General features: G+C 39.0%; 3 protein-coding genes across 3 annotated transcripts; 1 reads left to right on the forward strand and 2 right to left on the reverse strand.

Moving 5' to 3' along the window:
* The first annotated feature begins 19,182 nt into the window (after positions 1-19,182).
* LOC149402158 (DNA-directed RNA polymerase 1B, mitochondrial-like) lies at positions 19,183-27,947 on the forward strand. Its single transcript, XM_089609043.1, has 19 exons — positions 19,183-19,891; positions 19,972-20,151; positions 20,231-20,352; positions 20,448-20,514; positions 20,651-20,718; positions 20,900-21,017; positions 21,152-21,265; positions 21,376-21,507; positions 21,588-22,001; positions 23,428-23,478; positions 23,599-23,669; positions 23,932-24,016; positions 24,252-24,404; positions 24,477-24,551; positions 24,893-24,982; positions 25,090-25,137; positions 27,310-27,424; positions 27,493-27,596; positions 27,742-27,947. The coding sequence occupies exons 1-19, from the start codon at positions 19,340-19,342 to the stop codon at positions 27,850-27,852; spliced, it is 2,670 nt and encodes an 889-aa protein (XP_089465169.1). The 5' UTR covers positions 19,183-19,339; the 3' UTR covers positions 27,853-27,947.
* A 4,494-nt stretch (positions 27,948-32,441) lies between these two features.
* On the reverse strand, positions 32,442-38,269 carry LOC149402159 (elongation factor). The gene is made up of 2 exons (XM_089610222.1): positions 37,652-38,269; positions 32,442-32,788 (listed from the first exon to the last, which is right to left on the reverse strand). Exons 1-2 carry the CDS (start codon positions 37,731-37,733, stop codon positions 32,583-32,585), a joined length of 288 nt encoding a protein of 95 aa, XP_089466348.1. The 5' UTR covers positions 37,734-38,269; the 3' UTR covers positions 32,442-32,582.
* Positions 38,270-42,948: 4,679 nt separating this feature from the next.
* On the reverse strand, positions 42,949-49,901 carry LOC149402160 (P-loop containing nucleoside triphosphate hydrolases superfamily protein). The gene is made up of 12 exons (XM_089610054.1): positions 49,506-49,901; positions 49,275-49,360; positions 49,142-49,151; positions 48,799-48,861; positions 48,251-48,364; positions 47,925-47,986; positions 45,761-45,815; positions 45,177-45,378; positions 44,370-44,476; positions 44,130-44,185; positions 43,899-43,991; positions 42,949-43,371 (listed from the first exon to the last, which is right to left on the reverse strand). Exons 1-12 carry the CDS (start codon positions 49,804-49,806, stop codon positions 43,264-43,266), a joined length of 1,257 nt encoding a protein of 418 aa, XP_089466180.1. The 5' UTR covers positions 49,807-49,901; the 3' UTR covers positions 42,949-43,263.
* Positions 49,902-72,089: the final 22,188 nt, after the last annotated feature.

Below are 72,089 nucleotides of genomic sequence, written 5' to 3' on the forward strand. Positions count from 1 at the left end.
GGCGCAACCCGTAAGACGCCTACATGGCACAACCTAAGACGCCTACATGGCGCACTTAAGACGCCTACATGGCGCACGTAAGACGCGTAAAGGCGCAACCCGTAAGACGCCTACATGGCGCAACCTAAGACGCCTACATGGCGCACGTAAGACGCGTAAAGGCGCAACCCGTAAGACGCCTACATGGCGCTGTTGGAATCGATCTAGGGTTTGAGAAAATAATTAACGCTTCGAAAAGCGGCGGAATTTTAAAAATTTTCTTTTACAAGTAAAACAGTTTTTACTAACCTAGACAAGTGCAAGTACATGTAATTAAAAACCAATATGAGCTAGAAGTTTACTAACCTATCTTGAAGCTTGAATTTTGAAGAAGCTTGTTGAAAGTTTGCAACGCTCGTCTCCCCTCGCAGCACGTCTCTCTTTCTTTCCTCGGCACCTCGAGCAACCACGAAAGTTTCTATCACTAAATCACTCGAAAAGAAGGAATCAGTGAGTGGGCACTTTTAAACGCTACGACTTAAGAACGAGTCTCGAAGTCGCAGAGCTAAACACTAGGTCGAGTGAGGACCTAGGTGCCAAGACAAGAAAAATCGAAAATATAAACTAGAGAGAGAGAGGAAGGGGCGGCCAAGTCTAGAGAGAGAAGCTCTCAATCTCTAAAACTTTGGAATGAATCAATTGTGAGAAAAAGGGGCTCCTATTTATAGGAGAGGTCTCACCTTCTATAAGGTAGTTTCCTCTTCTATAGAATATCACATATTCATGAGCCAATTTCCTCTTTTCCCACTTGAGATGCTCGGCCAAGGATGCCTTCTAGAAGGCTTGGATTTGTTTCCATTTTTGTTCCTTGCCTTGCCTTGTTCTCTCTTGGCCGATTACCCTAATGCATCCTCATGCAAATTTGTTTCCTCTTTTTCTTTTGGCAAGTATCTTGATACATTTATGCACAAAAATATTCTCTCTTGGTTGGGTATGTTGGGCGCCTATGTCCTTCTAGAATGGGCTTCTAGAAGCTTTTCCATTTGTTCATGACAACATGAAAAAGACCCAATAAGAATTTTCAATAAAATTCTTATGAAATGAAATTAATTCACAAGGCCCAATGATCAAGTCATGGCCGAGTGAAACATGTCATAAAATGACCTTGTCAAAAATTTATTGACATTCATTTCATCCTTTGTCTCAAAAGACAAAAATACCCTTTTAACTATTTTCGTTCTTGTTTTGACTTAGCTTCCAGTTTAACTATTCCTATCGATGTGATTCGTGACAGTGACCTCATGGACCCAAATGAACAAAGCTTTAGCTAAACACTTGGACTCAAAAGTTCACAAACCTTTTCCAAGTTTAGCTTAATGCCAACTGACTCCACTAAAGAGCTGACACTGAAAATCTCTCGGTTCAAATGAATTTATTTTCTACTCAAGAATTCGACTTAATTATGATGAGCGGATCCACTGAATATTATCTATGTTTACCGTTCATGAATGTCATCAGCTAGTCGGGATTTACTAAATTACCATTTTACCATTCTAGCTGTTATTTCCTCAACTCCTTTGTCGCTTGTGAATAAGTTAGAAACAATGTATTGACGAGGAGCTAACAAGTCACATTGTTTCATCCAAAAGAGTCAGGACTCAATTTGGACACTGGCCAGTTCATTTATTCACACTCCAAGGAACAAAGCATGAGGTGACATACATTGCATTTCAGCAATCTTGTACATGAATTCCATATCTATGAGAACTTCACAAAGTTACTCATGACAGACTCACAACTTAGTACTTCACCAATAGGCCTTGTTCGGAATCACATAGTGAGTCCGAACTTTGACTTTCTCAAATGAGAATACTAAGGTGTGAAATGCCATGTCTCATTTCAGGATTAAGGTAAGCATGACGCAATTCATACATAGTGACTTCGAGACATAAGAGGTTAAATGGTTTGTTCTTATATTGTCTCTAGAAGTGCACTGGTCAATTCAGTACCTTCGGAAGATACCTAGAAGAACTATAGAGTCCCCAACTCTCAATGCCTCGTAACCAGACATCATAGATTCTTCTAACAATCATACTGAGGTCAATAGTCCTTTGACCCTAAGATTGCGAATATATCGTTTTAAGCAAACTACGAAGAGTTTGTTCATGCAAATCTACATTTGTCTCTTCGTAAGTTGTTTAGTTTGTTTATGGACTAAAAGACTATGGTTTTATCATAAAGCTTCAGACAAGGAAGATTGAATGAACGTTTCAACTTTATTAATGAATAGATAGGCAATTACAAGCAAGAGTCTTCATGAGACTTTATTACATCAAATGTACAAAATAAAGACTACAACTCTTCTTGTGGGCACCACTGACAACAAACTCCCACTTGACTCAAAGAAGGTGTGTGTAGTCCTTCATGCCTAATCCCTCACGATGTTGGTCGAAGACCTTGTTCGCTAGGGCCTTGGTGAATGGATCTGCGAGGTTGTCCACCGTTGAGATCTTCTTCACTTCCACGTCTCCGCGCTGCACGATCTCTCGAATCAAATGGTATTTCCTCTCAATATGCTTAGAGCGCTTATGGCTTCTAGGTTCCTTTGAGTTAGTGACAGCCCCACTATTATCACAATAAAGGGTCATGGGCTCGTCGACGTTTGGAACAACTTCCAAATACTTAAGGAACTTTCTAAGCCATACAGCCTCTTTGGATGCTTCACAAGCAGCCACATATTCTGCTTCCATTGTGGAGTCAGCAATGCAAGATTGCTTAATACTTCTCCACACAACAGCTCCACCATTAAGGATGAACACAGATCCTGATGTGGATTTCCTGGAATCCTTATCCGCTTGAAAATCGGAGTCGGTATATCCCGTCATAGTCAGGTCAGTACCTGAGTATGTAAGCATCAAGTTCCTAGTTCTTCGAAGATACTTAAGAACATGCTTAACAGCAATCCAGTGCTCGGGTCCAGGGTTGGATTGGAAACGACTAACTACGCCAACGGCGAAACATATATCAGGTCTAGTGCAAAGCATAGCATACATGAGGCTTCCTACGGCAGAGGCGTAAGGAATCTTCCTCATGTCTTCAATCTCTTGTGCAGTCTTGGGAGACTGGTCCTTAGAGAGTGAAACTCCATGCCTAAAGGGTGTTTGACCCCTCTTGCAGTCTTGCATCGAGAAGCGATCCATCACATTATCAATATAAGATGCTTGAGAGAGCGACAGGGTCCGGTTTTTCCTATCTCGAAAGATTTGGATTCCCAGAATGTACGCGGCTTCTCCTAGATCCTTCATATCGAATTGCTTTGCTAGCCAGACCTTAACCTCAGATAACTTACCCACGTCATTACCAATGAGTAGTATATCATCGACATATAGTACCAGAAACACAACTTTACCTTCGTGTATTAACTTGTAAACACAAGGCTCATCTATTGACTGTTCAAAGCCGAAGCTCTTTACAGTTTCATCGAATCTAATATTCCATGACCTAGATGCTTGCTTTAGTCCAATAATGGATTTAAGCAACTCACAAAAGTATGCGGATGGATTTAAGCATTGCGACTGGCGAGAAGGTTTCTTCATAGTCAATCCCTTCTTGTTGGGTATAACCCTTTGCCACAAGTCGTGCTTTGAACGTCTCGACGTTCCCATTAGGACCCCTTTTCTTCTTGTATATCCACTTACACCCTACGGGTTTAATCCCTTCAGGAAGGTCTACAAGTTTCCAGACTTTGTTGACATACATCGAGTGCATTTCAACTTTCATGGCGTCAAGCCAAAGGTTTGATTCAGAACAAGCCATCGCTTGGCTATAGGAAACAGGGTCATCCATGTCGGAGACGGCTACAAGAGAGTCTCCATAAGACATGTACCTGTCAGGCTTTTGAGTAACCCTCCCACTACGTCTAAGTACTACTTGACGAGATTCTGATGAGTTAGGTTGTGTTTCAGTTGGGGTAAGAACAGTTCTTACAGATGAGGTAGAAGCTTCCTCACCCAACTTTTCTTCAAGCACAATTTTGCTTCTAGGTTTTGCATCTGTCATAAAGTCCTCCTCGAGGAAACGAGCATTCGTGCTAACGAAAGTCTTATCGTCCTCGGGACTATAGAAAGTAAAACCTTTGGTTTCCTTCGGATATCCTACAAACAGGCACAATTCTGACCTACTAGCCAACTTGCTAGTCTTTTGCCTCAGCACGTGTGCAGGGCAACCCCAAATTCGGATGCGGCCAAGATTCACTTTACGGCCAGTCCATCGTTCATAAGGAGTACCAGGAACCGTTTTGGACGGAACTTGGTTCAGAATGTAGACGGCTGTTTCGAGGGCATATCCCCAAAAGGAAAGCGGGAGTGATGAGTAACTCATCATTGATCTAACCATCTCCATAAGAGTTCGGTTTCTTCTCTCTGACACTCCGTTTTGTTGAGGTGTGCCAGGTGCTGTAAGCTGAGAAGCGATACCTTCTTCTTTAAGAAGGTCATCGAACTCTCCAGACATATACTCACCACCTCGATCGGATCGAAGGGTTTTGATCACTTTGCCAGTTTGCTTTTCCACTAAAGCCCTAAAGACCTTAAATACGTTAAAGGTCTCGGATTTGTGTTTGAGCAAATAGACAAACCCATATCTTGAGTAATCATCAGTGAAGGTAACGAAGTATTCGTATCCTCCACGTGCCTGTTGGTTGAGCGGACCACATACATCAGAATGTATTAGTTCCAGTAACTCAGTGGCTCTTCGACCCTTATCGGAGAAAGGTCGCTTAGTCATTTTTCCTTCTATACAGGATTCACAAGTAGGTAGTGAACCTATTGCAGAGGCTTGGAGTGGACCATCCCTCACAAGTCTCTTAATCCTATCTAGACTGATATGACCAAGTCTTAAGTGCCAGAGGTATGTTGATTTTGTTAGATCGGAGGATTCAGAAAGTTTGATCCTCTTTGGCTCCCTAATTAGATCGTTATCTATTTCGGTGTCTAAAAGAGAAGGTTGAGTGGGATAGATGTAGAAAAGAGAATTCTTCATACATGCATTAGTGACAAAAGAATTATCAGGAAACGAAATACGAATTCCATTCTTTATGAACTTTAAACAATAATCTTGCTCGAGAAGACGAGCAACGGATATTAAGTTCTTCCCAAAGGTAGGAACAAAATAAACATTATTCAAGTTTAAAGTGCGGTCTTCAAAAGACAGCGTCATGGATCCCACAGCCTTCGCAGACACCAGGCTCCCATCACCCCATTTGAAACAGAACTCGCCTTCCTCTAAGCTTTTGGTTTTCTTGAAACCATTCAAGGAACAACAAATATGGTTAGTAGCAGCGGAGTCAAGAATCCACGTTGATACATTATCAGCTACTAAGCATGCTTCAGTAACTAGTACAATACTATGTTCCTTTGCTTTGAGATAGGGAGGACAGTTCGTTTTATCGGCCTTGTGAGGTCTCTTCTTAGTTCCAGAGGCGGAGGCTTTTTGCTTAGTAGCATGCGCCTCTCCTTGATTCCTCTTTCTCTTATTGAGACCTACAGCAGTGTGAAGCTCCTTCATAAGCTCGGTAACAGTGTACTTTAGCTTTGTAATGGAGTAGTTCAGCATGAAGGTATCAAGAGACTCGGGGAGAGTTTCTAAGATCATATCTATGATATTCTTCCCATCAATCTCAGATCCTAGGATTTCCACTTCATCTAGGTAACTAATGATCAGCATCATATGGTCCCTAACAGGAGTCCTAGCCTTCATGCGACAGTTCATAAACTGTCGGACTGCTTGTAGCCTTGTTTGACGTCCTTGCCCTCCAAACATCTCAAGGAGATTGTAGAGCATTTCGGCGGCAGTCTCGATGTCACGATGTTGCTCTTTCAGCATATTGTTCATAGATGCCAAGATATAGCACCTCACAATCTCATCGGATCGAAGCCAGGCCGCTAAGGCGTCATTGTCCTCTTGAGTCGAATCATCATTCGTCAGAGGAGGACACGGGGTGGTGAGTACCCATTTGTGCTTGGTAACGGTAGGTATTATGTCGAGGTTACGTTTCGAATCTACGTAGTTTTCGTTTTCGAGTTTATTCGAGGAAAGAAAGATTGAGAGATGGTTGAGAGACATATTGCCTATGTAAGTTGAAACAAGTTTATGATTAGTCTTTGGTTTAGGATTTAAGTTTTATTAAGACTTTTGTAAAATCCAAAGGTGTTATAAACCAAACGATAATTTACTCCCTCAAGAGAAGGCCGCAAAAAATCTCCATTTATAAGTAAATGACACATCATTAATGCTAAGCCAAGATGTCAATACATCTATTTTGACTAGCCACCTTTTAAATTGGTTTGATCACTCACATCCTTTCGCAGAGCCTCAAGGGAGGATACTAGGGATTGAGCCTAAGTGTGCAACCAACCACTTAGTCCAAAAGATCAGCTTTGAAAAACAATCCCCCAAGGGGAGGCCTTGCCATCATTGCATCACTCTCGGACGTAGCTCATTGAGCAATGATCGAAGCAATAACGCCTTGGAGTACTCACATTTAAGTGAGGGTCGCAAGAGCGGCTCTTAGTCCCACGTTATTGCATCTTTCACTAGTGTTGGGGATCGCGGGTTACAAACAACGAATATAACCCTCCCACTTAGTTTTTGGAGTTGGTTCATCGACTCTTATAAGTTCGGAAACAAATTTCCTAGTTAGAGAGCGACAGAGCGGACAACTAGAAGAGAATCCTAGATCGACATGTTCAGAGCAGTATTAGTGCATAAAGGCACAAGGTACATACTCGATCTTTTCCTATTTTCTATTTCGGGAAAGTGCGTGAGGGAAGTGTGAACTTCAACTCACTCGAACACTTGAAAGTTTGAGATTACACATCCTTTTATTTTTCGGCTTGTCTACAAGGAGACCTCCCACTCAAATTTTCAAGAGCATATAGATTTTGAACATATGTGATATAGATATAGTTTTGAAAACATTTTGAAAATTTATTTGATTTGGATGACAAAATATTTTCAAGTTTGAAAGTGAAAACGGTTTTTCAAAATTCAAACTAGTTTTGTAAAAATTCAATTTCAATTAAACTTTCAAAAATCAAAACATTTTAATCTTACACATCATGTTTATAATCATATGAAAAACATTTTTGCTCAAGAAAATTTTCTCATTAGAGTTCTATAACTCATGGTAGTGGGGTTTGAAAATCCGGATATCTAAAAAACTGGAGTTTCAGACAGCCGCGCACCTCGGAGTAAAATCGCCATATCTGGCGGCTCCGATGTCCTTTTCAGCCGAAACCGGTGGCATTGGACAGATGACAGACAGAGCTTTAATTTGATTTAAGAATCATTAAATTTCGATTTCTGAGCAGAGAGTTATGCCACTTTTAATGCGGGTTTACTCCAGTTCGAAGAAAAAGAAATAAATTAAAACTTGGTCCTACTTAGGTGCGAAAAAGAATCAAGTGTAACGGAACGTTTTAAGATGTTGTTTAAAGCTTTTATTTGTGTTTTATTAGCAGGGTAATAACATAGAATAAAAGAAATAACAACAAGCATAAAACGAATACGGTAAATAAAAGAAACTAGAAAGACAAAGTAACTAGTCACAAAATTTACCGAAATTTCTCAAACCTTTAAAACACGTTTTTCAATATAAAAAATTAAAAACTTTTAGAACTGATTCTAATGTGTTTTAAAAACATCCCAAACTCATAGAAAATCAACATGCTTTTTAATTTAAAGACAAGAGCATTAAATTAAAAAAAAAAACTAAGATTACAATTCTAACTTGTCACAAAATTAGTAAACTTTCGAAAACGATTTTCAAGCTCATAATTTTAAAAAACATGTACATGCATATCTTTGACCATAGCTCTGATACCATTTGTTGGAATCGATCTAGGGTTTGAGAAAATAATTAACGCTTCGAAAAGCGGCGGAATTTTAAAAATTTTCTTTTACAAGTAAAACAGTTTTTACTAACCTAGACAAGTGCAAGTACATGTAATTAAAAACCAATATGAGCTAGAAGTTTACTAACCTTTCTTGAAGCTTGAATTTTGAAGAAGCTTGTGGAAAGTTTGCAACGCTCGTCTCCCCTCGCAGCACGTCTCTCTTTCTTTCCTCGGCACCTCGAGCAACCACGAAAGTTTCTATCACTAAATCACTCGAAAAGAAGGAATCAATGAGTGGGCACTTTTAAACGCTACGACTTAAGAACGAGTCTCGAAGTCGCAGAGCTAAACACTAGGTCGAGTGAGGACCTAGGTGCCAAGACAAGAAAAATCGAAAATATAAACTAGAGAGAGAGAGAGGAAGGGGCGGCCAAGTCTAGAGAGAGAAGCTCTCGATCTCTAAAACTTTGGAATGAATCAATTGTGAGAAAAAGGGGCTCCTATTTATAGGAGAGGTCTCACCTTCTATAAGGTAGTTTCCTCTTCTATAGAATATCACATATTCATGAGCCAATTTCCTCTTTTCCCACTTGAGATGCTCGGCCAAGGATGCCTTCTAGAAGGCTTGGATTTGTTTCCATTTTTGTTCCTTGCCTTGCCTTGTTCTCTCTTGGCCGATTACCCTAATGCATCCTCATGCAAATTTGTTTCCTCTTTTTCTTTTGGTAAGTATCTTGATACATTTATGCACAAAAATATTCTCTCTTGGTTGGGTATGTTGGGCGCCTATGTCCTTCTAGAATGGGCTTCTAGAAGCTTTTCCATTTGTTCATGACAACATGAAAAAGACCCAATAAGAATTTTCAATAAAATTCTTATGAAATGAAATTAATTCACAAGGCCCAATGATCAAGTCATGGCCGAGTGAAACATGTCATAAAATGACCTTGTCAAAAATTTATTGACATTCATTTCATCCTTTGTCTCAAAAGACAAAAATACCCTTTTAACTATTTTCGTTCTTGTTTTGACTTAGCTTCCAGTTTAACTATTCCTATCGATGTGATTCGTGACAGTGACCTCATGGACCCAAATGAACAAAGCTTTAGCTAAACACTTGGACTCAAAAGTTCACAAACCTTTTCCAAGTTTAGCTTAATGCCAACTGACTCCACTAAAGAGCTGACACTGAAAATCTCTCGGTTCAAATGAATTTATTTTCTACTCAAGAATTCGACTTAATTATGATGAGCGGATCCACTGAATATTATCTATGTTTACCGTTCATGAATGTCATCAGCTAGTCGGGATTTACTAAATTACCATTTTACCATTCTAGCTGTTATTTCCTCAACTCCTTTGTCGCTTGTGAATAAGTTAGAAACAATGTATTGACGAGGAGCTAACAAGTCACATTGTTTCATCCAAAAGAGTCAGGACTCAATTTGGACACTGGCCAGTTCATTTATTCACACTCCAAGGAACAAAGCATGAGGTGACATACATTGCATTTCAGCAATCTTGTACATGAATTCCATATCTATGAGAACTTCACAAAGTTACTCATGACAGACTCACAACTTAGTACTTCACCAATAGGCCTTGTTCGGAATCACATAGTGAGTCCGAACTTTGACTTTCTCAAATGAGAATACTAAGGTGTGAAATGCCATGTCTCATTTCAGGATTAAGGTAAGCATGACGCAATTCATACATAGTGACTTCGAGACATAAGAGGTTAAATGGTTTGTTCTTATATTGTCTCTAGAAGTGCACTGGTCAATTCAGTACCTTCGGAAGATACCTAGAAGAACTATAGAGTCCCCAACTCTCAATGCCTCGTAACCAGACATCATAGATTCTTCTAACAATCATACTGAGGTCAATAGTCCTTTGACCCTAAGATTGCGAATATATCGTTTTAAGCAAACTACGAAGAGTTTGTTCATGCAAATCTACATTTGTCTCTTCGTAAGTTGTTTAGTTTGTTTATGGACTAAAAGACTATGGTTTTATCATAAAGCTTCAGACAAGGAAGATTGAATGAACGTTTCAACTTTATTAATGAATAGATAGGCAATTACAAGCAAGAGTCTTCATGAGACTTTATTACATCAAATGTACAAAATAAAGACTACAACTCTTCTTGTGGGCACCACTGACAACAGGCGCAACCTAAGACGCCTACATGGCGCACTTAAGACGCTTACATGGCGCAACCTAAGACGCCTACTTGGCGCAACCCAAGACGCCTACATGGCGCGCTTAAAACGCCTACCTGGCGCGGCCTGAGACTTCCACTTGGCACAATCCGGCACACGTAAGGCGCCTACGTAGCATGGCTGACTCGCAGTTGAAAATACTTAAGAACGCAAACCATCCAAGTGACTGGCGTGTTTGAAAAGGTATCATGCTGAGGTAAAAGGATGGGCAAAACCATTGACACACACAATTGACCATCTAAGCATGCCCTAAAAGATGAATGTGCGAAAACATTCATAAGAATAAATAAATAACTTCTCATAAAAGAAAGGGGCAACTGCCTCAAATCCTAGAAAGCATGCGCTAAGACAAGTGCGCTAAAGGGAAAAATCCTAGTAAGCAAGCGCTAAAACAGGTGCGCTGAATGGAAAAACCTAAAAAGCATGCGCTAAACGCTTGGGCGAGAAAAATAAAGAAAGGAAAAGGTCACTCGGCGGGATCGTCGCCTACAGGATCGGCCCCGTCGACTGATGGGAACAGCGAGTCGAAGAAGTGGAAGGTGACCCCCCGAGAAACATTCTCGGTAGCTGTGGCGTCCCGACACTCCACCGCCGCCGCGTGTCTTGCCTCCTCGACTCCGACATCAAAGTCGTCTTGAAGGTCGGACGCAAGCTGTTCCGCCGCGGCTTTCTCCTCGGTGACCCGAGCCACCTCATCCACCAAGGAGTCGCGCTTACGCTCCGCACGAACACGGGCAGCCTCGCTCGATGTAAGCTGGCCCTGAAGAATGCCAACTTCTTCTGTGCGCGATTCCAACTGACGTCGAAGGTCCCGCGCTTCGCTCCGGAAGACCTCCGTCGATCGAGTCGCCACTTCGAGGGCTTGACGTTCCGTCGTTAACTCCTCAGCCATCTTCGCCACCGCCGCCTGAGCACAGTCGCACTTGCCGGGTAACTCCCAATTCCACGCGAGCCTCCTGAAGCTGCTCGCGGAGACTCGCAAACTCCGCCTTTGAGTGAAAACCTCGCTCGGCGTGGGCCAGCTGAGACTTCGCTTGAGCAAGCTCTTCATGGGCACGGCTCATCCGCCTGATAAGGTCGTGAAGGATTTTCTCGCCCCGGGTCGCTCGAGCAAGCACCTGAGAAGGCAAAAAGATAGATTAGCGAAAGATAGGTTCATCACAAACGAGGCAAGGGAAACTTACTCTCTATGCATCGGAAACGCCGTGACGAAAGAACTCCACGTCGCCGCTGGCCACGACGCTCTTCCAAATCTTCATCGAAGATTGAGCAAGGCCCAGGGAACATTCCCCCCTAACCTCCGCAGCCTCCACATCGACCATCGAGTTTACGCGCTTGGAGTCCGAAGACGTGTCTGGTAAAGCCGAGGAGGAGGGTCGCTTCAAAGAAGCGCGAGGACCGCTCCCCGTCCGATGATCGGTATCGGGTTTCTCCCGACCGTTCTGCGCAGCAATCCGACAACGGACCGCCGCCAACGACTTCGGGTCCCGAGAAGCCTTCGCTAGGCGCACTCGAGCCTTCGCCCTAGCCGAAGAGACTACAAAAGCAACAAAAGTCAAAAACCTAAGCTAAAAACAAGAGCAAGAAGTGTGAAACATCGACATACCCTGAAGATCGCCACTCGAGAGAGATGATGCGGCACTGGGGGCACTCTCGGTCCGCTGGCTAGGTGGAAACGGCGGGAACCACCCGGTGGAAGCCATCAGCTCAGGGGAACGAAATCGTTCGACGGCTTTCCGAGCCTCTGACATTCCCCGAATCTCCTTCACAAAGTCGAGGTCATCGGCCCCCGCGTTAGCAGAAAACTAGGCCAAGGGGCCGAACCGGAGCGGCGCATCGCCAAAAGCCTCCGCAGAGACCCACACCCATGGTCGTCGATTATACTTCTCTGAATCGATGATCAGCTTAGTATTCCGACGATCGCGGGCCACGAAGAAACTGGGTTGCCCGGGCGCAGGGAAGACCGCGATGAGATTACGAAAATCACTCACGGTCATTACCTGCTCAGTCTGGCAATGCCACTCCATGTGGCACATCGCCACGATGCGGTAGAACGCCGGACTCATCTGACACGCGTGCACCCTCAGACGGGCGAGAAGCTGCTGAACGATGGGTTGAAACGGCAGCCGCAACCCGGAGTTGAGACTTGCAATTGAAACTGCGGCAAATCCATGACGACGCCGGAAAGGACGGTCGCCCTGTAAGGGACGGAGAAGCGCCACGGACGACGGAATAGTGAATGCCTCCCAGAGACCGACGAATGTCCGGTAGGTGAGCGAGCTCGAAGCATCGACCCCCGAACAATCGAAGTCATCGGGAGCAGCAAAGCCCTCCTCGGGATACCACTCCGTCCTAGCAAGCGACCTCACCGATACTAACGCCTCTGCATCAGGGGTCTCGAGCTGTGAACCCCCTGGCTCCACGGAAGGGCCCCTGCCCTCCGACACAACCGCGGCAGCCGCCAACGGTACCTCGGGACGCTCCGATGCGAGGCCTTCGGCCCCCGGACATGTCTCTGACTCACCTCCGGGATCTTCAAACTCGGGACCAAAGTCGTCCACGCAGTCTATCTCGTCGAGAACCGACTCTAGCGGAGTCACCGCATCCGCGTCCGTAACATCTCCCGGCACGCCTTGAGAGTCCAAGTCGGACTGCGGCACGTCGAGGCGGGCTTTGTCACGAACCCCCTCGCCGACTAAGTTGATCACGAGGCGATGGGCAGGTTCCCCGGACGCAGGATGATCAAACTCCCCACCTGTATCGCGCCCAGTTGGCGCGCACTCTTCGTGAGGCTGAGCAGCGGGCACGGCCGCACCCAGCTCGCCTTCCTCCAGCCACTGCTCTACTCCGCTTGGATTTTCTTCCACGTGCAGAGGAACTTCCCTTAATCCCGCGAAGAGATCATCCTCTGCGTGTTCAGAACCCTGAAACAAGAGAGACAAATCAATCTCGGGACTCTCAGCTGAGAAAAGGGGAGGGACACCCATAATGCAAGCGTAAAAGAGAAAACAAGCGTAGAAAAGAGAGAAAAAAATAAAGTGAGGAATAAAGAAAAGGGGGGAGGCCTATTTATAGACTTCTAGGGGGGTAGGAGTCGAAATCCTACTCCCACAAGGAGCAAAATTGGAGAAAAAACTCCAAAAAGTCGGAGTTCTCCCGCGCAAGGCGAACCAACCCCGCGCACGGGGCGCGCCGCGCGCCGCGCGGGTCCCGCTGCAAAGTCCGCGCGCCGCGCCGTCCAGGGTGCGCGCCGCGCGGCCCCCTAAAAAAAAAAGAGGAGGAAAAGATTTTTCCTCGGGGTCACAAGACACGGGAAATATTTTCCTCAAACACCCGACGGAAACAACTAAAAGTTCACCGCCCGGGGCCTCCCGAGCAATGAACTTGGGGGGCTAATATTGTCGGTCGTTTTCAGAAAACCCGATACGCCAAGAAGACACGCCGTTCAAAGGGCCGATGGTCAGGCCGGAGGTCCTGAAGAGCGGCAAGCCTTCTCTCATGAGTCGACTGACAAGTGCTCGTGCCAAATCCTCATGCCCCTCGAGTCGAGCCCCGAGTCGTTCCTCGAGTCGAGCCTTGAGTTGTTCCTCGAGTCAAGCCTCGAGTCGTTCTCGAGTCGCTCCTCGAGTTAAGCCACTAGTCACTCTCGTCGAGTTGAGCCTTGCTCCTCGAGTCGAGTCACTCTCGTCAAGTGGAAACCTTCATATTTCACGTGGGAAGAATGGTATTCGAAGACCCCTAAAGGCCCGCAAGAGCCCGGCAAGACGAGCCGTTCACCACGCGCACAGCACGCTGCGTCGGCCAGCCGTGCAGCAGGTAGCGCACCGCGCCAGGCAGGCGCGCGCCGCGCCAGGACGCACCCGCGCATCCTGCGCCGTGCGTCCTGCGCCGCGCATCCCGCGCCGCGCCCGGTGACCTGCGCCCCGCGCCCCCTGCGCCGCGCGCCGCGCTTTGTGCGCCGCGCGCGCCGTGCGCCGCGCGCGCCGTGCGCCTCCACTTGATGGCACACGCGTTCCTAGTCCCACATGGACGAAAAAGGGACCTTCTAAGGCCCCCAAACACCTATATAAACCCCCTCCCATTAATGGGAAAGGAATAAAATAAATTCTCTTCATCTCCTATCGACACGCTCGATTTCTTACTTTTCTCTGCTTCTCTGGATGCCATATTTGGCCTGAGGCAGATTCTCTTCTCTCTCCCTCGTTCTCAGAGGTTCCGAAGCACTCACGGGGACTTCCCGGACGTCGTTCCCTCTGACCGAACGTTCTCTGGTGCTCAAGCACGCCCCTAGGGTTCTCGACTAGAGTTCCCCTCGCGCGTCTAACACGCTAGACGCGTACGCGATCTCCGAGGTTCTGAGACGCTGCCGAGGACTCCTCGCGCCCCGTCTCCTTCGTCGAGCACGCTTCTCCATCAAGGCTCCGCGCCTCATACTGCGTCTTTCATGCTTGAACTACGTTCTGACCTGATCCCACGCACGGGTACGTAGGCAGCCGACAACCAAGGCACGGTCACTCCTCCTCCTCACCCCCTACCTCTCCCGAGAGGCGGGTTGATCGGAGAAAACCCTAGCTCGAGACTATCGAGTTCACACTCTTGGCCCGGGTGCGATCACTTGGTCCGGCCTTGGATCGAACCGCCCGAGGTTTTAAATAGTTGTTCATTTTCGTGCGACAACATTAAGTCGTGTTCATCTTCAACTACAAGTTGTTTATGGGTTTTTTTTTGCAGCTAATTTGTTTTCTAGGTTTTTTTTGGGTTCATCGTTTTTGTTTTCAATATTTTTTCCCAGAAATTAAGATTGGGTTGTAGGGAGGTAGTCACATATTTTTCAGGATTTTTTCTTTTCTAATTTCTGAAAATTAACAAACTAAAATGAGCGTTTTTCTAGGTAAGTGATGAACGCTTATTTTACGTGCGAATCCGCACTCATTCGGCTTGAATCAAGCTAGTCTTTAAGTGTTTTTAACGGTTATCATGAGTTTTTGTGACATATTTCGAGAAAATGGTGTTACTTGAGAGTCGAGGAGAATTTGAAGACAAACGGAAGCTTTTGTGACAAAAAAAAGAGTCAAAACGAAGCAAAGAAGACTTAGAAGACAAATTATGGAGCTCCTCGCGTCGTGACCTTGATTCCTCGCACTAGGGCGGCGCAGAAAAACCGTAAAAATCGTAAACCGGACCGGACCAGTGGTTTTTAGACCGCCGGTCCGGTTTATAACGGTTTTTTTTCACTCGGTCCGGTCAAGTCTACTCAATACAAACGGTCCGGTCCGATTTTTATTTTTTTTACGTTTAAACCGGACCGGACCGGTTTATTTATAATAAAAAAATTAAAATGCAACCAGAAGAACCAGCCAAATTAGGTTTTTTTTGTGCGTTTCCCTCCCTTGCATTTTTCTCATTTCATCTTCTCCAATCTCCAATATCCATCTCATCTTCTCCATCTCCGGCCAAGCCATACCTCCATCTCCGACCAAGCCGCACCTCCATCACCAACCATCTCCGAGTCCGACCAAGAAACACTGCCAACTCTAACCAAGCCACACCTCCATCTCCGATCAAGCCGTGCCTCTCGAGCCCCGACGAATACTTGAAAATAAGGTAAAGATGGCCCTTTTTTAAATTCTTGCAAACATATCTTTTGAGAAAAAACGATTAATAAATTTCATTATACTGTAATCATTGTGGGAGAGACTACAAATGTGATAAGAGCAAAAATGGTACTAGTACTTTGCGTACGCATCTATTAAAGTGTAATAAGAACCCGAACAATGACATTAAAAGGCAAAAAACTCTAGCCTTTGAGAAAGGGCGATGGCACTGATTCAGCTAAGTTGGTAAGTGTGAGCTTTGATCATAAAAGCGTGTAGAAGAGCTTGTGCCGAGTACATAATTGGTGGCGAGTTGTCATTTAGGCATGTTGAATGTCTTGTATTCAAGAATTTTTGTTTCACGCTACAACCAAAGTTTGAACCCCCATCTTGGACAACCATGGCTCCAGATTATTACAATCTATACTTGGAGTTGAAGGAAAAATTAGCCCGGAGTATAAAGAAGTATGCGATATCGTTGACCACCGACACTTGGAGGTCTATTTATAACATCGACTACATGTGTGTCACGACGCATTTTATTGACAAGAATTGGATTTTGCATAAGAGAATTGCCAATTTTTTTTCAGGTACTTTTCTATAGGCTCTATTATTTTCAATGCTTATATTCTTATTTATTATGTAAAATAACATCTTTGTTTAAACATATTTAGGTTCCTAATCACAAGGGGGAAACAATTTGTAGAGAGCTTGAGACATGCATGCGAGAATGGAAAATTAAAAAGATATGTTCAATCACAGTTGATAATGCATCATCGAATGATGCAGCCCCAAATAGCCTGAAGAGGAAGTTGAGTTCTGGTCCACGTTCTATTACCTTAGAACCAAATTTTTTACACTTGAGATGCGGGGCTCATATCATCAACTTGATTGTGAACGAAGGCTTGAAAGAGATTGAGAGCGCGGTTTCTCGCATAAGGCTCGCTTGCAAATATGTTCGGTCTTCAACGATGAGACAAGTATCGTTTGAAGAATGTTGTCAAAGAGAGGGAATCGAAACGAAGGCTTTGCTATGCTTGGATGTGGCCACTCGATGGAACTCCACGTATCTTATGTTGGAAACAACAATAAGGTTCAAAAAAGCTTTTGAAGGTATGGTCGATGATGGAAATTATGACAACTATTTTTTTGAAGTTGATCAACGATCGCCTAGCTTTGATGATTGGGAACAAGCAAAACAATACACCGATTTTCTAAATACTTTTTACACAGCCACTAAGAAGTTCAGCGGGTCGTCGTATACAACATCAAATTTATTTCTTTCCGAAATATTTGACGTCTCACAAAAGATAGAAAAGATGATCTCACAAGCAGGATCGAATTCCATGAAGAGTATGATGGCTAAAAGGATGAAGACAAAGTTCAACAAGTATTGGGGGGATGCTGAAAAAATTAGTGATACTTTGTTTGTTGCTCATGCCCTTGATCCAATGTTCAAGCTTAAGTTACTTAAAGCAGGTCTACACAAAATCAGGAAAGCCAAGTGATTACATAGATGTTGTGTGTCATAAGGTTGAGAAGCTACTAAAAGATTTGTTCTCATCGTATGACAATGAAAATCCACAATCTTCAAATGCCAAGTCAAGTGCACAAAGTGCACAATTTGATACGGAGGATCAGGAATCAGATCTATTTACTGAGTTTGGAGATCCCGATGACTCGTTGAGCGGGCATGAAGTTGATAAGTACTTGAATGAGCGTGTTGAGACATACTCTCGGAAGTTCAATATACTAGCATGGTGGAAGTTGAATGGTCACAAGTACCCGGTCTTGTCTAAGATATCTCGTGACATATTAGCTATTCAAGTTTCTACGGTGTCTTCCGAATCTGTTTTCTCTAGTGGTGGGAGGCTCCTTGACTCATTTAGGAGTTCTTTGCTTCCGAGAATGGTTGAGGCTTTAATGTGCTCGCGTATTGGTTGCTAGCGAACCGGAATTCACCTATTATGGACGAAGAATGTAAAGAAGAAATGGACAACTTAATGAATTCTTATTCAATTTTGGCGGGTAAACATCGAACTTACTTTTCTGTCTAATATCATTTGCGATTAATTAACTTTATTTAATTTTTGCAGAAATGGAACATGGAGAAGAACGAGTACCCACAATCTCCGAACACGATGACAACGAAGATGACTCGGTTCGAATGTATGTTTGTCTTTTTTGTAATTTTTGAAATATGTTTGTGAGGATAGATTATTGATGGTTTAAGATCATCTCTTATTTTTGTTGCTGGAATGTTGTTTATTTTGATATTGTGAGTGTGATATTGGGTTCATGTGAGCGTGAGTGTGATACTATTTATTTTTTAATGGTGTTTGTGCTGGAATGTGATATTGATTATTGGGTTCATGTGAGAATTGCAATCAAGATAAGAAAATTTTTTGCCCACCAATGTTCATATCTGAAAGGCTAGAGTTTTGATACACTGTGAGAATTGAATGTGATACAGTGTAAGTGTAAACTTTATGTTTGTTTTGATACTACTTTAGACTATGTTTATCAGGTTTGTGTAAACCATGATTATATGTATTTTTTTTTCTTTTGTAGAAAATTAATGGGTTTTTTATTTTATTTTATTATTTTTTTATGTAAAACGGTCTACACGGTCCAAACAGTCCAAAATGGTCTAAAACGGTCCGGTCTAAACGGTCCAAACGGTCTAAAATGGTCTAGAACGGTCCGGTCTAAACGGTTCAAAACGGTCCAAAACGATTTAAACCGGACTGGACCGCTTAGAACGGTCCAGTCCGGTTTTCACAGTTTTTTGGTCCAGTCCGGTTTGAATTTATCTGTACCGTTTTGAGCAGTCCGGTCTAAATTTTTGGCCGGTTTTGGACCGGACCGGATCGTGCACAGCCCTACCTCGCACTGCGACCATCTTTCGTCTTTTGACAGAACTTCTCCAGCAGACATTCTCGCCCGCGATCTATCACTTCTCGCGCCGTGATCTCCTCCAGAAGAAACTCTCGCGGCGCGACCTCCATTCCGCGCGGCGCGAATGTCTTCGATTTTGACGTAACTACTTTTCGTTTTTGTAGATTTTGGGCCAATTCAACTTAACCAAAAGCCCATTTGAGTTTCGAAAATCACCATTGTTCCTATATAAATCACTCATGTAACCTAGAACCACACTTTTGCTTAAATTTCAATTTCCCTTATTGCTTTTAGTCTGTTTTTCAGAGCTTTTCAGAGAGAGAGAGAGAGAGAGCGTTTTTCGTTGGATTATTAGTTTTAATTTTGTTTACTTTTGCTCTTGTTACCAACATCATCTCAACTTACTTGGATTTAATTAGCATTAAGTTTTAGAAAATCGCTGTTTTTACCGGTTTACGATTTTACCCGTTTTTTTGCGCCGCTCTAGTATTAAAATGCTAATAATAATACATTTATTTTTTCCTCAAAAAATAAACAAATCAATTTTCCCTAGTTGGGCTTAAAAAAAGAAAAAGTAAAAAGAAAATCAGAAACGGAGGAGGGTTAATGAGGGTTTTAGAAAAGGCACTTGAGAGTCGAGACTCGGAGGAACTCGAGAGGCGGGACATTCTCTCAACACCCGCCATTTCATGAGTTCCTCATAGCAGTTTCCGAACCTCAGATCACCACTGGATTCGCCGCTCTCAACAACATGTCCAGGTATCTAGCCAAGAAATGGCTCAACCTCGCCGGACTCTCGAATCACAGCAGCATAATCAGGCCCAGCGCCGCACTGACCTGCCAGAGCTCGGGATTCTCCGATCCCGGCTCTCTCCGGCGCTACGGCAGCGCGGCGGCATCGGAGGAGGATCCCGAGGAAGGCAGGGTTACGAGGACCAAGTACGGGACGCTGCGGCGGCGGCAAGTGGAGGCGGAGACGGAGGCGTGGGAAAAAGCGGCGGCGGAGTACAGAGATTTGGTTGCGACCATGTGCGAGAAAAAGCTGGCTCCGAATCTGCCGTACGTGAAGGGACTGTTGCTTGGGTGGTTCGAGCCGCTGAGAGACGCCATTGCTGCGGCCCAGAAGAAGGGCACGAGGAGGAAGGGCTGTACGAACACCTATGCTCGGTATCTCGTGGCCTTGCCGGCCGACATGACGGCTGTCATTGCGATGCACAAGCTCATGGCTTTGATCACGAGCAGCACCGGGTTTGTGCGGATTGGCCAGGCCTCTATCCAGATCGGTGAGGCCGTTGAGCACGAGGTTAGTCCGCTCATAATTGTCTGGATGTTATTCGATACGTTGAGCGAAAGAGGGTGATCTCTGTGTGTATATATGAACAGGCAAGAATACTCAGGTTTTTGGAAAACTCGAAGAAGGCGGAGATTGATAACAGCGATAAACAGCAGAGACTGAGGAAAGCAATTACTGAACTGCTTGGAAAGAGTAAGGTCCAGAAAGCAAGGAAAATTGTGAAGCAACAAGATAGCTCAAAGCCCTGGGGTCTGGAAGGTCAACTTAGGGTATGCATTACTTGTTTACTTTTAGTGTTATTAGTTTGGGCTTCATTACTTGCTTGATCTTTCTTGTCATTCCGTTTAGGCTGGATCTCGTCTCATTGAATTGTTGATGGAAACAGCCTTTATACAGCCTCCGGTTCGTCAACTAGGAGACTTTCCACCTGACTTACGCCCTGCATTCATACATAATATTAGACCAGATCCGTAAGAAATATTGAATCAATTATTCTCTCTCTCTCTCTCTCTCACTTGCTCGCTCTGACTTGTTCTATTACATCTACGTGATTTTATTTTACTAGGAAGACTGGCAAGGGAATTGGTGTTATTGAATGTGACCCACTGGTCCTAAGCGGCCTGCAGAATACTGTACGTCGAATTGGTTTTGGTCTCTTCAGAATTGCCCGATAATATTTTATCTCGGACTTTTCAATCTTTTTGTTGAGTTACTTGTCAAACTTTCTTTCTCTCTGGTTGTTATTATTTCTAATCCCATTATCCACAGGCTAGGCACATGGTCAATCCGGTCATCCCTTACATGCCAATGCTTGTGCCTCCTAAAAAATGGGTTGGGTATGATGTTTTTTTATTTTTATTTTTATTAAAGGTTTCAAATGTTTTAGTTTGACAATGTCGTTTGCTAGATGCAGTAATATTTGTTCTTCTTATGTTAGCTTAGTGGTCGCAAGAGAATAGTGTTATGGATCCTACTCATTGTATTTAATTACAATTTTAAAATTCCTTTATGTTGCAGATATGACAAAGGGGCCCATTTGTACTTGCCATCGTATGTAATGCGTACACATGGGTCGAAACAACAACGCCAACAAATTAAACGAGCGCCAAGGAAGCAGCTTAAACTGGTTTTTGAGGTCTTAAAGCCCTTGTTTCTGTACCCTTTCTGTTCAGTCAGCCATCAAAATTGATTTTTTTGGTTTCAATTACTACATCAGGTCTCTTGAACTAGAGTTTCATACCTTAAATATATATATGTTCTGAATGGTAGGCCTTGGATACACTTGGGAGAACAAGATGGAGGGTAAATAATAGGATGCTTGGCATAATAGAAACGATATGGTCCAGTGGAGGAGCTCTTGCAGGATTAATCAGTCACGATGAGGTATTCTACATTTTAATTATGAATTCGTTATCACATTCCCACTATTTGGTGATTGCATCTACCTAAATATCTGGGAAAAAAATTTGATACTGCGAACTAATTTTCCGTAGATTCCTCTGCCAGTTAAACCAGACACTGAAGACGAATCAGAGATTCGTAAATGGTGGGGGGAAGTTAAATGTGTAAAAAAAGACAACAAGGAGAGGCATTCACAGCAATGTGATATTGAACTTAGACTATCGGTAATGATCTTGTATTTATTTATTTGAACGACCAAGTAGTATCGAACTTAGACGCTGAAATTGTTTTGAATTGAGACAAGGCTGCACGGAAGATGAAGGATGAGGAAGGCTTCTATTATCCGCACAACTTAGATTTTCGGGGGCGTGCTTATCCCATGCACCCATATTTGAACCACTTGGGATCTGATCTTTCCCGAGGCATCTTGGAGTTTGCAGAGGGGCGTCCACTGGGAAAGTCAGGCCTACGATGGCTGAAAATCCATTTGGCAAGTTTGTATTCTGGTGTGGATAAGCTATCTCATGACAGCCGAGTAGCATTTACAGAGGACCACATCAGTGATATATTTGATTCCGCGGATAGACCTCTTGAAGGAAAGCGTTGGTGGATGGAATCTGAAGATCCTTTCCAGTGTTTGGCAACGTGTATGAATCTTGCAGAAGCATTAAGAAGCCCCTCTCCAGAGACTACTATTTCACATATGCCCGTCCATCAGGTATACTTAATTTTTATCAGGCCATAAAAAAAAGATTTTCGGCTACTTTTCTCGATTTCTTAAATAGACCAAAGATTAAAACCTAATAGGTTGGGCCGAAAACCATAACCCTAATTACAATTTTTTTTATAAAAGGAAATAGCACCTTTTATTGATACGGCTATGTCGTTTTAACGGGAAAATACAGGGCAAGTGAAACAGGGTGTAAACTGGGGAACGTGCCCACCGCCACCCTCCAAAACCTAAGGTACTCGCCAAACCCTCATCAAAACAGCCAAAAAGTAACTCGAAAACTTACTAATTAAGGGAAGCCATAAGCCCATAATTATTTATTTATTTATTTACAGTTCCCTGCCTGACCCCACAACATTTGGGAACTTGAAACATTAGCAATTGATAGGTGGGTACCCAGGTGTTGGTGAGAATCGAACTCGGCCATAAACCCATATTCAAATTGATGCTATTTTTTTGGACAAGTGTGGGTTTTTTTTTGGGTTTCGGGTGGTGTGTTTGTTTTGTGTGCGCTCCAGTCCTTTTTAAAATCCTCGCTGTCTTTGTATTTTCTGGACATGGCCGCTGATTTATAAAATTGTCCCCTTTATTTATTTTTTAATGCTATCTTGAACATCAATAAATGCGTTGTCACCCCCTATGGAAATTCTTTTGTTCTGCTTTCCCCAAATCGACTACAGGATGATGAGCACCCTGATTACGTATTCCCCATTCTTTCGTTGAAATCTCCGCCAGGTTGAGCGGCTCTGATACCAAAATTGTTACGACCCAGGATTCAATCTCCAAGCAGAAGCTTTGCCAATCTCTCACAGAGCTTAATCTCTGATACTGAATTCCAACTAAATTCTAACGTAAATTCCTGATAATATCATCTTCTATTCAGAGAGATTAAGTTTTTTTGTTATTGATTATTTGGTACATTTCTCATTAAATATCTTAAATAGGCCAAAGATTACAACTTGATGAACCCGTCCCAAAATCATAACCCTATATTACATAATCTAACCCTAATTAATTAAGCTAACTTCAAAAATAATAAAATTGCATGATTTAGATCCTAATTGCATAATTTAAAACCCTAATTCTACAGTTGAAAATTCCTAATCTCCAAATTAAAATCCCTAGATAATTAAATGCGTAATAGAGTTCATACAGGGATAAGGATTGGTGGAGTAGTTGAACATGTGATGGTATGGGTCTACTTGCAACATGGCGTAGTAACCCAAAAAGCGCCTTGCCAATACAAAACTTCAATTTTATCCAATTTCAAAGACATCAGCAGTTTTAGGCACTTTGTTTATACCTGCTGAAATATGTTTATGTAGCAAATTATGTGCTGTGGTAACATATAATTTTTTCCTAGATGGAGAATTAGCCAGAAAAGATTAATAATGTTTCATGTTTAATTTTCAAGGATGGTTCGTGCAATGGCTTACAACACTATGCGGCCCTTGGAAGGGACAAGGTATTGAACTTCTCATTGAAATATAATTTGAATTCAGATGCGTTTTATTCTTGAGTTGAAAAATGAAAAAAAAATGAGCATTATATCTGCTGTATACTTAACTGCCTCTCAATTTTCCAGGTGGGAGCAGCTGCAGTAAATCTTGTTGCAGGAGATAAACCAGTTGATGTTTACGCAGGGGTTGCTTCAAGGTAGATGACTTATGAAACAACAGAATTGCGAACTTATTTTCATGCTTTTATTTAATCCGTATTTAACCATGAGATTTTTCTGATTTCTATCCAATCTTTACACAATGTACCTCTGCTCTCCAAAATAACTATCAAGAAAAATAATTGGTCTAAAAGGTTATTACTTAAGTTGAATAAGTTTATTTCTTGTTCATACGAATCAATAGTCTACAACCTACCAAATTATTCATGCCTGGTATTCCCCATCTTGTTGCTTTTGCAGAGTTCTTGATATTATGCGTGAAGATGCAATGGATGACCCTGAAAGTAACCCAAATGCATCACATGCTAGACGTCTGATTGATCAGGTCTCCGTCATATTTTAAGCTTTTGTATGAGATGAAAGATGAAATTAAATCACAAATGGTCATTTGAATAAAAGAAGGATCTGTATCGTTGTTGTAATCATTATGTTTTGGTCATACTTAAATAGCCTGCCATCCATATTCCCACGAGTCTGTTTTTTCAAAGTGGTCAATTAAGTCAGTGTCTCTTGACTCTTCCTTAATTTTTTTTTTTTACTTCATGTCATTGAGCACTCAGGTGGACCGTAAATTGGTAAAGCAAACGGTGATGACGTCTGTGTATGGTGTTACCTATATTGGCGCTCGTGATCAAATACAAAAGAGGTTGAAGGAACGTAATGCTATTGCTGATAATTCTGAGCTCTTTGCCGCTGCATCTTATGCTGCAAAAGTAAGTAATTTGTGTCTTTCGTTATATGTCCGAACAATTACTGTAATAACAGTTGTTTACTTGCATGAGCAGACTGTCCGATCGGCTATAGGAGAGATGTTTGAAGCTGCAAAAAGCATAATGGCATGGCTCAGTGACTGTGCAAAGGTACAGCTTATTTGTTTCAATCTATGTACACATATTGCCCACCAAGCTGACATTGTTTAGGGTATTTCAAGTGGTTGATGTTAAGGGCAGGGTTGACATCTTATTTTTATGGGTTGTACCCTTGGAAGCATAACCACTTGCGTCGGGTCACAAGATCTATTTGCAATGAATTGTACTGTCAGTTGATTCAAATAATTATAGCGGATATGGGGTTCTATGTTGTCATGGTTTCTCTAGAATGCCAGCCAAACTGTCCTGCTCATTTGAGTTGGGCTATATGACTAAATGCATGTTCTTTTTTATATGGCTACACAACTGAATTGACATAACTAAATAAACAGGTGATTGCATCGGATAATCGAGCAGTACAGTGGACAACTCCAGTTGGACTTCCTGTTGTACAACCATACCGAAAATTAGGCACACGACGTGTAATATTCTAATGACCTTAGAAAACTTTGAAGTATTCGTATAGGCCATATTTTTATTCCTAACTAATGGCATTCTTGTTTCGCTGTTGCCTTGGTTTTATATACAGGTTAAGACTACTCTTCACAGCTTGTCACTAAAGACAGAAACAGACAAGGTAGATTTTCTGTCATTTTCCTTTCGTTGATATTAATTTGTTTTGTGTTACGTACTTAACAATAGGAATAAATATTTAGGTTACAAGTTATTTAATTAGGCTATTTAATTATGTTTTGATTAATAAACAAGGGACTGTTTTCTTAACCAACTGCCAAGCCGTAAAGATACAAAGTTTGTCGACGAGGAGATTGAAAAGGGACGGAGCGCACGCTAGTCGAACACACCACCCCGACTCCCAAAAACCAAACAGTCGGCCGACCCAACAACTCGAAAATACAACCCGAAAAACCAGATATCATAGCGCACAAGACCAGTCCCTAGACTAATGCGCTTTAGAGTACAAACTGAATTTATTACATTAGGAAGAAAGCCACAAAGTAACACAATGGTTACTGCTATCGAACTCCCTGGACCCAAACCCCCATTTTTTTTTTGGCGGACAAGTTTCCTAAGCAACATCCGCTTTACATCGACCATCTTTGAAATCTTCCCCTAAAAATATTTGATGATTTTTTTGATGACATCGCTGGCATTCCGAACAGACATCTTGACGACGACCATGTAGTACGTAGGGAGTGCGAAAAAGACAGCATTGATGAGAGTCAATTTTCTCCTCTTGAAAAGGAAACCATGCTTCCATCTGTTGAGTCTTTTCACCATTTTTGATGGATTCAGATCCCAAAACCTTTTTCCAAATAACTTGTCGGCCACTTTTCTTGCTTGCAACTCAAGGACGCTGCAAGGGCCTCATTCCCCTCGTCCTAGCAACTTATCCCCACACGGTTGCTCTTCTCAGGCAATTTGACGAATCTGCCTCGCCGAATTGCAAATGAGATCTCAATTGCAGGTCCCCGATGGCGAGCGGCCTAAACTATGCTGAAGCCACTCTTTAAACATGCAACGAAACCTTGGAAGTTGCCACTCAACCCTCCAAATTGGAGGCTTTCCATACAGAAAAAGAAACTGAGGTTAGGCAGCCTCTAACTCACTTGCACCAACATGGAGCGAAACCTTTTTTGAAAATCCCATGTTACCTTGTCGTAAGCCTTCTCAAATCATGTTTTAGTACCACACCTCATTTTCCGACTCTTCTATACTCTTCCACAACTTCATTACAATAAGGATCAGGTCTTTGATTTTTCTACCTTTCACAAATGCCACTTAAAAGTCACTAATTATCTTTTCCATCACGCCTGAGTCTCTCGGTCGAAACCTTGACAATGACTTTGTAAAGGACCAATAGGTTGCTTAAATTAAGCTTTTTAGGGATCAAACACAAGTGTCTTGTTGGTGATGTTGTTTCCGTCTTAAAGGAATCCACCAATTCAGCCTTAATAAGATCACAAAACCCTTGAACACATGGTAGAAATGCTTTCGGGACCTGGGGTCTTGTTCCGCGAATAATCGAATATGAGTTCAATACATAGTTCTTTGATAAAAACCCATATGCAAAATCAACATACTAATAAAAATTCTTCCTTGCTTTGGCCACCTAGACAGTTTCGGGTTCCACCAATTTACCTACAACCTATCAAGCCTCCCTAGAGTAAGTGACACATATTGGAAGTCTAACAAATGCTCTCTCTTTGCATTCCTCTTATAGTCTCACTAGTTTATAATCCTTCCCAATAGAGCAATGAAACTCCTTGTTTTAAAGTATGAACTTATCGATAAAGAGGTAGACATTGTCATTGGCAATGTTTCCGTAAGGATTATGAAACACGCGCTCAGAGTTCGGGAGAGGGGAGAAGGGAGTGGAGAGAAGAGAGCAATTTTTTTTATAAGGTTGAGTAATTAGGTCTTGGGCTCGCTGCCGATTAGGTTATATTTTTGGTCTATTTAAGAAATTTTTAGTCATGAGAAACATAGACAAGAAATCAATTATAAATAGTTTAGTCTCTCTCAAAAGAGGGGAGATTTACTCTTTTTGAGTCGTAACACTTTCCGACACCCCAGGTCATAACACTTTTCAAGTTAACTCGTCTATTAAGGAGTGTTCTCCTGTATCTGTTGAGATCTTTATACTTCATTGATTTATTCGAGTTGCTAAAGCATTTTTTGAGTTGAGTCATGTACTACCAAATAGTATGAAATAATAACACTATCAATGTTTGGAAACTTGCAATTGTATGTTTACTATTGTTATTTTATATTTGTCGGTGAATTTCAGATAATGGCTTCACGACAAAGATCGGCCTTTCCTCCAAATTTTGTTCACTCTCTTGATGGTTCACATATGATGATGACTGCACTTGCCTGCAGTAAAGCGGGATTGAATTTTGCAGGTCTGGTTCTGCGTTTTCTGAATTTTGCTTTTTGTCTTTCTATTTTCACATACTCAACTTCATTTCAGGAGTCCATGATTCATATTGGACACATGCTTGTGACGTTGATACGATGAATAAGATACTACGGGAGAAATTTGTTGAACTCTATGAGGCACCTATATTGGAGAATGTGAGCATTTTTACTTTCTATTCACGTATATGTTGTTTTTTTTTTTTTTTTTTGGATTAGGCCCTCAGTTTTTCTCATATTATATATGTATAGAAATTGATATGTGACAGCCTATTTAACTCATTCGTTCCTAATGCATTTACAGTTGTTGGATAGCTTTGAGAAGACATATCCTAATTTAAAGTTCCCACCGTTACCTGACCAAGGAGATTTTGATCTAAGAGAGGTTTTGGATTCTCCTTATTTTTTTAACTAGTCTTGATCCGAAAGCTGAACAGGCACGGAATTCTTTCATTTTCTTTTATTTAATTTCACTCTATCCATTCAATTGTAGTTGTTTTGCTTTTATTTATATATATATATATATATATATCTATTATTTTAAAGTATATTAATAGAGAATGAGTGAAATAAAAACAGCGAGAATCTGTTCTTAGTAATTTTATTCATCTGATAAGTGAGATATATACAGAGTTCACGTACAAGAATATCCCTAGAAATTAGGAGATAATATCTAACTACAGACTAACAAATAAATATCTAACAGCTGCTAAATATCAATAACTAATAAATAAATATTCAATAATTATTAACACATTTACACACACTCCCCTCAAGTTGGAGTTGGATAGTACACATTGTAAAATCCGAGCTTGTCTATCATAGTCTCGAACAACGGTTTGAATAACTCTTTTGTAAGAACGTTAGTTTGATGTGAAGATGGAACAAATATGATGTTCATCATTTCTTCGTCAATTTTCTCTTTAATGAAATGTCGATCCACTTCAACATGTCTTGTACGATCGTGATGAATTGGGTTGTGAGCTTTGATATCATAGCTTTGTTGTTAGATCCGCAGTGGAAATTCAGCAACGATGTTTAACTCTTCTGACAAAAGTTTCAGCTAGAGAACTTCGTAGATTCTGAGTGATGTGACTCTCAATTCAACTTTAGCACTACTTCGAGCAACCACTGCTTGTTTTTTACTTCTCCAAGTCACTAAGTTACCGAAGACATATGAGCAATATCACGAGGTTGACCGGCGATCAACCGGAGAACCGACCCAATCTGCATCGACGTATACTTCTACACTTTGGCTGTCGTTTCTTTTGAAGAATGGACCATGTCTTGCTGTTCCTTTCAGATACTTAAGAATTCGGTACACTGCATCAAGGTGACTTTGAGAAGGGACATGCATAAATTGACTCACACAACTAACCAGAAAAGTTATATTTGGTCTTGTATGAGATAGATAGATTAGTTTTCCTACTAACCTTTGGTACCGACCTTTATGTCAGTGGACCATCTCCATTATTGTTGCTGAATTTCACATTGGCATCCATCGGCGTATCTGTAACGCCCTTAGATGGGGGTTACTAAAAATAAAGAATTAAAACAAATCTAAATAATTTATATAAAAGATCATAACTTGAACCGAAAGACGTCAGCAAGACAACTCTTATATTACCCGAGATTTAACTTTAGGACAAAACTCCTTAATTACACAACGACACCAAGATTAAGATCAAGACTCCACAATGTCATTGTAATATACAACCCATGAGTTTCAAAAGGTCATCTCATACTTAGGAGACTTACAACAAGATAGAGAAAAACAAGGAGTTAACTCTTGCACCTTCGTCTTCACGAGATTAGTCCTCGCACGACAAGTCACGTTGAATAGCTTCTGAGGGGGAAAAAGGAAGGGAGTGAGCTTGTAAGTTCAGTAGGGCAACGATTACTATACTCTAGGTGAGGATTTATGATTATACATTTGTAAACTTTCTCTTCACGGTTAGCTTCACATATACACATTTGTAACATAAGAAGCGACACTTTTAGAAGCGAAAGCTCAGAGTAAACGGTGTTGTTTTATAAAAAATTTAAAAAGTTGGCGGAGAAAACAACGAGCCTAAAATTTAAGATATTTAGAAGCGACATTTAGAAGCGACTTGTCACTTCTAAATTTAACATACCACAATACATCGTCGTTTTTGTTAACATCTGAAAATTTTGGCGGCGAAAACAAGAAAATTAAAATTTTGAGAGATTAGAAGTGACATGTCGCTTCTAATTGTCGGGAAAAATTTAGAAGCGACTTGTCGCTTCTAATCTCAAAACTATGTATCTTTAGCCTGAAGCCTCTTCCTTCTCTCGATGAAATCTTCTCTGAGGTCCATCATGAAAAGTCACGCAAGCGAGTAATGTTCTCTACCACCTTTTCGTCCAAGAATGCTTTTCTACCCGATTTTTCCGCTTTGACTGTCCGTCCATTTGACAACCGCAATTCTAAGAAGCCATCTTAGTTCTGCGATCAATGTCCACACACATACCACACAAAGGCAACATGTTGGAAGATGCATGGTAAACAAGCAGATTGGGTTCCTCGTCACCTCAGAAACACTAACTGTAAACGACCCCAAGTTTCAACCGGTGTTACTGATCCGTCTTCAAGCCCCGACATCGCCTTCTCTAAAAACTCATTTGGTTCAACTGATCAACAAGTTTTTGGCAGTATATTCAACCTGCCTTCTAGCCTAAAGCACATCACTTTCTTCTCTTGCGGCCTCTACTTCAAATTCAGCTCCTTGGATCATCGACTCTGGTGTCTCCAACTATATGACGGGTATCAAACTCTATTCTCAGATTTCTCTCCATGTCAAGGTAACCGAATGGTCAACGCGACAAGTTGCTTCAAAACTATTCCACGAAATTACAAACATTTTGCCTTGAAAAGTACCACGCACATCATCGAAACCTTTATCGAGACCAACAAGGAAATCCTAGATCCTTTCTCGGGTAAGAATCTAGTGGTAGATTACGGCATCCTTTGGATCATGCCAAAACTGATGAAAAAAAGATCCAGCTATTGCCAGACTTTGGTGAGATTATTAAAGTAGATGGTAACACTAGATTCACCTTAGTGAATAGAATGAGACCGAGTTCGCAGATGAAACATCTGTGAAGAGTCCTCCAGGTCAGAGTGTGCTAAACTCACAGAGTTCCAGATAGCTTTCGCAGTAGGATGGAGCAAGTAAATCTCATCAATTGACATCTCCATGGAATTGATAAGCCACGACATTACCATGGAATTGCTATATCCCAATCGGTGGAAATAAGCTCGAAGAGAGTAGGCTGAGGTAGAGAGCCATCGAGAAAACCCATCTTGCCCTTGCCGCGGATGACCAATTGAACCGATCGGGACCAACATAGAAAGTTTCGTCCATTTAGCTTTAAGGACGAGAATTGAAGCAAAATCAAATTTTTAGAAGTTGTTGTAGGAGTAATTTTGAAGGTTGGTTGGACATAGTCCGAAGACACTTTAGAACAAGTTCCTTCGTTTACTCATGTGATATTTATATCTGCCTCAATCGAAAAATACACTTTTGTAGCTTTGATATCATAAAAGTATATTAATCAAGGAGTGAAATAAACACAGCAAGAAGATGAGAGAATCTGTTCTCAATAGTTATTTTATTCATCTCATAAGTGAGATATATACAAATTTCACGTACAAGAATATCCCTAGAAGTTAGGAGATAATATATAACAAACTAACAAATAAATATCTAACAGTGGCTAAATATCTATTAACTAGTAAATAAATGTTAATTATTAACACGTTTACATTTTTCTTTTCCTCTTGACGCTTGAAATTTAATGGGAATTATAAGGCTTTTTGGGACAAGTTGGTATTAAAGTTCTATAAGATCACACAAGTACAAGCACTAGCTAATTATGCTCGCTTTGGAGTAATCCTCATCCCAATCAAATCATATTGTCCAAGTATCATTTTTGTTGTTTAGTGGTAAAAACGTTAAAAAAAAACATTTTTAAGCAATGGCAAATAGGTCGTTTTCCTTATTAAAAAAATAATGTGAAAGCCCAACAAGAAGACTTACCAAGCCCGGCCCAAGAAGGGTTGAGAAAACTCAAAAGAGCGTTTCCCAAAGAAAAGTGTCAAAGACGGCGAGTGACAGGACCAATTTAAGGACGGCGAGCGAGAGAAATGTCCAAAACTATTTATTACCAAACATCCTATATGAAAAATATCTATTACCAATCTCGTGCTTATAAACCTAAAAAAATGAATGAAAACCTAAGGATTCTTGTTGAAAAGAACCAACATCTAGTCTATAATTGACTTGATTTGCTTTTCACATGGCTTGGCTTTGCATATGATCAAACGTCTTAGCATGACTGGGCCACTAGGACCACGACACTAAGGGTCAGCGGAAGAGTTGGATCACAAGGCCTATGTGGCTACTCACAACGAGATTGATTTATGAACTTAGTTTCAACTTCACTTTCTCTTGTTAGATAAAATGCTTTATTTGACTAGAGCACCTAATAGGAGAATGAGAACCGAAGAGATAAAGACCTTATTTTTTTTTAAAGGCTATTGCTGTCGGTGGCGATTGAACCAATGACCTCCACTTTGTTGGTGTTACAAAGTTATCAGTTGACCAAACAAAAGTACAAGATTTAAGAGCGGGTCCTTTACAAAATGATTTTTCAAGCAAAATACTTGATGTAATTTTTCTACCCAATTTTAAATTAAGAAGTTACAAATCGATAGACCGAAGTCAATTGAAACAAAATAAAAATACATTTTAGACAATTTAAATACGAGATCAAAATTTCCTTCGCATCAAATATATGACACTTAAGAGAAATATGAATCTATATTTTTTTTGAAACATCCATAGTTATTTATGTCGATAAAAAATTTGTGTTGATAATAGTATTTTTAATATAAATATTTTGTCCGTAGCCATTATATAATCAATGGAAGTCATATTTTGTTCGTTGGTATCAGTATTTCAAACCTTGAAATCGGCCGAATAATCAATGGAAGATTTTATTTGAACGTAAAAAAGCCGATCTAATGCCCAACGTCTTCTTGAAATACATTATTTGTATCATCACGGGTATCTATTTATGTACCACTTTGCTTTCTTGATGGTTGAACTTTCCATATGTTAATCAAGCCCGACTCGCAGAAAAATTGGATTTTTTCGTGTTAGACCACACTAATACTCTCCAAAACGGCCTCATCTTCCGCGTGTGAGGGTGATTTTGATGACTACTAATAGGCTCTGATTCTGATCGTTGAAGCATTTCCCACATCACTTGTACGTCTTGATATCCACAACTCTGCACATCATTGTGCAGCTTCAAAAGCCCAGCACCTGAAAAATGTCAATATTTAAGTTGATTAGGCCCTTTGTTTATTCTTAGTTGATAAAATAAAAGTAATTTTTAAGCATTAATCTTATCATTTCTGTAGCTTATTCCCTAAGGCTCCGTTTGGAACCCGGAAAATAGGAGGGAAAGGAAAATAGAAATCCCTCCTATTTTACTTAGGTTGTTTAGATTGAAGAAAATATTGTAGAAAAAAAATATGATGGAAAATGCGAGAGAAAGTGTATAACTAAAATGAGGATTTCATTTTCCTTTGAAAATCAAATGGAAAATGAGAATCTCTCCACATTTGTCTATGAGGGGATCATATTTGTCTAGCGTAAAAATGTAAAACTTTTTAAAAATGGGCAAAAATGTAAATAAAAAAATTTAAGGGGGGCTAATTAAAAAAATCATGGTAAAAATGAATTTTTTTTTTAAAAAATGGGTCAAAAGTGTAAATTTTTTAGGGTAAAAATGTAAAACTTTTTAAAAAATGGGCAATAAATGTAAATAAAAATATTTAGGGGGATTAATTAAAAAAAATCATGGTTAAAATGAAATTTAAAAAAAAAAGGGTCAAAAGTGTAAATTTTTTAGGGTAAAAATGTAAAACTTTTTAAAAATGGGCAAAAAATGTAAATAAAAAAATTTAGGGGGTAATTAAAAAAAATCATGGTAAAAATGAAATTTTTTTTAAAAAATGAGTCAAAATTGTAAATTTTTTAGGGTAAAAATGTAAAACTTTTTAAAAATGGACAAAAAATGTAAATAAAAATAATTTAGGGAGGCTATAATTAAAAAAAATTCATGGTAAAAATGAATTTTTTTTTAAAAAATGAGTCAAAAGTGTAAATATTTTAGGGTAAAAAATGTAAATTTTTTTAAAAATGAGCAAAAAATGTAAATAAAAAAATTTGAAGGGGAGAGGGCTAGAACCCACCCTGGACTTGAGTTAACTCCGTCCTTAGTCTCATCGTTATTTTTCCGTCAATTTTCTCTTATATTTTCCATGACTTTCAAACACAATTAGAATTTTGACTTTTTCTATTATTTTCTCTTACATTTTCATTTTCTCTATTATTTTCACTTTCTCTCTTATTTTCCGGGTTCCAAACGGAGCCTAAAAGAATGATGTGTTTTGGTTGTTAACACTAGGCAGGAATTTAGATTGGAATTTCAATTTACTTCTATATACTTTTAAGTGATTCGTGCTATTTATTGTTTTAGTTTTAGTTTTTTTTTTTTTTTTTTTTTTTTTTTTTTTTTTTTTTACTTTGGGGATGAGTTTAGAAAACTGTCACATTCGGCTGCAGATCTTCGAGTAGAAACCAGTTGATTTACTGGATTTAATATTTAATGAAAAGCGATAATGATTAAAAATCAAGGAGACGTATAGGACTAATTTTATTTTAGACAAGTGTAACTCTATCCGAAAAGGGTTTTAATTTTAAATGATCACAGGAAGGTATAGGCAATAAATAAATGGTCCGATAGATATATAGTCATATTTACATGTATAGTTTGTTATTAAGTTAATATTTAGTAAATATTTAATAAATAGTCAATTTTTGTATAATTAGTTGTAAATAGTTGTAAAATAATAATGTAAATAATTGTAATAGTAATAAAAGTTGGTTATTTATCAAATATTTATAAAAAATTAGTTAAATAATAATTTAAAAGTGTAAATATGGCTAATTTCCTAATTATTTCTATATATATTTGTAGGAGAAAAAAAGTTGAAAAAACAATGCAGCGCGCGAGAGACACGTGGTTTGTTGTATTAGGGAAAAGAATCCAAAAATGAGATTTGTAAACCGTTTCTTCCTACAATTATTTGTTTGTCTCTTTTTCTTTTTCACAGTAATTTTTCCACTGGGGTTTTCTCCCCCACAAATATTAAAAATGATTTTAATATTAAAATTTAAAAAGATCTCATTTGTTAGAATTAAAAAATATTCCAATATAATCGTCTGTGATATAAAACTGAAATATAATTAAAAAAAATAGTTTCTGATTCAGTATATAGATTATCAATTCTTCTCTACACCACTAGTGAAAACAATGCAAGTTTTCCAAGTTTTTCTTAATAATTTATATAATATTTTCTTCTCTGGATAAAAAAAATACGTGATTCAATCGCATTCGCTATAGCTTTTCGTGAATTTATATATCCTTTTGTACGCTAAAAGAAAAAAAAAAACCTTACATAAAAAAAAACCCTAATTTTTATTTACTCATTAACACACTACCTAACATAGCTATCACGGTTTAAGTAAAAAGACGAGTTGTATGAGTTATTGCGGTCGATCTTTGTGGCCCTAAACACACATATCCTAGAAAAAGGGACCAGAAAATATTTGTTCTGTGATTCTTCTTCATAAAGTTGGAAATTAATTCGAATCTTTTTGAAAGGCTTTTGTTACGGCACTTGACAAAGTGAGTAGCGCAAAAAGTTGCACTAAGAAAATGTTGATCTTTATAATTTATTTTCAAAGCGGATCTTTATTATCCCTCGGCGCAATAAGCGATAGACACTCGTGTGGAGTTATTTATATATAATCAGACTCTGTTTTGAGTACGTTGAAGGCACAAAATGTGGTTGTTGAAGTGGACCTTAGTGGATATGTGTGGCAGATAAGGAGAGACTGTTTATTTATATATTTTTTAAGAAAGATAAGGGGAGAATATTCTAATACCTAAAATTAAAAGTTCTAATATTAAAAATATTTGTGGTTTAGGCTCTGAGTTTATTGTTGTGCTCTTTGTTTTAGTTTCTATGTAGTAATTGTATAATCCAATACCCATCCTCAATCAAAGTCTCAACTTAATTACTCAAATATTAAAAGTATATTCCAACTCAAATCTAGCTCTCTCGAGACAAGTTGTTCGTGTTTGGTTTTTGATGTGGTTGGTTTTTGTTTCTCGGATTTGTTTTAATTTTTTGGCCTCTGCTTCCTAGTCTGTTAGGTTGTTGTTGCTCTGCTATATTGTGTTAGTTTTATCAGATTGTTTTATTGTTTTTCTGGTTCAGTTTGCAAAAAAAAAAAAAAAAAAAAAAATTAGGGATTAATAATAAAAAATTGAAAAATAACATATATAATAAATAAATAAATAAATCATACAGAATAGGAAAAGTGTCGACAAAAAAAAAAATTTAGCAAAAAAAGATTTTAAAAAATAATAACAAAAGTATTTATATATATTGAAAACATACTGGGGAATCTCTTCTGAGTACAAGAGAAGTAGAGAACCACACACAGTGTGGCACGAGAAAACTCACTTTCGAATTATTTACATATACAATTCTGTGCCACCAAACTTAGTTGAATTAAATACGCATTCAATGAACTTTGTGGTCTCTATAGATTAAGTTTGAAGAAACAAAGTTGTTCATCAAACAAAAGAAAGATAATGAGTACGTAAATAGGGCAAATAGAAAATAGAATAAATCACAAGAATATGGACTCACTCATTGTTATAATGTCGGCCAATATATATTTAAAAGACACTGTTCTTTGTTGAAGCTGTCCTCGTTTATCTTTTTAATAGCATATCTTTTCTCTCTCCAATAATCACGACTAGTGTGCTTTAATCAACTTCAAATTAAATTACACTAACTTACAAGAAAGGACTGGATAATATAATCGAAGGATGTTTGTTTTGACTTGAAGGAAAAAAACAGAGAGAAATAATACGGTGCCAATATAAAACGTGGATAGTTTACGCGTATTGCGGAATGCAAAAAATAATAATAAACCTGATGCAATAAAATAAAATAAAATAACATAAAAACGAGTTAAAGGAAATTCATGCTAAATAAATATGAAACTAGTTGATAAATGTCATGGGAAATAATATACTGCAGATTACGATGCATCAGAAATCATTGCCGCTTTTTTAATTTTTTATTATTATTAATAAAGCTAAATAGGTGGTTTGAGCTTGCGTATATTGCTTTCCAGAAACTGTTGCAATCTAGTTAAATATATTCCAATATACTGCCTCCAACAAAAATATGATAGCCATAATAATAGATTAAAAAATAATAACCCATAAATATGTATATGTTTCCTACGGTGGAGGATTACGTTAATAGTTTTACTTCGCAGCCAAAAAAAAAAAAAAAAGATAATTATTAAAAAAAAATTATTTTTTATTTTTTTAATAGGAAAAAGCTTTTTCTCAAATCTTCGATATAGTGCGACTATTCTTCTCTACGTGGCTCCTAATGCATCCATTAACACGTAGACAACATACTATTGGTCCTAGCCCACCAAACCAAACATTCAATACGATAATATTTTGCTATTTTTTTAACCACGACATGTTGGTTCAAAATCACCATCTGTCGATTAAACTAATTTAAAACGAAGTATATTATACAATTATTTTTAATTTGAAAAAAAAATCGAAAAAAACGAAGAAGAATAAAAACTAAATCATCAATTTTTTTTTATTTTTTATTTTATATTTTTTTATGTATATACTATGTATGGTTCGCACGTCTCAATCACAGCTCACTACATTGTGTTTTTCTGTGATTTTAACACCGACGATCATCACTCATCAGTAAAGAATATATAAAAGAAAAAGTAAATTATTCTACTTGAGAGAAAATAAAGTTAAAAGAAATAATTATTCTAGTTAATACTTAATACAAACAACATATCAATCACATATATGATCAAGATACCCGTCAGTTACGTTAGACACATTAGACAAGCAATAAAGTAAGAATAAAGTGAAATCGTATAAAAGAATTTTCATAGTGACACCGAAAGATGAACACAAAACAAAATATGGAATTAATTAATAAAAGCGTAGGGAAGAAGAAGAAGAAGAAGAATAAGATGAGAGAAACACACCAGATTTGGGAGCTTTAACTCGGGCAGAGACTGCGATCCAAACTCGTCGGACAGGGAAAATCATTTTGTTAAAAAACTCCATGAAACTCTCTCTCACTTTCTTCACCTTCCTTCGACTTTTTCTCCGTCTCCGATTCCACCCAGTGAGTCGAATCGCAACCGTCCTTAACTCGGCCAGTCTGTAGCTCTGTAAATACGAACTCTGCTATTTTTTTTTCTTCCGAATTAGTGTTTTTGTGATATATGTATATATCGGTGTATTAAAGCACGTGCTCGAGTAAGTATGTATTGGAATCGGTTAAGATAATATCCTTCGTCGGTGGAAAATCAATATGGTGGCGTCCAAAGGAGGAAGAGAAAGGAAAGCGAGAAAAAGTTGTTGGATCGGAGCATGAAACTGAAGGGAAAAAAAAAAAGAGAAGAAAAAAAGAGAGGGTCATGTGATATGATGGAAAATGGGGATTTAAAAAAAAAAAAAAAAAAGGCCAATTCGACTGTTTATAGACTCCCTCACCGACACGTGACCATTCATGCACTTGTTGTCCCTCGCTCCTCATTTTATTCAACTTCTCGCTACTTATATATTAAGTTTAAAGCTAAAAGATGGAAAAATATGACTCAAATGTTTGTCTAGCATTACATCAAAATATTGAAGTATTAAAAATACAGTAATGCTTTTTGTCGCAATAGAATTAAGAGAAGCGGTTATTATTATATCTTGTGAAATTTTCTAAACGGTGACGAAAGGTCACACGCAATATTTTAATAGTCGATGTGATAAGATACTCCTATAGATACCTGAACAAATACACAATAAACCATGGGTAAAAATAAAGATACAAGAAATGAATCTAATATAGAGCAATGACGCCACTTACATCTAGAGAGTTGTGACCCAGTAGAGATTAAATTCACTACTCTTTAATTAGTAAATAGTACGTTGGTCTTATATATGATAATGTGTTCATTGTAGAATTTGCAAAAAGAAGGAAGACGAATTTGGGAGAGAGGGAAAGACAAAAGGAGGTTAGGTTTTTATATGTGCAAAAATATCTAAAGTATTAGAGAGTTTGCTAACTAGAAATCGAAAACGTGGAGCGGAATGAGCCTTCGTGAACAAATCAGCAATCTGCATGGCAGAAGTGATGAACGTCAATGTGATGGTCCTATTCTGATAGTGGTGACGAGTGAGATGACAATCAATCTCAATATGCTTCGTGCGCTCATGAAAAATAGAGTTACGAGTAATCTGAATCGCACTAACATTGTCACAATGCATGAGAGTGATAGACGAAAGAGAGATACCTAAGCCAGCGAGTAGCCATCTAAACCAACAATCTCAACATTAGTAGAGACCATGAAGTGATACTCAGCTTCTGTAGAAGATCGAGAGAGAACCGTCTGCTTCTTGCTCTTCCAAGAGATAAGGGAGTCACCCAAGAATATGCTAAATCTAGTGGTAGACTTACGATCGGATGGATGTCCACTCCAATCGGCGTCCGAGTAAGCACATAACTCAAGAGAATAAGTAGATGAAAAGAGCAAACTTTGAAACTGAGTTCCCCGAAGATATCGAAGAATGCGAAGCAGTGCTGCCCAGTGAACTGTAGTCGGAGAGGCAACAAATTGACTAACAATATGGACGACATAGGCAATGTGTGGCATGGTGATGGTAAGATAAACTAAGCAACCAACCAAAGTGCGATACCAAGTGGGGTGAGCAACACCATCCGAGGAAGAATAACGAGCATTAGCCTCGAGAGGCGTATCAACAATGTGAGAGTCCGAGAGACGAGCTTGATCGAGAATATCGGCAATGTACTTAGATTGAGAAAAAAGATAGCCACATGGAGAGTATGCTACTTTTATTATCAAAAAGTACCGTAGGGAACCCAAATCCTTCATCTCAAAATCACGAGCTAAGTGTCCCATCAACATCATCCACTGTGATAATCATATCATCAACATACAACGAGAGCAATGTGCGACCAGAAGAAGTGCACTTGACAAAGAGGGCTAAGTCATGTGGACTATGATGAAATCCAAGAGATGATATCACAATGGCAAAATTTTCAAACCATGCCCGGGGAGCTTGTTTAAGCCCTTCTTCAATCTACAAACTTCATCAGAACTGTGAGGAACACTAAGAGGAGGAACCATGTAAACTTCCTCATGAAGATCCCCATTAATAAAAGCATTATTAACATCTTTGAGAGATGTCCCACTGATGAACAAATGTCACTGCAATGAGGGTACGAATAATGACATGCTTGGAAACGGGAGAAACTGTTCTCATAGTCCATGCCATACTGCTGAACAAACCCTTTAGCAACCAAGCAAGCTTGGTATTGCTCGATAGTTCCACCACACTTAGTTTTGATCTTGTAGACCCAACGAGAACCAATAACACGTTTTCCATCGGGAAGAGGAATAATATCTTAAGTACCTGTCTTGTACAACCCAGAGAGTTCTTCAGACATTCTGCCAAAGAGGGTCAAGAACAACCTCTTTATAGGAAGAGGGCTCAGGGAGTTGGTGTATAGAAGTTAAGAAGGAAGCAAATGAGATAGAATAGTGGAATAAACAAAATCAGGTAACTGAGTTGACTTACGGGTTCGTTGAGGGAGACAAGTTGGAATGGGAGGCGATAAATCAACACTCGTTGAAGCTTCATTTTGGGAGGCAATAGGAGCAGAGGGAGTATCGATAAGCTGAGTGTGATCATCTGTAGGGTTAGAAGTATCAACCGTATAAGACTCAAAGGGATCAATGCGTGTGAGATCGAACTTATGCAAATTTGGAGTATCCGAGGAAATAGAGTAAAAGGAAATATATTCAAGAAACACAACATGATGAGAGACATAAAGCTTTTGACTAACTGGATCATAACAAATATATCCCTTTTAACCTTCACCATAACAAGAAAGACACAAAGAGCAGATCGAAAGGTAAGATTACTACGTTCGACATGAGGCCGGAGAACAAAACAAGCAAAATCAAAGACTCTCAAGACGAATATTTTCCACTACTAATATGTAAAACAAATTTCTTCTAACCTTTGTCTTGGTCTTTAGAATAAGCCCAACATGCAACATCATTTTGCATTGCGACATGCCATATCGATCCACAAGATAAAAGTTGACATCATCTAGTCTAACGTTGGACACTTTGTAACCCAATTTCAAGCCTGTAACTTCTCTATCAATATGAAATCTTTCGGATACTCTATCGAGTAAACAGAAAATTGCCGCACACTTTTCGTTTTCTAGTAATATGCTCTTAATATCTTCATTCTTTGAGAGTCATTCATATGAGCCTTCATCTTTCTTTTTTCACTCCCCGTCGTATAAAAATAAATAACAACATCAACCATCCTACCTATAATAATGTCATGAGTTATAAAAGAGGAATTGCACCATCTAGAAAAAATTAATATTAGATTTTTAATTTAAATTATCACGCTAAAACAATTAATACAATTAAGCTAAACGTCATGACAAAAAACCGGCACATTCACCTATTAACAACATAATGTGAAAAAATTAGTAATTAATAAATACATTAAAATGTTACTTTTTCGTAAAATTATTTATACATCTGATTGGTCAAACTGGTCTGACCGGTCCGACTGGTCCAACCGGACTAGCTCCAGTCGATCCAATTTGACCAGTTGACTACTGTTCATGTTCTTAATGTAGGTACCGCGAAAACCATGAATTTTAAGTTTATTATTGATTCGAACTCGATAAACCTTAACCTATGTACAACTATAACGATTAAAAGATAGATTTAGGGAGTAATGTTTCAATTCTAAATGTTTTTATAGTGCAAGCATATATTTAGTATTAAAACAATTTTCTTACCGGAGATGTGAGAGGTCGCCGGAGATGATTACGATGGAGGTCGCTGAAGAGGTTCTCACCGAAGATGGCACGGCGACGGTGGAGCTAGGGATGCATGATTTTTTTTTTTTTTTTTTATTAGGGTTTTATAAAATAAAAGATATACGTATTCTTAATTATTAACTTATTATAGAAAAAAAGGCATTTGTGTGATATTATAAGTTTAATTTAAAGAGGAGGTGCCTAAATTTTGTTATCATAGGGTCGTTCACTATATATAAAAAAAAAAAAACTCATTTTAAGGTCATTGATTAAAGGACTTTTTGTATGAAATAGTTATTTCAAACTTAGTGTTTAGCAAGATAGCCAATGTTTCACAAATTGATGCAAAATAACCACTTATAATGTAAAAGAACTAATATATCCTTAATTATTTTCAAAAAATTTAATCTTGCTTTCAAAAAATATAATACACTCTTCGATAAACCAAAAGTAGAAAAGGAAGACTATGTCAAAAAATTTAATCATACTTTCAAAAAATTTTAATCCACTGTCATAAATCAGAAGAAGAATAAGATGTCAAAAAATTTAATCATGCTTTCAAAAAATTTAATTCACTGTGCGATAAATCAGAAGAAGAAGATGCAGAAAAACTCGACGACGATCTCTGAATTCCGATCTCCTACGGCGATCGAACACGAACAGCCTGCTTCGCGCCTGATACGAAGAAATCGACAATGATGATGATGATGATGATGACGACGACGAGACGAAACGAGATCCTGACCTATTGACGATGAGTACGGAAATTTGTACTCATCGACGAAGAAGGAACTGCGAAGACAAGGATAGCGATGGCGATGGCGATCGACGAAGACGAGGACAGCGATGACGACGACGACCGACGGAGATGACGACGGTGATGACGGCGACGATCTCCAATATCGATCGAGAGCTATTTTTAAGGTTTTTTTTTCATCGATTGTATTGGGGGGGGGGGTGGTTGTCAATTTTTTGCTATTTTGCCTCAACTTTGAAAAGTTGCTAAATCTAAACTTTAAAATTTAAAATGGTTAGATAGTCGCATCGCCATGGACCCCGTTTCTCACGACAAAATTCCAATATTCAATTCTAACATTGAATCTCTCCTTGTAATCTCACTGCTGAGGAACTCTTTCTCTGCGCAAAAGATATATCTTCCTTTCTAATCATTACCATATCAAATCAATCCATTTTGGACCTTTCATTGATATCGCAAGCACAAATTAAACACTCGAGATGGGTGAGATTCAATTTTTTGTACCTTCTATGTGACAAGTATATTTAAGCGATAACAAGCTACTTCCCCAAAAAAAAAAAAAAAAAAAAAAAAGCTACTTCAACTACATTTTGTCTAGTTTCGAAAAAAAAAAACTACAATTTGTTTAGTAGTGTGTTCCTGAATTATTTTCTTCCTACAAATTAATAGCACTTCTGCTTCCGGAAGAATATCGCTAAAAATTCTTTTGTTTCTTCTGTCTTTCTTAAGAAATTACATTTGAAGTTGAAATTTCGTACAAAGCCAAATGAGCAAATATTAGATTATGCAAACCCTACACCATTTTCCAAACATTAATGCTCCAAGTTTAACTCAACATATTAGGAAATCTTCTTAAAAAAAAAATTAAATAAACATATTTATTTTACAGATTCAAAATCGTAGTGCCCCAGAAACTAAAGTAAAAAATAATAATAATTTTTTTTTTTAACAAAAATACCCAGATTCACAATCTAGTCATCCATGTTCTTCATATACTCCTTGGAAAGTTTACTCCCCATTATCAACTGCTGTTCTTTGAGCAAAGAATAGCCTGATTCGAGCAGAGCTTCAACTGTTTGCTGTTCATCAATAAAATAGTAAAGTAAGACTCATCATTATCACTATGAGTTAAACATAGAGCATTAACCATGTTAGCTGCCGATAACTAAATAGTATTTTCAGAAGCAGAAAATTGCCCAAATTTCTCTCTCTACAGATCTGCAAAAGACTAGGATGGAATCTGACATAAAGTTTCCAAAGGGGAAATATACACACCGATTATATTGAATAACTGTATTCATTTGTGCAATTTTTCATTACAATTTGGCAAATTAACTGCAGAATTTATGCACGCTGAATCTTTCACGATAGAAGTACAATGAAAAAACCAACGCTAGAACAAAAAATCAAAAGAGAAAAAAACCCTACGCTAATTTGAATACAAAAATGCGTTAGCATCAGAGTTAACAGTGCTAGCTATCTATTGTTTAAAAAAAAAAATCGTACAAAAGGCAGTAATTCATTTTATTTAGTGGCAATATATAGGTGTTATAATACATCATCAGATGACTATCTATCAATATTATTTTGATATCACTAAAATTACCTTTGGAGGGGTATAAACAGGGAGCTTTTCGTTTTTTCTTTTCTTGAGAAGATTGTCTCCTAGCTTGTCGACACCTCCAATATCCTCAACCCACTATATAGAAGACATTAGGTAAATTAGCTACAATATATGGTCATACAAACTAATCATTTCCCAGAAATCATGCTTTTAGACGCGTATACGATTGGCCTTATATACTTAAATCACACTCCCAGATAATCGTTATGGTACCTTTGAAATTGACTTGTCATACGTTCGAGACCTTAGAGCGCCGTAGAAATCCAGTGCTGCTCATCCACCAACATTATAGGAAGAAACAAAAATAAACAGATTGATAAATTAAACAGCCAGAACACCCAATATCACTATACGCTTGAAATAATTGTGTCATCTTTCCAGCTAATCCCAAAGAAAAGATAAAGAAAAAAAAGGCTTATAATAATCAAACCTGAAAGGGTTGGAGACTCGTACCTTGATTAGGAAATGTATTCACAATGTTTATCACATCATCTTTAGATATCCCGTCTTTCTCATACATTCTGCAAACAATATTCACAATGTCTTCGTGGTTTGGCTGCCTGCAAACCATGCAAGATTTTGAATAAGTGTGGTTAGAGCTATAATGCTGTTAAGTATTTAAAATCACTGAAGTACTTGTAGAAATCAGAACAGTTGTGATGGATGTAATTAAAGAAATATATGCATCCAAATGATGGAATAACATGCCTAGTAATAACAAAATGCTGGTATTTGACATTTGGTTGTAGATTTATTTCTAGTTGTCTGGATTATATGGATAATAAGGAACCGCATCATCCATAATAAGATTTCTGGAGATTGGAGTATCAGGGTAAAAGTTTCGTCCAAACATTGATGTTCTTTCGAATTTGTTTTCTTCTATTTGGACAGATGTTGAGGCAGGTGGTTCTTAACTACATATCCAGTATTATACCTTGAAACCTACTCTAAATATGCCTTCATAAAATCATCAAAAGCCAACAATCATTCTAATATCAGGTAAAGAAAATTACAATCGACATATAAACACAAGCCAAACCGGTTCAGTACTTATTAAAAACTATAAGCTTTTATGTACCAGTAACAGTTCAAGACTGAATTGGACTTACTACCCTATGACATCCAATCAAACCACCTTTTTACTTAATTTCCAAAAACAGCCAGCATGTTTTTATTATTTTGTACAACCCTCTATGTAAACAAAACAGAGCAGCGTTCCTAATGAAAATGCCTGAGATCACAGAACTTGGAATTACCTACCAGTAGAATTTTTCCATCCTTCCATCACGAATCAATGGGGCGTAGATTGTTGATAAATCGTTCCCAGTAAAAATGATAGGGATTCTGTGTGTAAAGTCTCCTTCTCGCCATTGTTGCCCAACACTTACTCTTGTAGGATTATCAGCCAGGTTCATAAGTGTTCCAACAACAATTTGATTGTTGACTGTCATCTGTGTATTTCCTACATTACAGAGAACACAGGAAAATACAGTCTGACTAGTCACTTTTTTTGTATGAAGGAAAACTATGGAATACATAAAAATTCAATTAGGATCATATGGGATAGAGCGATTGTGATAAATAGTTAGTTAAAGACGATTTTAAAATTGTAGTTGTATTTGGGTCTATAAATAAGTATGCAAAACGTGGATGAAGAGGACATGAAATGAGTACGAGAGTGAGTGAGTCCCGAAAAATCTGTATCTCTATCGCATTTCAATACATCTTCCATTAATTTGATCAAGGTTCACATTGAACACTAATGAACCTTGGTTAGATAGATGTTAGCATAAAGGAAAACTTAGTTAAGATTTCCATAAAAAATATGAAACAGTGATACTCACCAAATCTACCAAGGCCAGCGTCAATGTCATTTATCATTAGGCAACTCATCTTTCCCTGAGAAATAAGAAAAAAATTGTGACTTAGATTACGAGTTCCAATTTCCAGAAATAGAAATTATAATAAATAAAATTATAATATCCAAAATGTAGTAATACTTGTCACCACGATAAACTTGTTTATTACAAACAACATCGAGTTCTAACAACCATATGTATTATTATTTAGAGGATTCTCACAAGAATGCGGTTTGATACAGTAAAAACCAGATATGACTAAACTACACTAGAAACACATGAAGATTAAAGTCCACTTTTATTAAAATCCAATGAGAATTCTACATGGAATTCCGAGTTTGGCATACATAACTTCCTCGTTGATTCTGCAGCAAGAATGGCATCAAAATAATTGCATAATTATACACCTAGCAAAACTTCGATTCACCCAAGTCTTGCAGACTGTTTGATTCTGGGAAAAAAATAATCTTAGTTCTGAGCAGTACATGACGAGCAATAATAAACATACTAAGACCTCTCTTGAATATAGATCAAGTACAAATTCAAATGTACCTTAAATCAGCCTAGCAGTATAATATATGTTCTTTTCTAGCACTGGCTATACACTTCTGAAATGCAATGCTATTTGGTAGCTGTGAATAAGCTTTGCCTCAAAACTAAATGTCAATACGGGCATGTATCCTTATTTGGCTTTAGATCTTGGGTACATTCATATCTTCTCGGCAATGCCCAAAGGATCCTCTGCGCTAACAGAGAAAATCTTTCTATGAACTTCAGACTTATGCCCATTTTCGTATAATTTTTTCAATAATAATAAATAAATAAAAACAACCTTGTATGGAATTAAAAATTAAGTTATAATGAGACCTGTTACATCATTTCTAAGTCAGCTTTGATCTTATAACAGTCTCCCTCTGAAAAAAAAAAAAAACCAGCTTCTTATAACAGAATGAGAAATCTGACCTCTCTAGCTCACAAACCCTTTGATCTATAATGATAAGTTTTTATGTACGGATCACGGGTAATAAATTTATCAGCTTCTCGGTAGTTCAATTCTTTCTATCACCAATTTTTTTGTTCAGCCCAAGCAGAGCCACCTTGGGCATAGGCCGTCCCCCGCCCATCCCCCCTCAAATACCATTTTTTCTAATTATTTAATTTTGTTTTCTATTTACATGGGAAAATTTCAGATTAGCCCCCCCTAAGAAAAAGAAATCATCCAGCCCCCCAATATTCTTGTCTATTTCCGTCCTTAAAACATGTTCATAAGCAAAAGAATATCCATCTCACTCAAGCCTTACCAATCTTGAAATATTCATTGTTCCTAAAGCATTATTCTGCCTGTATTCAAAAAAGTTTCCATTCAACTCCACATAAATTCCCCGAAACAATGGATGAGGATTCGAAGGCCTTCTAAATTTGTCTTATCACAGCACATGTATTCTATGTAAGAAACACCAGATAGACAAGAGAAGCTTTTGTTTATAAAATAGAGCAGGATTCATCCATGCACCGCCGAACCGTACCAATTCTAGTAGTATTGTTCTGGTGGTCGATAATCTAATTCCAAGGAAATTTATTGTCGGAATGTATGCCTAGCAATCCATACTTGATACAATTTTTTCCCCACACATCTTTTATTCAGCCAAAATCAGTGGATGCAACTCATCCACATCTTCAACTGCTTCCGTCATTACCATGAGGGTGTGTTTGGTACGAGGTAATAGAAAGTAATAGGAGTCCCAGGAATGTACACTGTTTGGTTCAAAATTTTGATCTATTTTCATGACTACCACTCCTAACGCGCTCACCCATTTACTCATCCACGATGAAACTCAAATTCAAAAGTTTTTATGGTTCTTAATATCTTCCTAAAATTTAGCTCAATATACCAACTTGGCAATCACGGAGTTTCTCTGGCTAATTGAATAACACTCTCACCTTAACATCTAACCTATATATATATATATATATATATATATATATATATATATATATATATGTTATGCAAAGGCATTTCATATTTAGGTGAATGGACGAACATTAAAATAAAAAATAACAAGCATGCGGATAGCATTAAAGAAGGTACTTTAACTAAATTTTCACGCCACGACATACATATATTAGTGAAAGTGGGAAAACTTCTAACTTGGTTCTGGATCACTTGAGAAGCTGCTCTGTAGCGTTCGCGAATCAGTTTCCCTGGTTCACCTGCATTGGAAAATTGTAGTTTGGGAGTTTGATAGAATATTTATCAAGTGACCATCACCAAAGAGAGTCTTGAATCAGCACAAAGGTGTATTAAAAAAAACTGCTAGACATGTAAACTCGATTGTTCAAAGTTCATACACATCAATATGTTCTAAAAGAAACCTATGCAGTACATAAGTCCAAAGACTTGAGTCCAGAATTTTACAAGAGACACGCCAGTCACAGTGGTTGTAACAGGCCATACTAGTGCACAAGTCGACTTACCAGCTCTTTCAGACTCTAATTCTCCAGCAGACATAATAACAGGCTCAACTCCCATGGCTTGGAATATAAGTTCAGTCTGAAATGACTTTCCTTGCCCCTTTCCTCCCCAAATTCCTATAAGCAAAAGAGCGCTGTTTTCAGAATATATGGTTTTTTACACTTATAGCATTGTGGAATAATGCAAGAATCCATTTCCCAGAAACTTAAGAACTCGAGGCCACTGGGATGGTCTTCTAGCCAAACTACAAGGGCCTCATAGTCTTAATCGGGTGAAGACTAGATATCCACATTTATCAACAACAAATACACACACATAATATATATGTATGTGTGTGTAATGCCTGAATCCGCATGGCTTCTTACGTAAAAATGAACTTTTTATGTTTAAACATTGCCTATGAAACAACCAAAATTAGCTAGGATTAACTGAACGTCAAACCACTGATCACAACAAGGACCCTTCTTTATAACAATTTTTTAGGTACTTGATCTATTCTTTATTAACGTTTTTAATTTACATGTTTATCTACGGTCAATGTGATAAATACCTAGGATCAAAGGAACCTTGGTGTTGAGAATGGGAGCAAGGTAGTTCTTTGTGATGTGGCATACTGCAATAAATAATGAAATAAGTAAAAGTAAACCAATAGACCGGAAAAAAGACATTAAAGAAAAACACAAGGTCAGAGCTTTGTTATATAAAATGGAAAAGATCAGTGTAAGTGTAAATAGCAAGTCTTCAAATCAAGGAAAAATATCGAGCAAGTCTTATCACTAATCTCGGTAACAATTGTATACCTTCAATTTGTTCAATCAGATAACTATAATTCAAGTTTAAAAATCATAAAAATAGCAGGACCTTTCTTTTTTCCCCATTTGTACAGAGCTTACCAACTTTATCCTGTCACAAAGAAACAGCCAAACTTAAAATTTCTGAGGACAAAAGCTTCAATCTGAATATTTACCGCAATAAAATTCTAGAAATTAGCAATACGTAAACACTTGGTTATGGACATTAACACACCATGAAGACTGGAGCGATATAGTAATCGCCTTGTAGGTATTCAAACGACCTTGTAACCTTTTGACGATAGTCAAACACAATATCAGCTGCCAAATATCAGACAAACCATCAACAAAAATGTAATTAATTTCACATTTTTTTTTTCAATAGAAACTAAAAGCACAATGGTTTCACTAATGTCCATCACGAATGCACAACGACCACTACCCTAGGGCGTGAAAATTTCCTTACAGTCTCGGCCGAGGAAATTTCCGGCGAAGAGGTCGTCGATGACGCCGGATTTAGCTCCAACGGCGATATTCATGTTCTCCGCTTCTCTGCCGAGGCGATATAGGTAGTCCTGGCCCTCGGAGTTCTTCGTCTCCCATGAAGACTGCTTCGACAGCCTCTTCTTCTCCGCCGCGCTGGGATCGTCGGCGTCGGAGGGGTTCGTGGAGCATCGGACGGAAAACGGAGGGAATTTGTTGGCGGCGCGCGAGAGATTAGGGTTGGGAAAGAGGGAAAAGGCTGGGGATTGATTGCAATGAGCCATTGGAATCGATTCTGAGGAGATGTGTCGTGTTTGTTTTGTGTGGCTAATAAGCGAAAGCTTTTGTCTGTTTGGCGCCACGAAATAACGGGCGTTCATCCGGCAAACTATTCTCACTTGTCCTTTTCTTTCTTTAGAACTCGATCACATATCACCCCTCGATTGTTTCCGTTTGGTTTAAAAAAAAAAACAAAAAAAAAAAAACGAAACAAAACAAAGATTACATTTTAATTACAATTTATTTAGCAATTAAATCACCAAAATTAAAAATTTTGCTATGAATATTAAGTAAATAATCAGTACGGTGATGTAATATTATTTGAACATTTTTATCATTTCATTTATGTCTTTGGAGTATGATGATTATATATAATTATTAACGAATATTTACAACTATTAATATCTTTATAGTTTTGTTAATAAAATTTCGTGACGATTTAAAATTTAGTTATATGACAAAATTTAATTTTTTTATATTGTTATATATTTAGAGAGGCCTTTTAATTATTTTTCAAAACTTATCCCTATGTTGATTTTTTTAGTTGACTTGACAAATGTCAAGCCAAAAATCAAACTCTATTATACTTTTATTTATATCTCTTTATCCTCTATCGTGATAATATTCTTCAAAATAAAACCCCAGACTCAGTGTCAGACTCACTCATTACATCAAATACATTTCTCTTCTTTAAGTCAACCATGTTTTTAACTTAATACTCCAAATTTTCCAAAATAAACGAAAATGCATTTCAAAAGTGTTCCAAACAAAAGCTTGAGTATGTATTTGCGTCTTGGTGGCCATCGAGCTTGACCACCTAGAGGAGCACAATGCCAGAGTTTGGGATATCATGGAGGCGCTGTGGACGCAAAGATCCTCTTGACTTCTTTGTCCTCGATGATGAATTACACTCAGCCTCCGTTCGGATCTCTAAAGGGTCGTTGAGCCAAGGAAAGCCTCCAACATCGTCTTTTCGAGCTTGCATGGCGCCATAACTTTGTGAATTATATGTTGTTGGTGTATACATGACAATGTCAGCATTGGCCCTCAATTTAAATTGAGAATCAAAGAGATGAAAAAACATAATATTGTAATTGCTCATGTGGACCAATGGAGTCTTATCAAGTTATCATTTGGCCACGTCATATAAGAGTTGAAGACTTAGTTAGAATCGGTTAAAACTGTTAGGACTAAGTCATGAGCGATAGTCTTGTATTTAAGGGTCTATGACTCATTATATATATATATATATATATATATATATATATATATAGAGAGAGAGAGAGAGAGAGAGAGAGAGAGAGAGAGAGATCTTGTGCGATTCAGTAATCGGTAATCAGATTCTTCACCGCAGTTGATGATTGCTTGATAAAGGATCTAAAATAGGATTTTGCATGCCCTGACTTGAATTAGGATCCACATTGGATTTGAACAAAAGATAAAAACGCGCGTAGTTACTCTTTTTCCTAGTTTTGTGTTCTTGCCGCCTATTTACTGTTTTTCTTGCCTAATTATCTCATGTTGGTCTTTAACTTGTGATTTCAATTTTATCAAGTGTTTTCCATTGCAATTGTCTAAATAAGTTATATTAAATTGTTATGATTCGTTTCCTATTTCTCTTGGACAATTAGTCAAACAGATACCATGCGAGAGAAGAACACGAGGTATTTGTTTACGAGGTTCAGTCAATTGACCTAATCCCCGGAATTCCCCACAGGAATTCGATGCACTATGTCTTTCCGATCAAACACACAACCTGGAACACTATCAGTTCCTCGAAGACTCACAATCCGAGTTCTTCGATTACTAGCACAAAGAAACGTGCGATCTAAGCTACCCTGAGAAGAAGAAGAATTTCCCAATTTCTCACCCACTCAATCACTATCCCGATTTCTCTGTAACTCTTGTGTATAAACCTTTTTTTTATCAACATCAGACTCTATATTGTAACACATATATATACTAGACTAGAGGCGGTGCTTTATATCTCAGCACATTACAAAAAATACAAAAGACTTTAGAACCCTCCTAATCTAACGAACTCTGCCAGCGTGGCAGCTGATTGAACAAACTCTACCTCAGCTGACTCGCTGGCCAGTGCAACCGAATTACATGTGGATCATCATTCGTCCAAGTCAGTTTCTCTTAGTAACTCCAAGTAAGTTCAAACAATGTCTGAACTTCCCTAGAGGTAGAACTTTCGTTCCACAGTCAGCAGGATTGTCTTCTGTGGAAACCTTCTCTATCTTGACCACATTCTGCGCGATCTTTTCTCTGATGAAGTGGTATTTTATCTCCACATGCTTCGTCCTGTCGTGGAACACTGGATTTCTGCTCAGATGAATCGCACTTTGGCTGTCGGAGTAAATAACAGCAACACCATCACAGAGATTCAATTCTCTTAGCAAGCCCTGAATCCAAATGCCTTCTTTTACTCCCTCAGTAACCGCTATATACTCTGCCTCAGTTGTAGAGAGTGTTACAACAGACTGAAGCTGAGACCTCCAACTTATACAGCTACCACAAACAGTGAAGAAATATGCTGACGTAGACCTTCTACAATCTCTGTCACCAGCATAATCAGCATCTACAAATCCTTCTACAGTTACATACTCTGATTCACATTGCTTGTACAACAATCCAGTACTGGTAGTGTGAGCCAAGTACTTTAACATCCCCTTAATTACAAACCAATGACTCTTACCAGGATTTGCCATATACCTGCTCAAACAGCTTATACCATGTGCTAAATCTGGTCTAGTGCACGTCATTGCATACATGATAGAACCTACAGCTTGAGAGTAGGGTTTATCAAGCATGAACTCCTCTTCTTCTCGGTTGCTTGGACACTGATCTTTGGACAGTTGAATTTGAGGACCAAGAGGCAACTTAGAAACTTTTGCCTCTCTGACTGAGAATTTTTCCACAAGTTTCTCTAAGTAACCTTGCTGGTTTAAGAAAAGTTGTCCTCTACCACGATCTCTCTCAATCTTCATACCAAGAATTTTCCCTGCTGCTCCCAAATCCTTCATGTCAAATTCAGAAGCCAACATTTCCTTCATGTGATCCACTCGACGTTTCTCTTTGCTGATCAGCAGCATGTCATCCACATAAAGTAGCAGATACTCAGCTTCTCTGATACTTGTCCCTCTGAAGTAAAGACAAGTGTCATAAAAGCTCCCCTGAAACCCTTGTTTTGTGATGAAAGTGTCAAATCTGATGTACCACTGTCGAGGGGATTATTTCAGACCATACAAAGATCTCTTGAGAAGACATACCAGGTCCCGGTTCTTCTTCTTAACTTCATACCCAGCAGGCTGATCCATGTAGATGACCTCTTCCAATTCTCCATGGAGAAACGCTGTTTTAACATCCATTTGCTCAAGTTCAAGATTAAACTGAGCCACTAAAGACAGCATAATTCTAATGGTCTTATATTTGACCACCGGTGAGAAAATCTCATTGTAATCCACTCCTTCTTTCTGAGTAAATCCTTTAGCCACTAATCTGGCTTTATATCTCACACTTGCAGAATCACTGCTGGCTTCCTTGACCTTTTAGATCCATTTGCAAGCAACCACTGACTTATTCTTGGGCCTCTCTACCACTTCCCAGGTCTTGTTCTTGTATAGAGATTCCATCTCCTCATTCATAGCTGTTTTCCACTTCTGAGACTCAGAACATCTGACTGCTTGTTCACAGGTCTCAGGTTCTGACTTTTGAATCTCCACTACTGAGACAAAGGCATGCAAGGAGATCTGTATAGGTAGAAAAACCATATCTCTCAACTGGCCTTGAAGTTCTTTTCTCTCTGTCCCTGACAAGACGATAGCTGTCTGGAGTTGCAGCTATGTCTCCTATCCCTCCATCTTCATTTTCACTGAAGAATTGGTCATTTTGACCTTCATGGATTTGCTCTGTACTTTATGGATTTCCAATATTTTGCTCCACCTGACTTGATGAAGTGACTCTATGGTTAATTTCAACACTTGTAGTACCTGCAGGGTTAGTGCTACACGAAACATTTGTATTTCTAACACCAGACTCCGCTAAGCAGGGAAAATCAGTTTCATGAAAAATTACATCCCTACTGTTTATAATTTTGAAACCTCTATCCCCTTTTAGCCATAGCCTATATCCTTTAGTACCTTCAGGATAGCCTAGAAACACACACTTGACAACCCTAGGATCTAACTTCCCTTCTTTCTGGTGAGCAAACGCAGAACAACCAAAAACTCTAAGATGAGAGATGTCAGGAATTTTACCTGACCAAACCTCTTCAGGAGTTTTGAATTCTATGGCACTTGATGGACTCATGTTGATCAAGTAAGCTACTGTAACTACTGCTTATCCCCAGAAATTCTTTGGAAGCCCGGAACTGAACAACATGCACCTTGACTTGTCCAGCAAGGTTCTATTCATTCTCTCAGCCACTCCATTTTGCTGTGGAGTTGTCATGACAGTGTGATGTCTTTGAACACCCTCTTCCTTACAGTACCTGTCAAACACATGATTGCAGAACTCCAAGCCATTATCTGTTCTTAAGGTCTTTAACTTCCTATCAGTAAGATTTTCAACTAAGATTTTCCAGGATTTGAACTTCTCAAAGGCATCACTTTTATTTTTGATAAGAAAAACCCAAACTTTCCTAGAATAATCATCTACTATAGAGAGAAAGTAAGAGTTACCACCATGTGTTGTATTTTGCTCTGGCCCCCACAAGTCTGAATGGACATACTCCAGAATTGCCTTTGAGTTGTGCTTTCCAGTTTTGAACTTGAGCCGATGATGCTTCCCTAGAATGCATTGCTCGCAGAAATCAATTTTGCTTATTTTGTCCTTCCCAAAGTACTTCTGATCCTTCATGTGTTGCAGACCTTTGTCACTAATGTGACCTAGCCTTCTATGCCACAGAACAGCCTTTTGATCTTTTATAGTCTCAGTGATGTTGGCTGATGAGGCATCTTGAGTCTCTCCAATCAGATGATACAAGCCTTCATTTTTCACGCCTTTGATCACCACCATAGACCCTCTAGAAATCCTCATAACTCCATTTTCAATCTTGTTTGTATAACCAAGATCATCCAAGACTCCCAGTGATACAAGATTTCTGGTAAGACTTGGTACCAATCTCACATTCTGTAGAATTCTTGTACAACCATCAAACATCTTAATCTTGATGTTTCCTATGCCCTCCACCTGACATGTGTCACTGTTGCCCAGTATAACACTACCACTGGTGACTTGTTTTAAGTCAGTAAGCCATTCTCTGTGAAAAGTCATGTGGTATGTACACCCGGAATCAAGAATCCACTCGCTCTTGTGACTATCAGAATTTACCAAAAGAACCTCTCCACTGTTATAGCCATCTCCGTAATTTGCTGTGTCATGACTCTCAGAGGTTAGAGTACTAGGCTTGTCCTTCTGACTCTTCTTCCACTTTTAGCAGTCTTTCTTCAAATGCCCTGGTTTCTTGCAGTAGAAACAAGTTCCGAGTTCCTTTTCTTTGCCTTTCCCGGAGTGTTCTTGGCTCTTGCTCTGACTTCTTGTATGTTGGCTTTTGTGTTGAGGCTTGTTTGAACTCCTTCCTTTGGTGTAATTGCTCTCGCCACTGGAATTATTGCGCTCTGTTCTGAGCTCGAATTCCTTGGATCTCAAAGCAGATACCACCTCTTCACGAGTAATCTCCGTGCGGCCATATTTGATAGCAGTCTTGACTTCCTTATAGGTGTCAGGAAGTGAGTTGAGAATGATGATCGCTTGGTTTTCATCACTTAGCGCCTCCTTGTCACCGGAGTTGGCAAGTTCGATCGTCATCTTGAGGAACTCATCAAGATTCTCTTCCAGAGACTTTGACGTACTCATCCTGTACCCAAAAAGTCTTTCCTTGAGATAAATCTTGTTCGTGAGAGACTTTACCTGAAACAGGGAATCCAATTTTCCCCAGATCTTCGCCGGAGTGTCTTCTCCATCAATCAAACGAATGACTGAGTCTGATAAGTGGAAGATTATTGTTCCTGTAGCAGTTTCTAGGACCTCGTTTTTCTGTTCTTCTGTTGTTCCTTCTGGCCACACTATTGGATCGTCGATCGCCTTAAGGAGGCGTTGTTGGGCCAAGAGTGCTCTGATCTTCCGTCGCCAGATTCTGAAATCGCCATTGCCGTCGAACTTCTCGATGTCGATCCTCATACTTGGCGTTGACCAGTTTTCTTGAGCGATCACAATTGCGTTGTTGGAGTCAGTCTTGATCAATGATGAGTCTTGATCCTTGACTTCTGTAATTCCTCCACCGGTCTCTGGTTTTACCTCCTTGTTTTTGTCAATGGTGCCCACAAGAAGAGTTGTAGTCTTTATTTTGTACATTTGATGTAATAAAGTCTCATGAAGACTCTTGCTTGTAATTGCCTATCTATTCATTAATAAAGTTGAAACGTTCATTCATTCTTTCTTTGTTTGAAGCTTTATGATAAAACCTTAGTCTTTTAGTCCATAAACAAACTTAACAACTTACGAAGAGACAAATGTAGATTTGCATGAACAAACTCTTCGTAGTTTGCTTAAAACGATATATTCGCAATCTTAGGGTCAAAGGACTATTGACCTCAGTATGATTGTTAGAAGAATCTATGATGTCTGGTTATGAGGCATTGAGAGTTGGGGACTCTATAGTTCTTCTAGGTATCTTCCGAAGGTACTGAATTGACCAGTGCACTTCTAGAGACAATATAAGAACAAACCATTTAACCTCTTATGTCTCGAAGTCACTATGTATGAATTGCATCATGCTTACCTTAATCCTGAAATGAGACATGCCATTTCACACCTTAGTATTCTCATTTGAGAAAGTCAAAGTTCGGACTCACTATGTGATTCCGAACAAGGCCTATTGGTGAAGTACTAAGTTGTGAGTCTGTCATGAGTAACTTTGTGAAGTTCTCATAGATATGGAATTCATGTACAAGATTGCTGAAATGCAATGTATGTCACCTCATGCTTTGTTCCTTGGAGTGTGAATAAATGAACTGGCTAGTGTCCAAATTGAGTCCTGACTCTTTTGGATGAAACAATGTGACTTGTTAGCTCCTCGTCAATACATTGTTTCTAACTTATTCACAAGCGACAAAGGAGTTGAGGAAATAACAGCTAGAAGGGTAAAATGGTAATTTAGTAAATCCCGACTAGCTGATGACATTCATGAAGGGTAAACATAGATAATATTCAGTGGATCCGCTCATCATAATTAGGTCGAATTCTTGAGTAGAAAACAAATTCATTTGAACCGAGAGATTTTCAGTGTCAGCTCTTTAGTGGAGTCAGTTGGCATTAAGCTAAACTTGGAAAAGGTTTGTGAACTTTTGAGTCCAAGTTTTTAGCTCAAGCTTTGTTCATTTGGGTCCATGAGGTCACTGTCACGAATCACATCGATAGGAATAGTTAAACCGGAAGCTAAGTCAAAACAAGAACGAAAATAGTCAAAAGGGTATTTTTGTCTTTTGAGACATATGATGAAATGAATGTCAATAAATTTTTTGACAAGTTCATTTGATGACTTAATGTCACTCGGCTATAACTTGATTATTAGGCCTTGTGAATTAATTTCGTTTCATAAGAATTTTATTGAAAATTCTTAATGGGCTTTTCTCATGTTGTCATGAACAAATGAAGAAGCTTCTAGAAGCTCCTTCTAGATGAGAATAGGCGCCCATAATACCCAAGGAAAGAGAGTTTATTTTGTGCATAAATGTATTTAGATACTTGCCAAAAGAAAAAGAGGAAACAAATTTGCATGTAGATGCACAAGGAATTTCGGCCAAGAGAGTAATGGGCAAGGCAAGGAACAAAAAAGGAAACAAATCCAAGCCTCTAGGAGGCAGCCTTGGGCGCCCAACATGGAATGGGAAATAAGGGATTTTTGCTCATGAATATGTGATATTCTATAGAAGAGGAAAGTACCTTATTGAAGGTAAAACCTCTCCTATAAATAGGAGCCCCATTCCTCACATTTCATTCATCCTAAGTTTAAGAGATTGAGAGACTCTCTCTCTAGAACTTGGCCGAAAATCCTCTCTCTCTCCCTCTAGTTTATTTTCGATTTTTTCTTGTCTTGGCACCTAGGTCCTCACTCGACCTAGTGTTTAGCTCTGCGACTTCGAGACTTGTTCTTAAGTCGTAGTGTTTAAAAGTGCCCACTCACTGATTCCTTCTTTTCGAGTGATTTAGTGATAGAAACTTTCGTGGTTGCTCGAGGTGCCGAGGAAAGAAAGAGAGACGTGCTGCGAGGGGAGACGAGCGTTGCAAACTTTCCACAAGCTTCTTCAAAGTTCAAGCTTCAAGAAAGGTTAGTAAACTTCTAGCTCATATTGGTTTTTAATTACATGTACTTGCACTTGTCTAGGTTAGTAAAAACTGTTTTACTTGTGAAAGAAAATTTTTAAAATTCCGCCGCTTACCGAAGCGTTAATTATTTTCTCAAACCCAAGATCGATTCCAACAAATGGTATCAGAGCTATGGTCAAAGATTAGCATGTACATGTTTTTTTAAAATTATGAGCTTGAAAATCGTTTTCGAAAGTTTACTAATTTTGTGACAAGTTAGAATTGTAATCTTAGATTTTTTTTTAATTTATTGCTATTGTCTTTAAATTAAAAAGCATGTTGATTTTCTATGAGTTTGGGATGTTTTTAAAACACATTAGAATCAGTTCTAAAAGTTTTTAATTTTTTATATTGAAAAACGTGTTTTAAAGGTTTGAGAAATTTCGGTAAATTTTTTGACTAGTTACTTTGTCTTTCTAGTTTCTTTTATTTACCGTATTCGTTTTATGCTTGTTGTTATTTCTTTTATTCTATGTTATCACCCTGCTAATAAAACACAAATAAAAGCTTTAAACAACATCTTAAAACGTTCCGTTACACTCGATTCTTTTTCGCACCTAGAAAAGACCAAACTTTAATTATTTCTTTTTCTTCGAGCTGGAGTAAACCCGCATTAAAAGTGGTATAACTCTCTGCTCAGAAATCGAAATTTAATGATTCTTGAATCAAATTAAATCTCTGTCTGTCCTCTGTCCAATGCCACCGGTTTCGGCTCAAAAGGACATCTGAGCCGCCAGATATGGCGATTTTACTCCGAGGTGCGCGGCTGTCTGAAACTCCAGTTTTTTTAGAAATCCGGATTTTCAAACCCCACTACCATGAGTTATAGAACTCTAATGAGAAAATTTTCTTGAGCAAAAATGTTTTTCATATGATTATAAACATGATGTGTAAGATTAAAATGTTTTGATTTTTGAAAGTTTAATTGAAATTGAATTTTTACAAAACTAGTTTGAATTTTGAAAAACCGTTTTCACTTTCAAACTTGAAAATATTTTGTCATCCAAATCAAATAAATTTTCAAAATGTTTTCAAAACTATATCTATATCACATATGTTCAAAATCTATATGCTCTTGAAAATTTGAGTGGGAGGTCTCCTTGTAGACAAGCCGAAAAATAAAAAGATGTGTAATCTCAAACTTTCAAGTGTTCGAGTGAGTTGAAGTTCACACTTCCCTCACGCACTTTCCCGAAATAGAAAATAGGAAAAGATCGAGTATGTACCTTGTGCCTTTATGCACTAATACTGCTCTGAACATGTCGATCTAGGATTCTCTTCTAGTTGTCCGCTCTGTCGCTCTCTAACTAGGAAATCTGTTTCCGAACTTATAAGAGTCGATGAACCAACTCCAAAAACTAAGTGGGAGGGTTATATTCGTTGTTTGTAACCCACGATCCCCAACACTAGTGAAAGATGCAATAACGTGGGACTAAGAGCCGCTCTTGCGACCCTCACTTAAATGTGAGTACTCCAAGGCGTTATTGCTTCGATCATTGCTCAATGAGCTACGTCCGAGAGTGATGCAATGATGACAAGGCCTCCCCTTGGGGGATTGTTTTTCAAAGCTGATCTTTTGGACTAAGTGGTTGGTTACACACTTAGGCTCAATCCCTAGTAATCCTCCCTTGAGGCTCTGCGAAAGGATATGAGTGATCAAACCAATTTACAAGGTGGCTAGTCAAAGCTGATGTATTGACATCTTGGCTAAGCATTAATGATGTGTCATTTACTTATAAAAGGAGATTTTTTGCGGCCTTCTCTTGAGGGAGTAAATTATCGTTTGGTTTATAACACCTTTGGATTTTACAAAAGTCTTAATAAAAATTAAATCCTAAACCAAAGACTAATCATAAACTTGTTTCAACTTTTATAGGCAATATGTCTCTCAACCATCTCTCAATCTTTCTTTCCTCGAACAAACTCGAAAACGAAAACTACGTAGATTCGAAACGTAACCTCGACATAATACCTACCGTTAACAAGCACAAATGGGTACTCACCACCCCGTGTCCTCCTCTGACGAATGATGATTCAACTCAAGAGGACAATGACGCCTTAGCGGCCTGGCTTCGATCCGATGAGATTGTGAGGTGCTATATATTGGCATCTATGAACAATGTGCTGAAAGAGCAACATCGTGACATTGAGACTGCCGCTGACATGCTCTACAATCTCCTTGAGATGTTTGGAAGGCAAAGGCATCAAACAAGGCTAAAAGCAGTCCGACAAATTATGAACTGTCGCATGAAGGCTAGGACTCCTGTTAGGGACCATATGATGCTGATCATTAGTTACCTAAATGAAATGGAAATCCTAGGATCTGAGATTGATGGGAAGAATATCATAGATATGATCTTAGAAACTCTCCCCGCATCTCTTGATACCTCCAAGATGAACTACTCCATACACAAGCTAGAGTACACTGTTACCAAGCTTATGATGGACTTCACACTGCTGTAGGTCTCACTAAGAGAAAGAGGAATCAAGGAGAGGCACATGCTACTGAGCAAAAGGCCTCCGCCTCTGGAACTAAGAACAGACCTTACAAAGCCGATAAAAAGAACTGTCCTGCCTGTCTCAAAGCAAAGGAACATAGTATTGTACTAGTTACCGAAGCATGCTTAGTAGCTGATAATGTATCAACGTGGATTCTTGACTCCGCTGCTACTAACCATATTTTTTGTTCCTTGAATGGTTTCAAGAAAACCAAAAGCTTAGAGGAAGGCGAGTTCTGTTTCAAATGGGGTGATGGGAGCCTGGTGTCCGCGAAGGCTGTGGGATCCGTGACGCTGTCTTTTGAAGACCGCACTTTAAACTTGAATAATGTTTATTTTGTTCCTACCTTTGGGAAGAACTTAATATCCGTTGCTCGTCTTCGTGAGCAAGATTGTTGTTTAAAGTTTATTAAGAATGGAATTCGTATTTCGTTTCCTGATAATTCTTTTGTCACTGATGCATGTATGAAGAATGCTCTTTTCTACATCTATCCCACTCAACCTTCTCTTTTAGACACCGAAAAAGATAATGATCTAATTAGGGAGCCAAAGAGGATCAAACTTTCTGAATCCTCCGATCTAACAAAATCAACATACCTCTGGCACTTGAGACTTGGTCATATCAGTCTAGATAGGATTAAGAGACTTGTGAGGGATGGTCCACTCCAAGACTTTGCAATAGGTTCACTACCTACTTGTGAATCCTGCATAGAAGGAAAAATGACTAAGCGACCTTTCTCCGATAAGCGTCGAAGAGCCACTGAGTTGCTGGAACTAGTACATTCTGATGTATGTGGTCCGCTCAGGCAACAGGCACGTGGAGGATACGAATACTTCGTTACCTTCACCGATGATTACTCACGATATGGGTTTGTCTACTTGCTCAAACACAAATCCGAGACCTTTAACGTATTTAAGGTCTTTAGGGCTTTAGTGGAAAAGCAAACTGGCAAAGTGATCAAAACCCTTCGATCTGATCGAGGTGGTGAGTATATGTCTGGAGAGTTCGATGACTTTCTTAAAGAAGAAGGTATCGCTTCTCAGCTTACCGCACCTGGCACACCTCAACAAAACGGAGTGTCAGAGAGAAGAAACCGAACTCTTATGGAGATGGTTAGATCAATGATGAGTTACTCATCACTCCCTCTTTCCTTTTGGGGATATGCCCTCGAAACAGCCGCTTACATTCTGAACCAAGTTCCGTCTAAAACGGTTCCTGGTACTCCTTATGAAAGATGGACTGGCCGTAAAGTAAGTTTGGGCCACATCCGAATTTGGGGTTGCCCTGCACATGTGCTAAGGCAAAAGACTAGCAAGTTGGCTAGTAGGTCAGAATTGTGCCTGTTTGTGGGATATCCAAAGGAAACCAAAGGTTTCATTTTCTATAGTCCCGAGGACGATAATACTTTCGTTAGCACAAATGCTCGTTTCCTTGAGGAGGACTTCATGAAGGATGCGAAACCTAGAAGCAAAATTGTGCTTGAAGAAAAGTTGGGTGAGGAAGCTTCTACCTCATCTGTAAGAACTGTTCTTACCCCAACTGAAACACAACCTAACTCATCAGAATCTCGTCAAGTAGTACTTAGACGTAGTGGGAGGGCTACTCAAAAGCCTGACAGGTACATGTCTTATGGAGACTCTCTTGTAGCCGTCTCCGACATGGATGACCCTGTTTCCTATAGCCAAGCGATGGCTTGTACTGAATCGAACCTTTGGCTTGACGCCATGAAAGTTGAAATGCACTCGATGTATGTCAACAAAGTCTGGAAATTTGTAGACCTTCCTGAAGGGATTAAACCCGTAGGGTGTAAGTGGATATACAAGAAGAAAAGGGGTCCTGATGGGAACGTTGAGACGTTCAAAGCACGACTTGTGGCGAAGGGTTATACCCAACAAGAAGGGATTGACTATGAAGAAACCTTCTCGCCAGTCGCGATGCTTAAATCCATCCGCATACTCCTATCCATAGCTGCAGCTCTCGACTATGAGATCTGGCAAATGGACGTCAAGACAGCCTTTCTGAATGGCAATCATGACGAGCGCATTTACATGGCTCAACCAGACGGTTTCGTGGATAAAGGTCAAGAGACCAAGGTTTGTGAGTTGCTTAAATCTATTTATGGACTAAAGCAAGCATCTAGGTCATGGAATATTAGATTCGATGAAACTGTAAAAAGCTTTGGCTTTGAACAGTCGATAGATGAGCCTTGTGTTTACAAGTTAATACACGAAGGCAAAGTTGTGTTTCTGGTACTATATGTCGATGATATACTGCTCATTGGTAATGACGTGGGTAAGTTATCTGAGGTTAAGGTCTGGCTGGCAAAGCAATTCGATATGAAGGATCTAGGAGAAGCCGCGTACATTATGGGGATCCAAATCTTTCGAGATAGGAAAAACCGGACCCTGTCGCTCTCTCAAGCATCTTATATTGATAAGGTGATGGATCGCTTCTCGATGCAAGACTGCAAGAGGGGTCAAACACCCTTTAGGCATGGAGTTTCACTCTCTAAGGACCAGTCTCCCAAGACTGCACAAGAGATTGAAGACATGAGGAAGATTCCTTACGCCTCTGCCGTAGGAAGCCTCATGTATGCTATGCTTTGCACTAGACCTGATATATGTTTCACCGTTGGCGTAGTTAGCCGTTTCCAATCCAACCCTGGACCCGAGCACTGGATTGCTGTTAAGCATGTTCTTAAGTATCTTCGAAGAACTAGGAACTTGATGCTTACATACTCAGGTACTGACCTGACTATGACGGGATATACCGACTCCGATTTTCAAGCGGATAAGGATTCCAGGAAATCCACTTCGGGATCTGTGTTCATCCTTAATGGTGGAGCTGTTGTGTGGAGAAGTATTAAGCAATCTTGCATTGCTGACTCCACAATGGAAGCAGATTATGTGGCTGCTTGTGAAGCATCCAAAGAGGCTGTATGGCTTAGAAAGTTCCTTAAGTATTTGGAAGTTGTTCCAAACGTCGACGAGCCCATGACCCTTTATTGTGATAATAGTGGGGCTGTCACTAACTCAAAGGAACCTAGAAGCCATAAGCGCTCTAAGCATATTGAGAGGAAATACCATTTGATTCAAGAGATCGTGCAGCGCGGAGACGTGGAAGTGAAGAAGATCTCAACGGTGGACAACCTCGCAGATCCATTCACCAAGGCCCCAGCGAACAAAGTCTTCGACCAACATCGTGAGGGATTAGGCATGAAGGACTACACACACCTTCTTTGAGTCAGTGGGAGTTTGTTGTCAATGGTGCCCACAAGAAGAGTTGTAGTCTTTATTTTGTACATTTGATGTAATAAAGTCTCATGAAGACTCTTGCTTGTAATTGCCTATCTATTCATTAATAAAGTTGAAACGTTCATTCATTCTTTCTTTGTTTGAAGCTTTATGATAAAACCTTAGTCTTTTAGTCCATAAACAAACTTAACAACTTACGAAGAGACAAATGTAGATTTGCATGAACAAACTCTTCGTAGTTTGCTTAAAACGATATATTCGCAATCTTAGGGTCAAAGGACTATTGACCTCAGTATGATTGTTAGAAGAATCTATGATGTCTGGTTATGAGGCATTGAGAGTTGGGGACTCTATAGTTCTTCTAGGTATCTTCCGAAGGTACTGAATTGACCAGTGCACTTCTAGAGACAATATAAGAACAAACCATTTAACCTCTTATGTCTCAAAGTCACTATGTATGAATTGCATCATGCTTACCTTAATCCTGAAATGAGACATGCCATTTCATACCTTAGTATTCTCATTTGAGAAAGTCAAAGTTCGGACTCACTATGTGATTCCGAACAAGGCCTATTGGTGAAGTACTAAGTTGTGAGTCTGTCATGAGTAACTTTGTGAAGTTCTCATAGATATGGAATTCATGTACAAGATTGCTGAAATGCAATGTATGTCACCTCATGCTTTGTTCCTTGGAGTGTGAATAAATGAACTGGCTAGTGTCCAAATTGAGTCCTGACTCTTTTGGATGAAACAATGTGACTTGTTAGCTCCTCGTCCATACATTGTTTCTAACTTATTCACAAGCGACAAAGGAGTTGAGGAAATAACAGCTAGAAGGGTAAAATGGTAATTTAGTAAATCCCGACTAGCTGATGACATTCATGAAGGGTAAACATAGATAATATTCAGTGGATCCGCTCATCATAATTAGGTCGAATTCTTGAGTAGAAAACAAATTCATTTGAACCGAGAGATTTTCAGTGTCAGCTCTTTAGTGGAGTCAGTTGGCATTAAGCTAAACTTGGAAAAGGTTTGTGAACTTTTGAGTCCAAGTTTTTAGCTCAAGCTTTGTTCATTTGGGTCCATGAGGTCACTGTCACGAATCACATCGATAGGAATAGTTAAACTGGAAGCTAAGTCAAAACAAGAACGAAAATAGTCAAAAGGGTATTTTTGTCTTTTGAGACATATGATGAAATGAATGTCAATAAATTTTTTGACAAGTTCATTTGATGACTTAATGTCACTCGGCCATAACTTGATTATTAGGCCTTGTGAATTAATTTCGTTTCATAAGAATTTTATTGAAAATTCTTAATGGGCTTTTCTCATGTTGTCATGAACAAATGAAGAAGCTTCTAGAAGCTCCTTCTAGATGAGAATAGGCGCCCATAATACCCAAGGAAAGAGAGTTTATTTTGTGCATACATGTATTTAGATACTTGCCAAAAGAAAAAGAGGAAACAAATTTGCATGTAGATGCACAAGGAATTTCGGCCAAGAGAGTAATGGGCAAGGCAAGGAACAAAAAAGGAAACAAATCCAAGCCTCTAGGAGGCAGCCTTGGGCGCCCAACATGGAATGGGAAATAAGGGATTTTTGCTCATGAATATGTGATATTCTATAGAAGAGGAAAGTACCTTATTGAAGGTAAAACCTCTCCTATAAATAGGAGCCCCATTCCTCACATTTCATTCATCCTAAGTTTAAGAGATTGAGAGACTCTCTCTCTAGAACTTGGCCGAAAATCCTCTCTCTCTCCCTCTAGTTTATTTTCGATTTTTTCTTGTCTTGGCACCTAGGTCCTCACTCGACCTAGTGTTTAGCTCTGCGACTTCGAGACTTGTTCTTAAGTCGTAGTGTTTAAAAGTGCCCACTCACTGATTCCTTCTTTTCGAGTGATTTAGTGATAGAAACTTTCGTGGTTGCTCGAGGTGCCGAGGAAAGAAAGAGAGACGTGCTGCGAGGGGAGACGAGCGTTGCAAACTTTCCACAAGCTTCTTCAAAGTTCAAGCTTCAAGAAAGGTTAGTAAACTTCTAGCTCATATTGGTTTTTAATTACATGTACTTGCACTTGTCTAGGTTAGTAAAAACTGTTTTACTTGTAAAAGAAAATTTTTAAAATTCCGCCGCTTACCGAAGCGTTAATTATTTTCTCAAACCCTAGATCGATTCCAACACTTGTCCGCTAGGTTGAGAAACTATGGCCCCGAATCTTCCGATGATTTCCAAGAGTCGCCACGAGGCTCTGATACCACTGTTATGATTTGTTTCCTATTTCTCTTGGACAATTAGTCAAACAGATACCATGCGAGAGAAGAACACGAGGTATTTGTTTACGAGGTTCAGTCAATTTACCTAATCCCCGGAATTCCCCACAGGAATTCGATGCACTATGTCTTTCCGATCAAACACACAACCTGGAACACTATCGGTTCCTCGAAGACTCACAATCCGAGTTCTTCGATTACTAGCACAAAGAAACGTGCGATCTAAGCTACCCTGAGAAGAAGAAGAATTTCCCAATTTCTCACCCACTGAATCACTCTCCCGATTTCTCTGTAACTCTTGTGTATAAACCTTTTTTTATCAACATCAGACTCTATATTGTAACACATATATATATACTAGACTAGAGGCGGTGCTTTATATCTCAGCACATTACAAAAAATACAAAAGACTTTAGAACCCTCCTAATCTAACGAACTCAGCCAGCGTGGCAGCTGATTCAACATAAATCTATCTCATTTAACTAGTCTTATGGTGATTATATCACTTCATCACTCCATCAATTTTTCAAGGATAATCCTATTTTTGAATCCCTCATCAAGAATCGGATATGGCAAACTCAAAATACGAGGTCGAGAAGTTAGATGGAAAAAAATGATTTCAGTCTATGGAAATCAAGATGGAAGGGCATATCGAAAGTTATTATGGCTTGATGAGGTGCTTAATGAAGAATCAGAGATGCATAGAGCATAACACCATAAAACAAACAAACAATCTTGAAGAAGGAAAAGAATGCAACAATGCAAAAATGCTAAGGCGGGAGCGATCATATCCTGATTAAAGTAATAAAAGACACCTCGGACTATGCCATGTGGAAGAAGATCGAGCCATGAAAAAGTCTCTCTCGGTAAGAATTTATATGAAATAGAAGTTCTATAGTTTTAGAATGGACGAAGAGAAGTCAATCAATGACTTCACAAACTTTGTCAACGATCTTGAGAGTCTAAGCATGAAGATTAGGTTATATTCTTACTAAATTCTCTCCATAAATCTTATGAACAAGTTGGTGATCCATAAAATATGGAAGAGATAAACTAATCCTCAATGAAGTTGTTGTTAGGAATCTTGCCCACAAAAGGGTATTATAGTATTATCTTTAGCGGTATTATTGTAATTACTCAAAGATTACTTTTTAATGAAAGTGATAAGAACGTTTCAGATGCGATAATCACTACTTTTGTACTTGGTTTATTGTGACTTCTCAGGTGTTTTTATTAGTTTTTGTATGTTTATGGTTATTCACAGGTTCATAGGAGTACAAGGGCTGTTAGAGTATCTTCGGAGTAATTTCCCGAACAAATCATACAAGCGGGAGTCGAAACGAGTCAAAACGGAGCGCGAAGCATAAAGAATTGAAGAAGTTAAACTCTGCATGCCACGCAGAGTGCATGCTAGAAGACTTCACGCGTTCCACGCGACTGGCCACGAGAGAGTGTGTGCCACGCAGAAGCTTCCGAGTGTCGCGCGGTGGAGATAGTGCGTCGCGCGCCCTTATGTGTGTGCCATACAGATCAACATTCAGGATATTCGAATTAGCGATTTTTTTAATCATTTTCAGCTGTTGGATCAGATTTAATGACTCAGATTACTCCAAAAATAAGTTGGAAATCTATGTAAATGACCTAGAGTGTCATAAAACATATATTTGCCTCTTTTAGTTTTTTAGTTCTTGTTTGGTTTGGAAAAGATTGGGAGAGAAAGAGATCACATTTCTTAGTCTCTTCTTTTAATCTCTAGTACTCCCGTTTGGTTTATGAATATTGTTATGAGTTTGATTTTTATGAATTCTAGTTTTTCATCTTTTTTGTGTGTTACCCTCGTCATCATGAACTAATTCCATTAACGGCTATGGTGTAGCAAGTTTGGAACACGGTTATGGATTTTTTTTAATTAAATTGAAGTATTTATTCACTCCATCTCGCTTTGTTCAAATTAATTCCTAATGACTAGAAATAGCTAGGTTGTTACGGAGTCGTGTGTACATTCTTGTGATTAACGCTAGCTGTGTTTTTAGGAGTTGAGATTGAGAGATAATATTCCGACATAGGCTGAAGTTGCTAGATATGCTCGAGATAGATTTAGCGATATGATTAAAGTGAGCGTGATTAGCAAAGTAGGAGTGTGTACGAATCGAGCGTTAGTTCCGCAAATTCCGATCATACGATAAACTTGTTAAGCCAATTCCTTTGCCCTTGCATTACTGTAAAATTCACATTTGTTTGCTCTGTTTATTTTATTCATTCATTTTAGTCATAATCACCTCCATCATTCTCTTGGGTTCAATTCGTCACTAGTTAGTTTCGTTATTGATTAAGCTTAGTCCACATGAGATCGACTAGTTCTTATGATTTTACTACTTTTGCGACTACGTGAACTTGCGTACAAAAAATTCACAACAAATTAGTTTTTGGCACCGTTGCCTAGGACTAAGTGTTTAATTATTATTTGATTAACTATTTTTTAACTTGAACTATCTTTTATTTCTTTTTTACTTACCCATTTTCGTGTCATTTTTGTGATTTTGAGGTGTATGTGAAAAAGACGGTAAGTCAATCCTTCTTCCAATCAACTTGAAAATCGAGAAAACTTGCAAAAGAAATTGACAAAAGAAGAAGCAATTGACCATGGGTGACACCAAGCTTGAAAAGCCTTTTCTCGACTATGTGTTTCCCACAAGCCATGAGTACTGTTCGGTGATCTGAAATCCAGCCATTGGAGAGAATCAAAGCTTTGAGATAAAGACGGGGACTATAAACATGATTCAACGGAATCAATTTTCTGGAGCTCCAAACGAAGACCCAAATGAGCACATCACCAATTTCAACAAATTGTGCGACACATTCTAGATCCACAACGTAGCGATGTCATTCGCCTTCGACTATTCCCGTTCTCACTTCGTGACCGAGTGAAGAATTGGTTGACATCGCTGCCCCCGGACTCCATCGTGGCATGGGGCGATCTCTGCAACACGTTCATTGTCAAGTTCTTTCCTTTCGAGAAGACTGCCAGCGTACAAAATGAGATCCACAACTTCGGTCAATGGTATGACAAGTCACTACACGAGGCGTGGACATAATTTAAAGAGATGTTGAAAAAAAGACCATACCACATGATCGCTCTACCTATTCATCTCGAGAATTTCTACTACGGCCTTCTCTCTACCACGAAAACCTTAGTCAACGCGGAGGGAGGCACGGTGAAGATCTCCAGAGTAGAGAGACTAGATAAATGTATAATGAGGCGTGATTTTACTAACAAAAGAGACAATGACATAATTCGACCACAAAGGAGCTTTATTAGATCAAGGCTCAAATCTCTTGGGAAACTCACAGAATCGGAAACCAAATATCCGATACTATATACCCAATATATTCTAAGTTGAAAATAGGAAGTTTCCAGTTTTAGTTCAAGCGAGAGAACAGTGTAGAACAAGTAACCCGGATCTTAAACATCTTCTTGTAGCTTACTCGAACAACTTTAACACAAATTGTTTTGCCAAACAACCCATGCCACATAAGATCTAACAATCTCCCCCTTGGCATTTTTGGCAAAAAAAAAAAAACTGACACTACGTAGAGAGTGCTTCGAGCAAAAACCAATAACCAGGATATCATCATGTTCAAACAATTCAAAATAAAGCATGGTTTAAGTCTAGCTATTACAACCCTTGAAAATAAAGCAAGCACTCAACCAAAATACTCCTTTTTTGTCACAAAAAGACAAGCAAGGGATATATAAGAGTCCAGGTTGAGTACAAAAGATGCTTAACATACTAAAAAGTAAAGAAAAGAAAAGAAAAATTACATTATTGTATGCAGCGGGGACCTATTCTTGGACCTCATCTTCAGCAGGAACTTCTTCAACCGAGTACTTGATGTTGCGAAGGAGTGAAGTCAAGTTCAACGTCGATAGTGTCAGCTTCTTGATATCTCCAGTCTTTTCCTTGATGTCAGACTCAAGCTGCCTATTAATTCTCTACCTCATTGCTATAGAAACATAAGATGTTGAACATGGACTAGAGGAAGATGGTTGAAAATCTCCTTGAACTTCTTGAGAAGCAGACACTCCCCATATGTCGTTGGTGTGCTTCCCAGTAAACAACTTAGGATCAGGATTGAAGTGAAGAGGCTCTCTAGACATAGCACCATTAGACGCCTTACGCCAGGGATGCTGAGCAATGACCAACTCGTAGATCAAGGGAAGCCAATAGGATGGTTAACATTTTCAGAAGGACCATGTGCATCAGTTTGATAAAAAAAAATGATCTGACCAATGTCAACCTTTCCTTTGTGGCCAATGGCGTACAAAACTTGAACCAAAAACTTGCTAATTGGCCCCTGTGGAGATTTGGGAATCAGTTCTTAATAGAAATACCAAAAAGCAATGAATACTTAGTGGTCATATCTGTAGAAGGCATATTCTAATCTACCCAACACGACCTATCCTTCTTCGTTGGAACATGAACAATCTTGTCAAAGTTTTTTTCGGTGGTTTTCGGAAATTATTGAGTTCCTGGTGACTTACGAGGAATTCCATGTCAAAGCTTAAATAAAGCCCATCAAGGCCCATGAAGCCCAAGGCCCACACAAAACGACCCAAAAGTTCAAACTCAAGTTCACACACGTGCGACAAGCACATGGTGCGCGAGGGTCCCGGCACGCCGCGCCTACCCCTCAGGGCGCCGCACCACCATGCTCCACAAGGGGAGCACTGCGTGCGCCTCGAAAAATAGATGCGTACGGTGAGCACAGAACATGAGGCGCAGCACGCCAGTGCGCGCACGTGCTCTTGTACCATCGTGCGCTCCAAATCCGACTCGCGCTCTATGAGGTGCATCCAGAGGCCCTCCTAGGCCTCCAAATCCAATATAAATACCCATCATCAGAGAGGTTCAAGGACACATTTATTCTAAGATTACTCGCTCTTAGAGTTCTGAAACGCTTCCAGAGATTTTCTACACACAGTTTCTCTAACCGAGCATTTAATCTCCCGCACACAGTTGCGCCAAGAATTCTCTACTGAGAATCTCCCTAACCTCCAAGAGAAAACACACATACTCTCTTGGGTTACTCAATTCTAGAGTCTGAAACATCGCCGAGGACGTCTTCGCGCTCTACTTCCTCTGTCAAGCACATCTTTCAGGCTCCGCACCTCATATAGCGATCACACATGCATTGAACTATGTCATGACTTGATCCCGCAACTCGGATACATAGGTAGCTTACAAGAAGGGCAGTCACCCCCTATTCACCCCATTCTCTCTTCAGAGAACGCCTCCGGCCTTGGGTCAAACCACCCGAAGCTTTTCACATTGCCGATTTTAGTCGACAACAAAAGTCTTGCTCCCCCTAAAAGTTTTCAACAACATATGTACCATAGAAACCATTAATGGCCCCAGGAGTGATGGACACCTCATTTCCTCTGACCATAAGGGTTCCATAGACTGAGTGACGGATCTCCAAACTTTTCAGGCATATTAGCAATCACCTCTTTAACCAGCTGAACATAAAACTTCTTGGAAGAAATAACAGTGGGAAATAGATTTACCTCCTTTAACAGATCCACAATATCTGGAACTGTGTACTTCTCTTTAGGCATGATCTTCTTGAATCACATATCTCTTCAAACAATATCCCACTTTTCAGCAAAGGATTTTGTTCTGGTCTCAATCAGGTATGCCCTAATCTTGATGTTTCTCTTGGAGATGTAATCTCTCAACCTATAATGGGTTCAAATGACAATGTTGTTGTGGCCGATCATGCACATCCAACACAGGGGGGAGATTCCATCAATTCCTAACCCTAGTGAAGCAGTTGTACCTCCATTGAAGACCTACAACAAAGAGAAGAATATGTTTTTGACCAAGAAGT

The sequence above is a fragment of the Urtica dioica genome, chromosome 3, assembly GCF_054948205.1.
Source record: "Urtica dioica subsp. dioica isolate 48M chromosome 3, U.dioica_male_clone48M_v1_H2, whole genome shotgun sequence".
Taxonomy (NCBI): domain Eukaryota; kingdom Viridiplantae; phylum Streptophyta; class Magnoliopsida; order Rosales; family Urticaceae; genus Urtica; species Urtica dioica.

Excerpts from the sequence above, each read along its gene's own strand:
- LOC149402158 (XM_089609043.1), top strand. The coding sequence starts at position 19,340 with ATGTCCAGGTATCTAGCCAAGAAATGGCTCAACCTCGCCGGACTCTCG. Across the intron at positions 21,266-21,375 it reads GATTAATCAGTCACGATGAG|ATTCCTCTGCCAGTTAAACC; the intron begins GTATTCTACATT and ends AATTTTCCGTAG. Across the intron at positions 27,597-27,741 it reads AGGCACCTATATTGGAGAAT|TTGTTGGATAGCTTTGAGAA; the intron begins GTGAGCATTTTT and ends ATGCATTTACAG.
- LOC149402159 (XM_089610222.1), bottom strand. The coding sequence starts at position 37,733 with ATGGAGTTTTTTAACAAAATGATTTTCCCTGTCCGACGAGTTTGGATC. Across the intron at positions 32,789-37,651 it reads AGTTAAAGCTCCCAAATCTG|GTGCTGGGCTTTTGAAGCTG; the intron begins GTGTGTTTCTCT and ends GACATTTTTCAG.
- LOC149402160 (XM_089610054.1), bottom strand. The coding sequence starts at position 49,806 with ATGGCTCATTGCAATCAATCCCCAGCCTTTTCCCTCTTTCCCAACCCT. Across the intron at positions 47,987-48,250 it reads ATTAGAGTCTGAAAGAGCTG|GTGAACCAGGGAAACTGATT; the intron begins GTAAGTCGACTT and ends TTTCCAATGCAG. Across the intron at positions 44,186-44,369 it reads GAATACATTTCCTAATCAAG|CACTGGATTTCTACGGCGCT; the intron begins GTACGAGTCTCC and ends GTGGATGAGCAG.